Source organism: Rattus rattus, chromosome 11, assembly GCF_011064425.1.
Source record: "Rattus rattus isolate New Zealand chromosome 11, Rrattus_CSIRO_v1, whole genome shotgun sequence".
Lineage (NCBI taxonomy): Eukaryota > Metazoa > Chordata > Mammalia > Rodentia > Muridae > Rattus > Rattus rattus.
In genome coordinates, this window is record NC_046164.1 from 18,894,129 (window position 1) to 18,966,217 (window position 72,089).

Consider the following 72,089-nt stretch of genomic DNA (forward strand, 5'->3'; position numbering starts at 1 on the left):
CTTAGTAGTTCTCTGGTTGAACTTTTCAGATCATTTAATTATACTACCATGTTTGATCAAGGGAGCCCCCACTCAAATCTCGGAAAGGCGCCAGCACCAGTAGGACACAGACCTGCTGCAATCACACGAGGGAAGTTTTATTGTGTTTAGATGAACGAGAGCCAGGCATGCTGGGGTCGAGACTTACACCACACAGGGGAGTAGAGAGGAGTTAACCTGACTTTTCACAGAGCTTATAAAGGAAAAAAACCACAAACCAGGGGGAGCAAGAGGGAGGGAGGAGGGGAATTCCAAAACCATAAACAGCCCATACAGTGAGATCATACACTAGTCATGTGTAACACCAGGCAACACACCCAGGGCATTGTGACATTGTGATTAAGGGGTAGTGACATTTTACAGGGCCATTGGAACATTGTGGCCGGAGGCTATGGGTCATTGTGGCTGTTCCAGGAAACTTTTCATGCAGGAATGTTCCGGGAACCATTGTACAGCAAGGGGAGGGTGAAAAGTTCATGTTCTCACAGACCCCACTTCTTCTTTTTGGGTAGCTAGGCCCCTACTTCTTCTTTTTTGGGTAACTAGGCGGCTTATTATTAATTTTTAATCCTTCATTTTGACTTCTTCATTTCCAATTTCTATCCCTTTGACCTCCTTTTGGGGTCTGATTGCTCTGGCTAGGACTTCAAGGAATATATTGAATTAGTAGGGAGAGATTGTGTAGCCTTGCCTATTTCTTGATTTTAGTGGGATTTCTTCAAGTCACTCTCCATTTAGTTTAATGTTGGCTACAGGTTTGCTGTATATTGCTTTTACTACATTTACCTATTGGCCTTGAATTGCAGTTCTTTCCTAGACTTTGAACATGGTGTGGTGAAGAATATTGTCAAATGCTCTCAGCATTTGATGAGATGATCATGTGGTTTTATTCTTTGAGTTTTTTCATATAATGAATTTCTTTGGTAGGTTTCTATATATTTAGCCATCCTTGCACTCCTGAGATGAAGATACTGGATCATGCCATAAGGGTTGTTTTGATGTGTTCTTGGATTCAGTTTGTGAGAACTTTGTAGAGTATTTTCTCCTCAATATTCATAAGGGATTTTTTTTGGAAGCTGTCTTTCTTTACTGCAATTTTTGTGTGGTTTATGTATAATCATAATTGTGGCTACATAGAAGGATTTGGGTAGTGTTTCCTCTGTTTCTGTGTCTGTTTTCTGGAATAGTTTAGACAGTATGGCTGTTAGGGTTCTATGAAGATCTTCTTTTTTTCTCTTTTTTCTTTTTCTTTTTCTTCTTCTTTTTTCTTTTTTCGGAGCTGGGGACCGAACCCAGGGCCTTGCACTTGCTAGGCAAGCGCTCTACCACTGAGCTAAATCCCAACCCTGAAGGTCTTTTACTATTCTGCACTAAACCCATCTGGTCCTGGGTTTTTTTTCATTGGGAGACTTTTAGTAACTGCTTCTATTTTTTAGGAGTTATGGGATTGTTTATACAGGTTAAATTATCCTGATTTAACTTTGGTACCTTGTATTTGTCTAGAAAGTTGTCCATTTCCTCCAGATTTTCCAGTTTTGTTGAATTGTAGTAGGATCTGATGATTTTTGAATTTCCTCAAGCAGTGGTTATGTCTCCTATTTTATTTCTGATTTTGCTACTTTGGATGCACTCTCTGTGCCCTCTGCTTAGTCTGGCCAAGGGTTTATCTATCTTGTTGATTTTTTCAAAGAACCAGATCCTGATTTTGTTGATTCTTTGTATGGTCCTTTTTGTACTTGGTTGATTTCAGCCCTGAGTTTGATTATTTCCTGCCTTCTTTTGTATTTGCTTTTGTTCTTTTCTAGAGATTTTAGGTGTGCTGTCCAATTGCTAATATATGCTCTCTCAAGATTCTTTTTTGGAGGCACTCAGAGCTTTGAGATTTCATCTTAGCACTGCTTTGATTGTGTCCCATAACTTTGTGCCTTCATTTTTATTAAATTCTAAAAATCTTTAATTTCTTTCATTATTTCTTCCCTGACCAAGTTATCATTGAGCAAAATGTTGTTCAACTTCCATGTATGTGTGGGCTTTGTGTAATTATTTTTGTTATTGAATGTCCCCGCCAGCGGGGACCCAGTTATTCAGGGTCCCGAAGAGGCTTTCTACCTGTGGGCCAAAATGGGGGTGAAGAGAAGAAGGAGACCAAGCAAAAGTTCTGTTGTCAAGGTCTCGTTTATTGAGAGGAATGTACAGCATTTAAAGCTCTGAGGCAGGAATAGAAGCAGGAACTGAAGCTTAGGGTGGGGGAGTTTGGGAAATGCCCAAGGATATAAGGTGAATCACTACACTGCAAGATATCCTCCTATAACAAAGAGGCAACAATCTTCCGGGGACATGTTCTTTGAAAAGGTCGAACCCTTCTCAGGAATCTGCTCAGGGACATCCGGTGTTTTGCTTGGGCTGAAACATCCTGTCATTGCTCCCAGGGTCTTCCTGGGAGAGGCTCTTAGTTCAACAATCTCAAGTCTGTATGGCAGTCAATTCAAGGTTAAACCTCTGTGGCCATGCAGCCCAGAGTCAAGTAGCCACCTTGAGCTATGCATTCACAAAGCGGCTAGGCCCAAATCCAATACGGCTCACTGCAATTGAAGACCAACCTTAGTCTGTGGTGATCTGAGAAGATGCATGGGATTATTTTAATCTTCTTGTATCTGTTGAGGCCTGTTTTGTGACTGACTATATGGTGAATTTTGGAGAAGCTACCATGAGGTCCTAAGAAGAATGTGTGTGTGTGTGTGTGTGTGTGTATGTGTGTGTGTGTTTGTGTGTGTGTGTGTTTGTTTTAGGATGAAATGTTCTATAAATGTTTGTTAAATCCATTTGGTACCTGACTTTTGTTAGTTTCTCTATGTGTCTCTTTTGTTTCTGTTTCCATGATTTGTCCATTGATGAGAGTGTGGTGTGGAAATCTCTTACTATTATCCTGTGAGATGCAATGTGTTCCTTCATCTTTAGTAAGGTTTCTTTTATGAATATAGGTACCCTTGCATTTAGAGCATAGATATTGAGGATTGAGAGTTCATGGTGGTGGATTTTTCCTTTGATGAATATGAAGTGTCCTTCCTAATTTTTATTGATATCTTTTGGTTGATAGTTAATATTATTTGATGTTAGAGTGACTACTGAAGCTTCTTTCTTTGAACCATTTGATTGGAAAATTGTTTTCCATCCTTTCACTCTGAAGTAGCGTCTGTCTTTCCCACTGAGAAGTGTTTCCTGTATTCACCAAAATGTTGGGTCCTCTTTACGAATCTATTCTGCTGTTAGTCTATGTCTTTTCATTGGGGAATTGAGTCCATTAATGTTGAGAGATATTAAGGAGCAAAGATTGTTGTTTCCCATTATTTTTGTTGTTAGAGCTACTCCTGTAGCTTTTTTTTTTTCATATTTGATAGCAGCTTTTTTATTGGTTACAAAACCTAAGCCCATATACAAAATTAGGAACACATTTAGATGCCTCTTTTGAAAGAACATTTTAGTCTTTTTTTAAACTGAGTTTTTAAAAAAAATAGAAACAATGCCAATTTTAAAACACTGTTTTGAAAAATTAAAAATGCAGCAATACACTCAGTTTCCTTTATCTACGAAGTGGTGCGATTCCAATTCAAACCGGTAAGGTCACAGCAAACCGATCAAGCAGATGCAGGGTCTGCTCTTCTGGATTCTAACGTTACTCAAGGGTTAGTGTGCACTTAGGACGCAAGAGGAAATAGGAATCATCACAGTAGAGGCCCAATTTTAATCTCAATGTGTGCAAATTTGAAAAGGTAACTGTCAGTTAAGTAGGGAGAGTGGAGAAGAAAGTAAACTGGAAGGGGGACAATTCACAAAATCAAGAAGATTTTGACTTTAAGGGTTTCACCAAAGTGTGTGACCTTAATTCATTCTGACTTTGTTACTTCTACTTTTAGTGAACAACTACACAGTTTCAAAATTTAGACCAGTGTTTGAACAGGATGCAGTTACCATATGAAGCTTTAACTCAAAATCTGGGTAAAGAAAAAAGACACAATGAACTTCAACTCAATTTTATGTGCACAAGAGTTGAAAAATCTGAGCCACCTTAAAGAGAAATTGATTCTAAAATTTATAAAACCTATAAATAATCAGAGGCCAAACCACTATATTAAAACAGATTCTCTAGCAAGTAAAAATCTTGCAGTTTAAACATACGCTTGTATCCGTTTTAGATACAAGACAAACGGATATGCTTGTATCCGTTTTAAAGTGGCTCCACCTTGGCAGATACACGTTTGTAATGAAGCACACCTGCTCTGTGTTGTCTGTCAGTGAAAACACCCCAGCCCATTCACAAAGCTCTGATGGCATCTGTCCTCTTCATCACAGTAAATACACCCCCGTCGGAAAACTAACTTAGTTCAGATTTCTATCCCTTCACATCAATGCGTTGGGAAATTATACCCAGTGAACAAGAGCAACAAAACCATTTCTGTGACAGCACAAATTATTTAGTTTAAAAAATTTCAAATTCATATTCATTCATTAATAACTGGGTCAGACCATTTGCCAAAAGCAATGACTTTACATAGTAATGCCAGATTTTGCAGAGCTAAAGATCACTGCAAATCAGGCTGAGTTAAATAACTACAGACCATTCCTCCTCGCAGATCCTTGGTTTATCTTTTAATATGTGCATATGCTTTGAGTGGGGTCTGAATGAGTTCCCAATACTCAAGAACGAAGTCTTGTAACACTTCTAAATAGTTGCTGGTTTGTTGCCACCACATTATCAAAAGTACTGGTTACTAAGTAAAAAATATTTTAAGACTAATTACAGTAAACATGAAAGCTCCACAGTTTAAACCCAATATAAATCAACCATATCCAATTATCAATTTAAAACAAAAAATAAAATTAACCCCTGGAAGCTGAAAGCAAGACTTTGTCTTAAAACATTACTAATGAGTATTTAGACCCTTTCCATTCTTGTTTTGACTTATTTATTTATTATGTCTTTTTGTAGTCAAGGACTCTTGCTTTCAACTTAACAGAAGTTCAAGTCTGTAACAGGTTGCAGCTCAGGTAGAGACCATGCACAGCATTTGATTATTCCAAACAGCAGGAACACACAGGCTGAAGTGAGTGGTCAAATAGGATTTGCTGTTCTCAAAAATTAGGTAGAATGGCGAAAGCGTTACCATTGATATCTAAAGCTCTTCCTCCAACCCTGGCTTCTGAGGCAGATAATTATCAATTAATGGTACGTGAAGTACAGTTTTAAAAAACTTATCTTTTTAATCAATAACCAAGTTTCTTGTTTTTAAGTTACTTTTGTGTCAGTTTCACCAATGAAAATCATTTGGCTTGTACTTTAATTCTTCCACATAAGAATACGAAAATATGTTTGTGGAGGACAGTGATGGAGGCCCAGATCACACTGCACCTCTGTAGTCTTCCAACATGAGTATACATCATACCAAAGTGTCTTGATCCACAGCGCACCTTTTTCCAAAGGCTGTATCAGTGGGCAGCTGATAAACCACCACTATGGAATATTCTAACTGGAGACTGCAGTTGTCAGCATGTGGCACCAGGGAGCATGGAGAATATAGGGGAGTTGAGATGGTTAAGGAGAATTCTAAAACAGTTTAGGAAATCATGCATATGCATTTACAGTCCATGTGAGAGTGACTTTTGGCAACTGCAAAGTGACTGAGACATGGCTTGCTTTAGAAGCATCAAAATGAAGAGGCAAGAGTGCTGGGAGCCTTCTGTTGCTTGCTGTCTTATCGCTTGGTATCCATCTGGTGGTGTTTCATATTGAATCAAAGATGCTGCACTTAATTGACCTTAGAAATTAAATTCTTTTGTTTGAAGGTTGGCTGTTGGGTCAAAATTGAAAGTACGTCCCTGTGTTACTTCAGGAATGAGGCTAGGATCTTCATCAATATCATCACCAGAGAAATATTGATCTATGATTTCAAATGCTAATTTATATATGTCTTCATTTTCATGTTGCTGAAAAACTTCTATTTTCTCCAAACCTCCACACTCTTCTATGATCTCAGCTATTGTGCTTGCTTCATCACCAGCCATTATCAGGATGTTTTTTAGACCATCCAGAACCACCTGCACCACTTGAGAATCTTTCACTGACAGTGCCACTTATCATTAAGTTGTTGATTGCCCAAGCAGCTTCCTTTTGTGTTCCAAAATCCCCCTTAGGGAGCTGATGAATAATCATAGGGATTAACCCAGCATTGACCACAGCCTGAACTTGCTGCTGATTGCCTGCTGTTATATTGGAAAGGAACCACACTGCTTCCTTGTTTATTTTCTCTTTTGGGTGTGACAAGAGGTTTGGGAAGTGGGAAAGGACATCGCAGTTGAGGACCACCTGGGTCTGCTCATCAGTGCCAGTCACTATGTTCCCTACTGCTCTGAGTGCTGCGGTTTGAATTTTTTTTTTTTTTGAGAGAGACTCCTGTAGCTTTATTCACCACTTATATACCCAAGTCTCCAGGTAGAAAATAACTGGGAAGCACAGTGGGAGACCCTGGCTCGTGACTACCTGGCTCGTGACTTCGGTAACAAAAGACCGACTAGGAGATCTGAATAAATTAGGGAGAAATCCGAGAAGGCCAGCCTAAATCTCAAGGATAAAGGCTGAGGAAAAAGGCAAGTAAATTGACCACCACCCAGGTGTGGTCAGGTGTGTCAGTTCCACATGCATCAGCGGGCTCAGCAGAGGTCATGCAGTGGAGACACGGGTGTTTACTACTTGGTCTTTTCTTCCTGTGCCGAATACATGGGAGAGGCCTCTGTCCAACAATCCCATGACTTTGTGGCCATACAGTTACAAAGTGGCCAGGCCCAAATCCCATATGGCAGGACATCTCCCCGTTATTCTTTATTAAAAAACCATTAGGTGGAAGTAGTGGTCTGAGAGAGATCAGACATGCCTCACAGAGTGCCCAGCTCGCCATGGCGAGCCACTCTTGCAGTTGGGACGCACCCCAATGGCTAGGAATGAACTATGCTGTAACACACCGTTCTGGGCTAACCGTGTGTTTATTGGGGAGAAACTGGGCAGAGGACATTTGAGCCCGTCTCGTTTAAAGGGGTGTAGCTACCTCTGTCTTAGGATCGACCTCTCAGACCCCAGCCTCTCTGTCCTAGGGGACCACCTGCCCTCAAGGCTCCATGTCTAGATTAGTCAAGGGTCAGAGGAGTTGCCCGTCACTGAGAATAGCTACATCAGATCATCTTCTCATTCCTCTTACTTGAGCCCAGGGGCGAAAGAGCAGAACCAGATGGCATTAATTTAAGAGATTTGGAAGTTGAGCCTCTCCCGATAAGTAGTGGGCACCTCATCTGGTTCTCCTCAGCTGCTACTACTAAGGGCCGTATCAAGCCGCTCTAATATAAAATTTAGAATTCCCAATTGTTAGCAACTACTCCAGAAAGTTCACCCACTGTGCTTGCCTAACAATAGATTGGGGAGGGTAACTCCAGACACTGCAGACACAATGGCTGCAGCAGTAATGGCTGCTACAATAGCAGCGAAAATGCCAAGGTCTTTCCCTAGGACAGTTCAGGATCAGTCATTCTTCTCTGGAACAACCAGCAGGCAATGGAACCATTTCTGAGATCTGCATAACCAGGACAGAGTTCTCCAGTCCACAGCAGCTTATGAGCAGCAGTGGGGCAGCGGTGGGGGGACACTGACTAGCCAGAATTTCTGTGATGACAAAGATGAGGAATCCTCCATCTTCCTCTAAGGACACAGGAATGACTCAGGGACCCGAACTAGGGAGCTGAATCTTCATGCTTCCAGGATCAGGCATGTCTCACCAACCACTCAGGCAGCTGGCACATCCTGTAGCATCCTGTAAAAAAACACAAACATTCCCTCTTCCCCATATAAAATACCTGGACAGGATCATGCCAATATGTGGATCTTTCTATTTTACCTAGGCGGAAGTATGCCTAGTTGGGAGCCATAAACCTTGGCATCCAAATTTTAAAATTTAAATAAAAGGAGCATTATTAGCATTCAGGATAGCTCCCTTTTTATTTATTAAAATTTGTTAAAATATTATTTATTAAGATAAGTCCTCAAGGATTAAATTGAGGACACTGAGCACTTGTATTTATAACCTTGTATACCAAATTATTGTTTCCAGCATTATTGTTTTGGATATATAAAGAATGAGACTTTTGACTAATTGTTTCTATAAGGCCTATAATCTGCCTATTATCATTGTCCTCCCTTGCTAAGGGTCCAGGCAATCCAGTTCTTAAATGGCCTATAGTCCTCTTTACTAAGCCATCTCTCCAGCCCTCACCAGCTTTATTTACCTAAACATATGCATTAATTAGAAATGTCAAATCCTGTAAACATTGTCCAGAAATCCCTGAGTTGGCAGGGTGAGGCTGGTAGTTGAAAGTAAGCAAATGGAGCTTCCTCTTTTCGTGAGGGTGTGTTATCAACTCCATTACCATTTTCAAAGAGCTGGGTCTATGGTATTGTTTAGTTCTCTGAGCCAGAGCACTGAAAGGACAGTGAGTTGTCAGACAATTCACACTGAAATCACTCACTGATTTCAAGTAGAAAACCTGCCTCTAATAAAGCATTAAGTAATTGTAAAATTTGAGGGCTAGTAGTATCTAAAAAAGGAAAACTTTTTAATCAATTGTAAAACCACAACCACACCTTTTGGCTATCAGTATATGAATTGAAAGCTTGATTTTTAACATTAAAAACAGTGGCTACAGCACGTAATTTAATAGTCTATATTGAAGCAGAAACTCAAGAGAATAAACAGGTGATCAATCATACATGTAGCCTTTTCATTAGATGAACCACCTATAAATACAGTAGCGCATTTTCTATGGGTTGCATGCACAAATTTACAGTAAATACAAAAGCATGCAAGGAGTAAAATTATCAATTTGCCTGAAATTTGTATATGTAATAGGCCAAATATCAGTATTTTTAATAACCAATTAAATTGCTGTTTGGACTAAGGTATGTTTCACCAGGTTTCTTTTAAAATACTTCCATGACTCTAGCCTACAATTCTGTATTAACACAGCTGAAGTTTTATCTCCAATGTGCATAACAAAGTTAAGTCCTCTGGTTTGAGGTACTTTGGCAATTAACATATCCTTGGAAGCTTAAAATGAGTTTTAAATATTAAAATGAATATTGAATCTTTTGCAGCAATAGCTGCTCCCCAGATATTAAAGTTCATTTTGAGAGCAAAGGTTTGTAGTAAAATTTCCATATACACTGAAAGATTCAAAGTTCTAACTTCTTACATTCAACAAAATTACATAATATAAGGCTATTAGCCACTCTTTTTTGTAAAAATTTTTTAATGATATCACTTCATGGGCTCTCTAAAATTATAAGCAAGCTCACAAAATAAAAACTCACAATCGCCAGGATGTAAACAAACTGCATAAAAACAATCCTCTAAATCTATCTTGAAATGGCAGTTGGAGTTTGTAATGCTCTCACAAGTTCTAAAACCTCATCAATCCTTGTAAATCTTGTAATAATCTTTACCTGTTTGATTTTTTTTTCTTATAAATAAGTTTTGAGTTAGTTTAACACTGCAATCCTCAATCACAATCCTTAAATTCTCCTTGTAACAACAGAGCACAACCACAAGGTCACCTGAGTTCTGAGTGACTAGGCAGCTAGTCCTTGGGGCAGTGGAATTAGCATTAAAATACAGATAACTTCAGGGCAAACTACAACTTTGGAAAGCAAACTCAACCTCAACAAACTAGTCTCCAAAACACCGAGTCTATCCTTCATGCTATTAAGTTTGACTGTCAATTCCTACATATGAGCATACGATGGTGCGGTCTCCAATACCTCAAGAAGAGACATTGCCCTAAATTCTTTTAGAAGCCTGGTTTCTAGAGTAAGAATTCCATAAAATATAGACCTATTTCCCTAGGTTGGCGCATGTTGTCTAGAATGACTCCATCAAATTACCAGCTTTATGTCAACTTTCTGTTACCAATATTATACCTTTTAACCATATCCAATAACTTAAAAGCCAATAGTCCATAACCAAGGCATGTAGAGCATATTTATACATTTAAAACCAATCAGAAACAAAATTGAAGTGGCTACACCTATCTTTAATATTTAGACCAAGCACCATTTTACTTTTCTAGCTATGATTTTAAGAGAAGCACCTTGTAAGTCAGGGATTTTCTAAGAGAAACAGCCATCAGCTCCTGTACCAAGGAAGCTGAGGGGCTGCAGGAGCCTTTAGGATCTTTCTTGTAAACATTTAGCCAGCCCCCTGGGGAGCTTGCCCAGCAGACTTAGGCTTCTAGCTACAGATGTAGGCTCAAAAAGCCAATTGAAACCTTTTATTTATTTGTACCTTTTTTGAAAGGGTTAAAACTACATCAATGTGTGAATCAACCAGCATTTAAAATTTTAACCTTTTCTTTTAAACATGAAACACAAAACATTTAAACAAGAAACAAAAACCAGACATAAACTGACAGACATGGACAGCTTGGTGCACCAAGGACAGACAATAGACATAGAGGAAAAACTAGATGGTGTCCCACCGAAGGACCCACATATCCTACCTATGGAACCCAGAACCAGAAATAAACATTTCTCAACAGGAGCCAGCAGAGAGGCAGGACGTCTCCTGCTTTCCCTATTCTAGAGGAGAGCTCTGAAAAGGTTTTCTCTTTCTCCAAAGCATTTGCGGAGAGTCCGGAGGACTGTTTTTCCCAAACCCGTTTCTCTCTCATGTCTGGGGTGTAAACTATCTCTAGCCAGGGTCCAAAAGACTAAAATGTAACTCTAACAGAACACATCTTAAAAACACTTTACGTTACCTTGTCCCTTTTTTTATGACAAGTTTTACTCAGGCCAAATCATCCAGGCCTTTTCTGCTCCATCTTACGCCCAATCCGTCCCTTCTCTCGCCCGGCGGGCTCCAGGGACGTCCGTAGGTGGTACTCCTTTCTTCTCCGATCTCGGTGGGACCTCCATTTGTCGGCGCCCGCACCGCCCTGGTACCGAGAATCGGGCGAAAGCCTACGGGAAAAAAGAAACACACACACACATGTTATTCGTGTCAAGCCAGGAGAGGGAGAGGGAGAGGAAGAGGGAGAGAGAGAGAGAGAGAGAGAGAGAGAGAGAGAGAGAGAGAGAGAGAGATGGAGAGCGGAAGGAAGAGTGAGAGTGAGGAGGAATAGTGAGAGAGTGCGGTTTGAATTTTGACTTCCTGGTGGCTCAGACGGGGCACGAGGAAGGGTACAACCCCTGAGTCAATAACCATCTGTATCTGCTCATTCCCTCCGTCTGTCAAGTATGACAGCGCCCAAACAGTGTCTACAACAGTATTTATGTCCGTGTGGTAGATGAGGACACATAAAGCTGGCAAAATCTCCTGAACTGTCTCCATAGGCGGTGGGGGGGGTGGCCTCGGCTGGGGTGTGGGGGTAGCACTGAGGAAAGGCGCTCGCCAGAGAAGGCCCGGGTGCTGACCTGCTGGCTGTCGCGTTGACCCTACCCTCACCCCTTCGCCAGGCCTCCCCACAGCAGCTAGTCATGTGCTAGCTACTCCTGTAGCTTTATTCACACTTATATACCTAAGTTCACCAGGTAGAAAATATCTGGGAATCACAGTGGGAAACCCTGGCTCATGACTTCTTGGCTCTTAACAAAAGACCATCTATGTGACCTGAATTAATTAGGGAGAAATCTGAGAAGAGGAGCCTAAATCTCAAGGACAAAGGGGGAGAAAACAAAAGGCAGGAGTGAATTGACCACCACCCAGGTGTGGCCCAGGTGTGTTGGTTCCACATGCATCAGCCAGACTCAGCAGGGGTCAAACCTAGGAGGCTCTGACAGTTTTCCATCTACTATCCTTTGTAGAACGATATTGTGTAAATTTTGTTTTGTCATGCAATATCTTTGTTTCTCCATCTATGCTATTTGAGAGTTTTGCTGAATATAATAGACTGATTTGGCATTTGTTTTCTCTCGGGGTTTTTTGTCGTATCTGCACAGGATCTTCTGGCTTTCATTTTCTCTGGTACCAAGTCCGGTGCCATTCTGATAGTTCTGCCTTTATATTTTCCTTGACCGTTTTCTCTTCCTGCTTTTAATATTTGTTCTTTGCTTTCTGTATTTGGTGTTTTGACTATTATGTGAGAAGAGGACTTTCTTTCTTCTCCAATCTATTTGGAGTTCTGTATAATTCGTTTAATATTTACGGGCCATTTCTTACTTTATGTTCTGGAAGTTTTCTTCCATAATTTTGTTGAATATATTTACTGGCCCTTTAATTTGATAATCTTCCCTCTCTTCTATACTTACTATCCTTAGGTTTGATCCTGTCGTACCTCAGATTTACTGGATGTTTTGGGTCAGGAGCCTTTTGTGTTTCACATTATCTTTCATGATTGTTTCAATGTTTTCTACGGTATCTTCTGACCCTGACATTTACTCTTCAATCTCTAGTATTCTCTGGGTACAAATAACAATTTAGAGATATGCTATAAAGAAGAAAGATTGAACCAAAAAAGTATAGAAGTTAATTTTTTTAAATGGAAACCTGTAGGGTTTTTTATTTTTATTTTAATTCTAGTACAAGTGCCCATGACTGGCGGAACAAGTGATGGTGTTGGTTCGAGAAGATTCCAGAAGCCACCAAACTTTCTAATCAATATTGACTATAGGAAAATGAAGCTTTCAAAGCTGAGAGAATCTTTGTTTTTACTTGTAAGATATTCTCTAATCTCTCATGTTAATCATATGTTCACTGTTTAGCAGGAGATTTTTTTTTTTTGATGAACTTACAGGCCTCCCATATGCCTTGTTCTTACAGACATTACAGGTATTTGGCAGCAACTCAACCCAGCTTCCTAGAGAACACTAATGTATTTGTGGCTGCTGCTGTTTTTCTTATGTGATTTATATGTGGTATTGTTTGTTCACATTAGGAAGTACACCTGTGCAGTGTGCAGTTTCAGGCCAGAATCCCTTAGGGATGCTTGGGCAGAAAAATTGAATGTTCAAGATTAGTGTGAGTTCTTCAATTTGAGCCTAAATTTGAATAGTAGAACTTCACTTTGGAGAAAAAAGAAGTAAATCAGAGAACTTATTCATAGACTTTTGGTTGTCTTTTTATTTGTTTTGTTTTTCCTATAATTTTAAATCATGTATATGTGCTGGAGAGAGACTCATATGTCCATGGGTGCATGAGGATAAAAGTGGGAAATGATAACTAAGAGGTGTATTAATAGAATCTTGTGAGCCCAGGAACACAATTCCCTCCATTACCAAACTATCTCCCCAACCCAAAACAAAAAACATTTGAAAATGTTTCTATTCATATTAAACGTACAGATTCTCACAATTACTAAAGGGATCTAGCATCACTCAGCTCGATTTTGACTTTGTTTCTCATAACCCATTCTTTCCTCATCCTTCCAATTGTGAAAATTACGATCAAGTACTGCCATGCCTCCATTGATCATTAGGCTTCAATAAAAGAAATTACTTAAGAAAACACTTCAATCATATTATTTTGTGCTTAAGACTCAGTCCTTAATTTGAATCAAATTTGGCAGCAAGTTTGAAGTCAATTTCTGTCGCTGTGCTAAAACACTAACCAAAGCAATTTGGGGAACTTTAGGGTTCATTTGGCTTCCTACTTATAGTCTGATGTAGGGAAAAATTAGGCAGGAACTAAACTCTACTGTGGAGGAATAAAAATTACTGGCTTGCTCAGCCTGCTTTTCTATACTGCCCAGGGCTGATGGACTAAGGGGAGCATTACCCACATTTGGTTGTTTCCTGCTGCATTGATCATTGATCAAAGAAATACCCTAAAATCAAGTTCACATTCCCTCCTCTCAAGTGACTCTAATTTGTATCAAGGTGAAAAAATTAACCAACACAATATTTTGTGTATGCTTTCTCAAAGGAACCTGTGTGGATACATGATGTGAAATTCACAAAGAAGAAATAAAAAGGTAAAAAGTTAAATGAAATTCAATGAAAGAAAAAGAACTTGGTGGAAAAGACATCTGAGGAAGAGACATTTGGATAGATCTTAAAAAAATGTGCAAATGATTTGAAAATACTTGAATCAGTGTGAATGTTCATCAGAAGTTGAATTTGGTGACAATATGCTCAATGATTAAGTACAATTCCCCAAGAAGTTATTTAACAAAGTTTTGCATCTGACTAACAAACTTACTTCACAGCCAGGGATGTGTGACAGTGGGCAGAAAATGGGGACTACATGTTTTCTATCTGTATTGTAGGAGTTGTGTTAGTCTCCAACTAGAAGCTTTACCTCTAAAGACTAGAATTGAAATTGCTAGAAATTATAGTACATGCTACTAGAGGAAAGGTGAAGGGAATAAAGATGGATGTATCCTCTTAAAAGTTTTTCCCTCATCCAAGGGACAGGGAAAAGTGCAAAAGTTGAAGGAAAAGATCTTGAAAATCAAAGGATGAGGAAGTTGGCTTTGAACACAAATATTCTGAAAGGAGCATAGGTAAAACAAAAAGCTTTGGGAATATGTCTCAAAAAGTACAATCCGATGAAGAATCATTACACTGTGTATGCCAGTATGGAAGGTAGTAAGCTTAAAAAACTTTTACCTTAAATAACAATTAACAGGAAAATATATATAGGTGCATGGGAGTGTTTGTCATTGCAAAGGAAAGGAACAAAGATTTTTTTCATGTAGTACCAATTAATGAGTCATCAGAATATAAATGTATGCAAATTTAGATGGAATCTACAGCTTATATTTCAAAATGTATATGTATATAAAATACATATATACATTCAGTAATATTGATTGATATAAGAGCCCATATGCATTTTAGGAGTGCAGGGAGAGATACAAATGATTTGTTGGAATCAGGAAATATAAAGAAAAAAGCAATTAAATTACAGTCTCAAAAATAAACTATCAAATCAGAGTTAAAAATAAAGGAACAAGCAATATTTTGTGAAAAATGACACTGTATTTCACCAAATAATGTTGGCAAATAGCAATGAGTATGTGTTTGTATTTACTTCTTTGTGTATGTAATATTGAACTGAATAATATTTTGTTACTCCTATTTTGACAAAATGTGTAATGAGATTCTTCATCTAAAATGATTTATTTGTTCCTCGACTTCAGTGACCTAATTGTGAAAAGTTATTGTGTGTTACATTATTTTCATTACTGTTTTTTCTCACTGAAAGAAACACATTTCATAATGAAATGCTGTTTTCATATAACATTCAAGAGCCTTATAGAGCAGACATAATCTGAACCCCACAGTACTTTTCATATACTGTACTCTTCTTAGTATGTTATTGGATATTCTGAACATCTTCATAGTACATTATAAAGCCATTCCAGTATGTCAGGGCTCTGTGATATCCATCAAGAATATTCAATGCTGTAACTGTGATCCACTCTCTACTATGATTCAATCTTGTTTCTCTTTTCAAATCAATGCCTTTTATTGCATCAGTGATCTAAGATACTCCTATTCCCATCTAAGGCAAATTATCAATTTGCTAATGTCTTAGGTTCTGTTGCTGTAACAAAACACCATGGTTAAAAGGAATATATGAGACAAGTGTTATTTCCCTCTGTCTCTTGGCCACACATAATTGAATAATGCCAAGATAAGAACATGGATGCAAGGACTCAACAAGCGTCCATGGAATAATGCTGATTACTGGCTTTATGTCCATCCTATCTATGGTTTTCTTCCTTATAACTCCCAGAACAACTTGCTTAGAGTTGGCATTGCCCAGAGGCAGCAGGGTCACCATATACTAATCCTTAATTAAGAACATTCCTTAAACACATACCCACAAGTCAAAGTGATGGTAGCTATTCCTCAATTGAGGTTTCCTGTTCTCAATATGTTCACGTTTGTGAGAGCTCAGTTGCCACCAAAACTTACTATTTGGTATTATTTTAAGCAATACTGCCCCGCGGTGTAAATACTATCTGTACGTATACTGCTTAAACTTTTTTTATGATTAAGGAATACCTTTGTTAAGACAAAGTAAAACAGATAAGTTGAGTATCATCTAATATTTTGAAAGTATCAAACTTTTGATAAAGCAATTTATCTTTTTATTTCTGAAGAAAATTTAAATCTGGTCGAACTAAAAGAACATAACATTTTGGGACAAAGATACACCCTAGTAACCCTGCACTAGAAGCCAAGATAGAGAAAACCTCCACAATTATCATAACCTTCCCCCTCGTGCTGTGGTAGACGGGGAGGAAGGTGATCCATACACTGTAGAACACCAACATACTGAATGTTAGGAACTTGGCTTCATTGAATCTGTCAGGAAGGTTCCTAGCCAAGAAAGCCACAGTGAAACTCCCCAGACCCAAGGAGCCCAAATATCCCAGGACAAAGTAGAAGGCAATGATTGAGCCTTTGTTGCAAATAATGATGACCTTCCCATGTTCTGATTGTATATCTCTGTCAATAAAGGGAGGAGATGTCACCAACCAGATTCCACAGAGAACAAGTTGGATTAGGGTACAAATGGGAATGAGAAAGTTAATTGCCCCTTTTATCATCATCCTTCTTATCTTTCTCCCTGGAGTAGTGAGCTTGAAAGCTGTAACCACAGTTATTGTTTTGGCCAACACGGTAGAAATAACCACTGTGAAAAATACTCCAAATGTGGTCTGCTGCAGGATGCAGGTGGCCTGGTTGGGATGTCCAATGAAGAGCAATGAGCAGAGAAAACAGAAGGCTAGAGAGATGAGCAGGATGTAGCTGAGAATGCGGTTATTGGCTTTCACAATGGGAGTGTCCTTGTACTTCACAAAAGTGACTAGGACTAGAATTGTGATGGCTGAGAAGGACAGGGCCATGCAGCCTAGAGCCATGCCCAGTGGATCTTCATAAGCCAGAAATGACACAGTTCTTTGGAGGCACTGTGTTTGCTCTAAGTTGACATATGAATCATCTGGACATCTCACACACTGCTCCATATCTGCTGGCAAACAACAATAAACCCTTATAAAATACCATAATTCTGTAGTTAATAATTTTCTATTTGTATTATTCAGAGGATATATAAATAAGTAATTTGATGTTGAGCACCTATTACATTTCTTATTGATTTAGGGACCATTAACTTAAGATTGTTTTCTATTCACCTGTGCTTTGAGATGGAAAAAATCATCATCACAGGGAATGGAACAAAAATACTTATCAAACCAAGAAGAAAGAAAAATGTGATTAACAATATTTATAATCTCAGGTTATTTTATTCCTCAAACCATAAATTTACTACAGACAGACAAAGGTAATGTGCAGATATAGTTGTTGATGCCATTGCATGAAAGACACTATGTACTTTGTTCGCTTTGAGAGTTGTGCACTGTGTCTATACCTATACATAGGCACCAGAGCATATAATTCCTTATGCAAAAACCATTCACATAAGGGAATATTGTCCTTCTTGAAGAAGTATGCCTCATAGATCTGTGCATATCCCTCTTGTTGTATAATCTCTTTTTTTCCCAAGTACACATTCCAAGGTTATGGATATTGAAGGTTATGGCATGAAGGTTATGGATATTGACATTCATCCTTCTTTGCTTAGGTAGACAGTGATTAGTGATAAGCACTATCCCATCTGTTGCTGCATTCTTGAAATATTCACCCTTGTTCAAACTTTTAGAAGAAACTCTCAATCCTTTAAGCCATGTAAGGTACTAACATATATTTCATTAAAGAATAACTGCTATCCTGAGCATCTGGTCTTTGTCAGGCACTAAGCTGTGTTTTAGAGGGAAAGACTGTGGACTGATAATGTAGTCAAGATTCTTTGTACAAAGGATCAAAGAAGAATAAACATCTGCAAAGATTATGGTTAAAATTATTGTTTTTAAAAGTGTTACACATGTATGTTACTGTAAACATTTTCTGCATAATATAAAATCAGTAGCCACTATATTGTGAGAGACATGAGTTGTTTGTAGAAGAAATTACAGTTTATTTCCTTGAGTGCAAAAGATGTTGACATTATTCAATCATTAAATTCTGATACATGGAGATTTTAGGTCTTCAGTTTCCATCTAGGCCATATCATATTTCTAGTTTTGAAAAAGAAGATATTTTTATTCAACAATTTTCTCCTTCATGCAAGCATGTACCTGTATCGTTGGAAACCTCATTTTCTGGGCACTGGACACAATCAAAGCAGCAGTCTGCTGTTCCTTTCTGATGGATTTTCCTGAATCCAGCAGTACATGTCACACTACACATGGAGGAGGGACCTGAGGTAACACACACACACACACACACACACACACACACACACACACACACAAACGTGTGTGTCAGTGTAGTTCATGTATATATAATATATACAATGAGCCATAGATTGATATATGTGACATTATCTGACTTGGCTATAAATATTCCCCTGATAATTTATTATTATATATTACCTTGCAGTGCACTGAAATTTACACAATATTTAGTATGTCATGTAATATTATATATGTTGCATGTCAGTTATAGCAATTTTAAATTTTTTCTTCTTAAACTGATTGATCAAAAGGGAAGGTTTATGTGGCATCAGTTTCTCTCTCAAGATTTATAAGTAAAAAAAAATTAGACCAGTGAGTTGTATGGAGAGAGAAGGTAGGATACACCAAGAAAGAGCTGTTCAAATGAATAAGAACAAAGTATGTTATGTAAGACTCTCATACAATTAATGAACTTTTCCTAAGTTTAAAAGAAAACCTTGAATCTCCATCCCATTCCCCCTCCCTCTGCTTTTATGAGGGAGCTTCCCCACCAACCCTCCCACTTTGGCATCGCTACTCTAACATTCCCCTATGCTAGGGCATCCAACTTCCACAAGATCCCTCCCACTGATTACAGAAACGGCAATCTTGTGCAGAGGAGGGGAAACCGGGAATGGGGATAACATTTAAAATGTAATAAAATATAATAAATAATAAAAATATATAAATGAAAAGTAGCAATTGGTCTTCATCTCATGGTTATTATTTCAGTGCCTCATGTTTTAAATTTATATATATTGAAAAAATAACAATTGTGGCATACCTCCAATGTTCCTCCTGTGGCCCATTCCAAGTCTTCAGATATATGAAGTTGTTGATTCTGTGTGAAATAAGGAAAATAGCTTCCTATTTTGACTTTTAATCCAAGGCCTTCTGGAAAATTCCAAATGATGAAAATGTCATATTCTACACACTGATTTTCCCTGTGATTCATGTTTACCAGTTCTCCAACAGGGTTAGTAAATACCCTGGTTTTCACCAAGGAAGCCACCTAAATGAGATGAATCATTAGATGATTACATATGCATATCAATGTAGGCAATGCTAAACTGAGAATGTACCATATTTTTTAATGTCTTTCCAACAAGACAGGTGTATGAAAGTAATCACATGTAGTAAAATACATTATACCTCCTGAATCATTAAAAATTAATATACTTCATATTAATGTTTGATTGTAAAACATGCTAGAAAAAATAATTACCAGAAAACAAGTAACATGGTGTCTGTTTATGGTGTGTGTGTTGTGTGTGTGTGTGTGTGTGTGTGCATGTTTGTCAAAATAGTATTTAAGAACTGAAGCCACATATGTAAGAATTAAGTAGAAGTTTAAAATTTTGAAAGCTGTGGAAATAAAGAATGGTAGTAGGTATTTTACATACATACTGTATACATATATGAAATAAACATAAACTTAATAAAATGTGTAATCTTAATCATTTGTGATTTTATAAATAATTATTAATTTAAATGAATAACTATTAATCAAAGCACATGTACTGATTCTTGAGAAACTATTCTTGAGAAAAATTTTCTATCCTTGTCAACACTTAAGATTTTTTCCTCTTGGCTCCTTTTTAAATTTGAACTCATGTGGCAAAATGTTGAAACACATTTTCACAAAATTCACTGATATTCATAAAAATATATTGTCTCCTGTTAAAAGTTATCACTGTGCATGATATACATACATGTAAAAGATTTATTTGAGAGTTTTGCAGTGTAGAGATCTTTAGACTAATAGAATAATCTCTAAAATGTATGTGAGCTTCTCAGGGGCGTGAAAGATCACATTGATATATCTAAGTATAGTGAAATATATGAAGCTTTACCTGCTGACAGTCAGTGAATACTCCTTTGTCTTTTGCCAATTTCTGAGACTGTACTTGTTGTAAAATGAGTTCATGGTAGGTGTGGGCCACAGCATACACAGCATTATACAAATTGTAACCTTCTTCGCTCAGGACCATGTCAAATGTGTGCTGTGCTAACCATTCCAATGGGTTGTTGAAAGTAAAAGAATCCATTTTGCTATTGTTCTTCGAGATTGAACAGTTAAAATGATTCCACCCCAGCATAGACTGGGAAATGTCTACTGGATACTTAGAAGTGTTTATTGTTTGCATAAAATTTCTGAATTCAGCAATGTCACTGTGGCGGTGTGCAAAAGTGACAGTCCCATGGAAGAAATCAAGGCTGAAATCTTTTATATCTGTGATAACATCCCATTGCGAGGTTGTGATCCAGATTCTCTGCACACCTAAGTTTCCCCATCTCCTAAAGCTGACTTCTAGAGTAGAGTTCATTTCACCATAAATGATAACAACTTTTGCTGTAGATGTCATAAGTTGTTGGTCATAAATCTTAACCCTTGCCATGTATAGCTGCATGTTTTCTGGGATCATATTCACAAAAGCTAAACAGATCGCATGCCTTTGCATTTCTTCTCTCAAGTCTGAGAGAAACTGAATACCTTGGTCATCATCTGTAATGGCCAGTCCTATCCAAGTCCATTTAAAATGAAGCATCAAGGATGCCATGCCATGGGACAAACACGTGTCCTTGGATGCCACCTGATGGACATAGGGAAACTGGTCCTGGTCACTCAGGTTAGGGTTAAATGGTCCAAAGAAGATCTGGAGAGTGTTTAAGAGAGGACAAAATATCCCCATGAGGAATCTGATTGTTAGGATGTTTGGAGTCATATACAAGTAATGTTACTCACCATTCACAATTCAGTGTAAGGATAGAATGATTATACTACAAATATTCTATATTTTCCTATTATATTCTAGACTATTCTTGACAAGTCTGAATATTCAGTTTTGCCTGTTAGACCAGTAATTTGTGTGTGTGTGTGTGTGTGTGTGTGTGTGTGTGTTTGTGTGTGTGTTGTGTGGTAACAGTATACTAAGAAATACATGGAGTCCAAGTTTTCTTGTAGGCACATGTAAATGTAATTTAAAATTGTGAATTCATACAGTGTCTCACATTCTTACCTTTGGAACTTTGGAAATAAGTGCCAGTTTTAAGGATGTTGTCCATAATGGTCCTGTAAGCTGTACATTACAAGTTGGCTCCATTCCACACATAAAATTAGTAAAAGCCAAACCTTTGCTTGATTGTGAATATACTTCATCCACAATTCCCAATGTATCTTCACACATGCCAAAAATGATGGAAAATTGCAAAGACATGTTGGATAAAAGATAAGGATTCTTGTTGATCTCATCAGTAGCAAAAAACATAACCAGAAAAAACTCGTATTTTCTTGCTGGTATTCTAAAACCAAGCATAGTGATGATTAAAGGAGGTGTTCGAAACTTGAATTTTCAATTGCAGTTAAGTTTGTACTATAAGAAGTACATTTGTCCTCCCAGATTATCTCTAATGTTACATTTATTCAAAAAGTAAAAGAAATAGTAAACATCAATCTCATACTGTTAATAAGTTTAATATGTGACTGGGTATTTGCATGATTAGATCAAAAAGTATTCTGGTAAAATAGTATGAAGCCCAGTAGGCTTTTTCCATATTCAGTGACAACTCCAGAATGACAGGAGGGGCTCATTTAAAGAGTATTTTAAAAAGCAAAATATATGTATATTCACAAGTGTGTATGCAATAATAATACGTGGAATCAAGTATAGTAGACCTCCCTCCCTTCCACACATATATATTTCAGTATATGAATTTATGCACAACTTTTAGAGACCAAAATAAGATAAGCTTTTTATAGGGGCCTTTGATGCATGCTCAGACAGGAATCATTGACAGACATTGGAGGATAGGCAGTGGTGCAGTCTCATCGCAGTGAAATTTTGCCAAAAGTGGGAAATGCAAATTCAAGGCAAATGAGAACACATATTTCACCATATGTTATCCACAAAGAGTCAACAGATATCTCATTTTCCAGCTTTGTGAACTAGAACACAGTGTAGTAAAGCTAAGCTAAACTGTGACATATTTGAAAGTATTAAAATAGTGATCGATGTTATAATTACTTTTCAGTGGTTCCTAAAGTTATAGAGAGAAAAACACAATGGAATCTGACAATTTTTGTCAGAGCTATATATTTCAAATTCATGACATTGAAAGAGAGAATAATGTTAATGACTTACCTAAAATTAATGTAATTAAGAAGTTTATTATAAAAATTTTCTTCAATAGGTCCCTCGAATGTAAAAAGGATAAAACCACAGTCATTTTGCAAATCTCCATCATTATCTTCACTATTCTTTATCCTCCAAAAGCAATTGGGTTCAGTCAAACTGCACAAGATGAGAGAAAACAACAGGAACCAAAAGGCAACAGTGAAAGCACACAGCTTCTTCATGTCTGCTAGGATCTAGCCTGGAGCAGCTGTGAAACCTGTTTTTTATGCAGACAAACATAACACACGCATTTACACCTATGTGTATATTTTAAGACTTCTGCTGTCTGGAGATTCACTTAATTATATTCATCAGTTCCTTTCCATTCATCCTATGTTCTCCCTGGATACAATAGGAGAATTCTGGCCTCAAGCTCTACATCTGAGGTCTGAAAACTTTTGATCAAAACATTTCCAAAAACATGTTTTGAAGATCATGTTCTCCATCCACAACAACCATGATTTCATTCATATCTGTGACACAAATCTTCCAAGGGGCAATCTTCTTTTGGACAGCTTGAACCAGATCACGTGTAAACAGCCATATGTGTGAACCCAATAGATTTCATCAGAACTTCTATAGTAAGACTAGAGTTGAGAAGTTATAAATGTTCCATATCATTCAGGCTTTGAGTTGAATCATGGGACATTTTGTCTTCCATTTTCTATTGAAGGGAAGCACAGTCTCACAGGCAACATTGAGTCAGGAGTTGAGCATTTTCTCTGTTCATATCCTATTGTATGAAATTCATGTTTACAAAATCTCCTCAATCTTCCTATGATTCCTTTTATCTGGAGATGGTGTCATTATGTTAAATCCAATAATGCCTGGAATTATACAGATTCAATACCCATGCCATCCGATATCTGTTCCAGTGCAGATATTTAATGAGTTATAATGATGATCAATTGCCTGATAATCAGTCCTTGGCAGTCAATGCCATTTGATAAAATATTTTTTGGTTGAGTTTGTTCATACCTCATTAAGATGAATGAGAACAATTGCATATGTTCTATTTGAAGGAATGAAACAATTTATGTATCATTTATGAGAGAGAATTTTATTGCTAATGTTAATATATGCATTATATTATTTTTATTTTTGTCTAGTTGGTATTTGTTTTGATATAGTACTGTCTTGGATTACATTGCAACGACACAGATGTATGTCTGATATGCTCATATATGTAACTTGTTTACATTACAGTGAGTGACACGGATGGAGCATTGAATGTGATTTATAATTTTTGAACTACCTTATTCTTATGTTCATAAGGGCCACACTGAATTCTATTCCAATAGAAATAAAGTGGAAACTTTACACTCTATTTTCAGGATAATTGGTACTTCCCTGGCTTATAATAAAATCTTGCTATGGGGTTTATGAACTTTCCTACTTACTGTGGATTAGAATTTGTTCCATATTTTGGTTAAATTATGTCTTTGACAGTGTAAGTATTTTTTCAGTACTTTGCACACCTAAAAATGGGTAAATCGAGTGTCCTAATGCAAATTTCTATCCTTTTCTATACTTTATGGTAATGCCATGTCAAATGATTTGGGAACATGCATGGAGGCTGACTCTTCACTCTGTTGTGACTGCAATTAAAATGCCATCCTGAGCTGTGTGAGTGTTTTGGAAGTTATGTGGTGCTCATATGCACTGGACTGAGATCCATACTGTACTCATTATATCAAGCATAGAGGTGAAACATGCAGATCCTTTAGTAATGTTGAATTTGCTTTTGCCAAGTTTGAGAGGTGAGGCTCCATATTGTTTTCACAAGAGACAATCACTATGTTATTTGGAACACAAATAGTACTTCAGAACTCTCTTTCTCTTTTGGCATAAATCACACGTTATAGGCTTGATATGATGAAAAGAATGCACATCACACACTACAGTGTCCTTCTTGATTATCAAGAAAATCTGTGGTTCATTTGTTCCCTTTAAGTTATTTTGTTGGATGGCCATCTTAATATTTGAACAATAATATCTGATGGGTATATGAAATAAAAATTTGCTTTCATGTTTAACAGAGAATATTCTATTGTCTCCTTCTAGTTTGTTGTCCCTTGTTTTCTTGTGGAATTTTATATCTGATTCCTTGTTATGTTACATGGAACATGTGATAGCCTCTATTCCATTTCATTTCATAGAATAATATTACAAGTATTGGTGTTGTGCTTTCATTAAATGTTTGATATCATTCATTAGAAAGACGTTCTTTTGCTGCTTCTTGTCCATTAATCATATGCTGATTTTTGTTTCTTCAATCACTTAAAACTTAGTTTGATACATTTCTGAGATAAGAAGTAGTCAAACATTGAAGTAGTTATGAATATCTGAACTAAATACTCTACATGGATGAAAAGGCTTCTTGATTCATGACCAAAATATGAAATAACAAAGATCTCATTGATTAAGAACAGATATTTGCAAGGCACTGTGATGTCCCTTGTATATCCATGCACCAATAAATACAACTTCAGTATCTTCATTACAATGGAATTAATTATAATTAATCTAATTTGTGTAGGAAATAAACATTCCATTTAGTTTGATGAAACAAAATCTAACTGGTTATTACTTGATTATAAATAAGATTTTTAACACAATGTATCATAACTGACAGGACATATTACTGCTGTAAACTAAAAGTACATAGATAGGCAGATTGCTGCTGCTGATTTTTCCAAGTTGTCCCATTAAAACCTTTAAACCAAAAAACTCAGCTTGCAATAACAAGCTGAGTCCTATATACACTTCCAAGCATCATTGTCCCATATCTTGAACCATAATGATATGGAATACCAAGAAAAGAATGTCAATATGCTATATAAAGTTTACACATGAATGGCCTATACTATCTGAACTTATAAAGATGGATGTTTCTCACACTCCTGACAGCCTACATTTCTAACAGGAGGTCTTCTATAACTGGGAATATAGTTGGGAATCTATGACTAATATGGACATCATATGAGAAACCCACAGTGTCCAGCACATGTGGGATCAATCTAACCTGATCTTTCTGAGCCCCATTGTCCTGCCACTCTGCACCTCCACCTGAAACTATTGCAGATTAATATACATGTCCTGTATCCCAAAGCCAATCTGGCCCCCAGGAGGTCTGCTTTTACCTGGGACACAGAAAATAGAGACACAGGAGGCTTGCACTAAGGAGGGACACTAGAGGCATGCCTTAACCAGAGACAGCAATGGTTGACTCCCAGGAAGCCTTCTCAACTCCTGGTCAAACAGTTCTACCTGTCTCCAAAGAGGCCTGCTACAGTATGAGACATGCAGGCCAGTTAACACCAGAGAGGAATAGATGGTAAAAGACAAGGTGAAGGGGAACATAAGCTGCAGAACCCAATATAATTTGGTATTATCAGAACCCAGATCTCCTACTCTGGATACCAAAACACACCTGAAAGAGCAAGATTCTTACCTAAACTGGCATTTCATGAGGATGATTGAGGCCTTTAAGAAAGCAACAATCAGACAGGAAGAAGCTCCTAGGGAGGAGAGAAGTAAATCACATGAAACGACAGAGGAAAATACAAATTAAAATATGACGGAATGGAATAAAACAGACCAAGTCCAAAAAATGGAAACAGAAACAGTAAAGAAATCATGAAACTGTTCTGCACCTTCATCAGACTCCAGACACCTACAGGTAAGCTTCCTTTGTCAAGCACATCTTCCCTGCTCTCTGAGCCCCCTCTATCAAACCCAGTTCCACTTAGCATCCTGCTAGCCCAGGAAGATCTCCTGCCACCTTTACACTCATCTTCATCTGATCTAAGGCTCTAGAAACATACAGAACCGGAGGTCTGGAAACAGACAGCCCAAGGATAACAATCAGATTCCTACCACACTAGGATCAACAGGGTCCACCTCGCTCCCAATACTCACTACAATAAGAACATATAAAACCATCCAAATGACTTGACCCTTGAAAGAACACAATGAACAAAAGGCAAGGTCATGTGACAACTGCAAAGAAAACTTACGCCAATATAGCAAGTTTTATACTCCTAAACTATAGAAAAATTAGCTTATTCCACTCTTGTGAAGATGATAGAGTCCTTTAAATAGGAAATGAATAAATATCTTAAAGAAATACAGGAAAATACAGAGATAGAGATCTAGAGATCTTTAAAGGGGAAACACATAAATCTTATACATATCCCACAGTTAAACAGGTGAAGAAAGTGAGTAATACTCTGCAGGACCTGAAAGTGGAAATCTTGGAGATTGAAAAACCTAAGGAAAAGAACTGGAAAACCAGAAACAACCATCACCAACAGAATAAGAGTAAATCGAATAGAGAATCTCATGTGTGTATAGTACAAGAGAAGAAATTGACTGTCTCATTAAAGAAAATGGTAAATGTAAAAAATTCCTGACCTAAACCATAAAAGCTACTCGATAAAACCTGGGATACCCCAAAAAGCCATAATCCAAGAATAACCGAAATAGAAGACTGTGAAAAGTCCCAGTTCCAAGTCTCAGATAATATTCTCAACAAAATTGTAGATGAAAATTCTCTTAACCTAAAGAAAGAGAAGCCTATCAAAATAAAAGAAGCTTATAGAACACCAACTACAATGAACCAAAAAGAAAAATTTCAGTGCATATAATAATAAAAATACAAAATCTACAGAACCAAGAAAGGATGTTAAAAGCAGCAAGGGGAAATGACCATAAAACCTGTGATAGTTGTGATAGGGAAGTTTATCAGAATTTCACCTATCTGCACAACAAATACTCTAAAAGCTAGAAGAGCTTGGTCAAATATCATTAATGACTTTCAATATCAATGGACTCATTTCCCTGTTTCTCCGGAAGACCCCTCAATCCCATTCTCTATCCCACTGCTTCTATTAGAGTGCTCCCCCACCCATCCACCCACCCACAACTGCCTCCCTGCCCTGACATTCCCTTACCCTGGGGCATCATGCTTTCACATGACCAAGGGTCTCTTTTCCCAGTGATGTGCAATGAGTCTCTCTGATATGTATGCGGATAGAGCCATGGGTCCTTTGATGTGTACTCTTTGGTTGGTGGTTTAGTGTGTGAGAACTCTGTGCATTTTGGTTGGTTGATATTTTTGTTAATTTGAAGACAAAGTGTGGAACAGACACTGGGGGAAAGATCATCCAGAGACTGCCCCACCTGGGGATGCATCTCATATACAGACAGAAAACCCAGATACTATGGCAGATGCCAAGAACTATTTGCTGACAGGAATGTGATACTGCTGTCTCCTGAGAGGTTCTTCCAGACTCTGAAAAATGCAGAAGCATATGATTGCAGCCAACGTTTGGACTGAGCATGGGGTCCCCAAAGAAGGAGTTAGAGAAAGGACTGAAGGAGCTGAAAGGGTTTGCAATTGGAATAGCAGTTTTTAATATGCAATAACATAAACTTTCAACAAAAATCAATCAAAAGAGACAGCCACTCCTCTGGACAGTACTGCCACCAGGGGCATATAGGCTTGACTGCTCCCAGTCTGTCTCTAGAAGATCTGAAATAATCAGGGTCACAACAAATTTATCTTAACCATTAAAACAGGAGGAATGTCTTATCCAGGTATATAGGAAGACTGCCGTAACCAGTCACATGGCAGTCCTTCCATAACCAGGGATACAGGAGGGCTCCCCTAAACAAAGACAGCACTACAGCCTCTCAGGAAGTTATGTCTAACCTGGGTCATACAGCTCCACCAGCCTCCAGGGAGGTAGGTTCCAGTCATGTACACCCAGGCTAGTTAACACTAGCAATAACTAGATGGCAAGGGGCAAATGCAAGAACATAAGCATTAGAAGCCAATGTAATTTGGCACAATCAGAATCCAGTTCTCCCACCAAAGCAATCCCTGGATACTCTAACATATGAAAATAAATTTTCTAACATAAAATACCATCTTCTGTAGATGATAGATAACTTTAAGGAGGATATCAATAACTCCTGTAAAGAAATACAGGGAAGCACAGGCAAACAGTTAGAAACACTTAAAGAGGAAACAAATGAATCCCAAAAAGAAATACAGAAACACACATACACACACACACACACACACACACACACACACACACACGTTAAGGAATAAAACAAAAATGTACAAGACCTAAAAATGAAAATAGAATCAATAAAGAAATCACCAATGGAGCCAAATCTGTAGATGAAAATCTTATTAAAGAGATCAGGAGCTACAGATGCACGCATCACCAACAGAATACAAGAGATAGAACAGAAACACTTAGGTATAGAAGACACCATTGAAGATGTTGGCACATCCATCAAAGAAAATACAAAGTGTAAAAAGCTCCTAGCCCAAAACCTCCATGAAATTCAGGAGACAATGGAAAGACCAAACATAAGAATAATAGGAGTAAAAAAAGGATAATAAAAATAGAAGTCTGTGAAGATTCCATGTTCAAAGGGACAGAATAAAAATCTTCAACAAAATCATAGAACACTTCCCTAACCTAAAGAAAGAGATGACCATAAATGTACAAGAGGCCTACAGAACTCGAAATAGATTGGACCAGAAAAGAAAATTCTTTGGTCACAAAATAATCAATGCACAGAATAAAGAAAATTAAAAGCAGTAAACTTATTGTGATCCTGATGGGACAAGTAATGTATGATGGCAGACCTATTAGAATTGCATCAGACTTCTCAACAGACATCCTAAAAGTCATAAAATCCTGGATACATGTCATTCAGACACTGGGAGAACACAAATGTCAGCTCAGACTAATATACACTGCCAAAGTTTCAATAACCATTGATGGAGATACCAAGATAATTCTAAACCGAAACCAAATTTAAACAACATCTTTTTACTAATCTAGTCCTACAGCGAATACAGAAGGAAGCCTCCAACACAAAGAGTGTACTCACTCAAGAAAACACAAGAAATCAACATACACACACCCACACCCCCCACACACAGAATATCACTTCCAAGAAAATGCAACTAAAAATCATTGGTCTCTAAACTATCTCAACATTAATAAAAGTGGTTCACCAAGGAAAAGACAGTCTAACAGATTGGACATGCAAACAGGATCCATCATTTCACTGGATACAAGAATCATACCTCAGCACCAAATCAGACACTACATCAGCATAAAAGGATGGAAATTTTTTCTAACCAAGTTGTCCTGAGAAATAAGATGGAATCATGATTGTAATATATGATAAAAGAGACTTTTAACAAAATGTAATCCAAAGAGATAATAAAGGACACTTCACACTCACCAAATGAAAAGTCAACCTAGATGAAGTCTCAATTCTGAACATCTATGACCCTAGTTCAAGGTACCCACATTAGTAAAAGAAACTTTACTAAATCTCAAAATCAAAATTGAACCTTACACTAGTGGGAGAGAAAAAAAAACCCTCACCAGTAAAGAGTTCATTGAAACAGAAATTAAACAGAAACAAAGTGAAACGAACAGAAGTTATGAACCAAATGGATTTAACAGATATCTACAGAAAATTTCACCCTATTACAGAAGAATATACCTTCTTCTCAGCACTTCACAGATCCTTCTGAAAACTTGACTATATAATCAGGTGGAAAATAAGCCTTGACAGATGCAAAAAGATTGAAATCATTCAGTGCAGTTATGAGACCAGCACAGATGAATGCTGGACTTCAATAAAATAACCGAAAGTCCACATACTTGTGGAAACTGAACAACTCTCTGTTCAAGATATTTTGGTCAGGGACCAAATAAAGAAAAAAGAAAGTAAAAAACCTTTCTAGAATTCAATGAAAGTGAAAGCACAGCATTCCCACAATATGGGACACAATGAAAAGCAATAATAAGTAGAAAACTCATAGCAGTAAGTGCCTTCATAATGAAATTGGAGAGATCCTATATTAACAGTTTCACAGCACATTTGAAACTTCTACAAAAAAAGAAGCAGACACATCCAAGAGGAGGAGATAGCTAGAATCAGCCAAACTATGGGCCAAAATCAATTAATTAGATGAAAAGAGGAAGATACAACGAATAAAATAAATGAAGAGCTGGTACTTCGTGAAAATCAGCAAGAGAGATAAACCTTTAGCCAAAATAACTAAAGGGCAGAAAGAATATATCTAAATTAAAAAGAAAAAGAAGAAGAAATGAAATGAGAGACACAACAAGAGAAACTGAAGAAATTCAAAAAGTCATTATATCTCAGCTATTCTCAACAAAACTGGAAAATCTAGATGAAATGGATGACTTTACAGTCACATACAATGTACTGAAGTTAAATCGAGGTCATGTGAACTATGTATAACATCCTATTACCCCTAAGGAAATAGGTGCAGTGATTGTAACCCTCTCAGTTTGGCCTCCCAAGGCCAAATGTTTTTAATTTAGAAATGTACCAGGAGGATCTAATATCAATACTTCTCAAACTATTATACAAAATAGAAACAGAAGGAACAGTAGCTAAGATATTCTATAAAACTGCAGTTACCCTCATACCTTAACCAAATAAAGATCCAAGAAAGAAAGGGAACTTCAGACCAATTTCACTTACAAATGGAAAGATACTCAATATACTTCTCAAAAACTGTATGTAAGAATATATCAAAACTATCATTTGCCACAATAAAATAGGCTTCATAGCAGGAATGCAAGGATGGTTCAATATATTAAAATCCATTACCTTAACTTACTATATAAACAAACAGAATGAAAAATGTCACCTGATCATCATATTAGATGTTTAAAAGCCTTTGACAGGTAAACACCACTTCATGTTAATAGTCTTGTATAGCAGGAACAGCAAGGCTGCCTCTATGTAAATGGTGGTGGCCATGCAGCTTCAAAAGCATATACTTCAGGAGGACCTAATTGCGGACTGCCTGTGACACCAGCATTCCTGCAGGAGGACCTAATTTAGGACTACCTGAGAAAGCAAGGATTGCTGGTACAAATAATGCCAGCCAATCAGGAATTGCTGTTTAGAATTGATACTTTCTTAGAATCAATGGGACATGGGTGGAGGATATTGAAGGAACTTTCCGCAGTGCTCAGATGAAATTGCTGCAGCATTCTCATCTGCTTTTGGAGACTTTGTTTTTGGCTCTGCACCAAGTATCCCCTGATCCTTAAGGGCAGGTAGGGTCAGGTGGAGAGCTGTTCAGGGTGCAGGCATAATCTTCAACTTCCTCATTTTGTGAGTGCTTGTAGACTTCCTAGTTGTCTTTTGAGAGGCTCTGCCAGAGCTTTATCATTATAGATGCAGATGCTTGTTCCCAATGACCAGATATAGCACAGAGATTGCAATGGAGGTGATAGGGGAAGGACTGAAGGAACTGAAGGCATTTGCAAATCCATAAGAAGAACAATATCACCCAACGTGACACCCCAGACCTCCCAAGGACTAAACCACCAACAAAGGAATAAACATGGAGGGACCCTGGCTCCAGCTGCATATGTAGAAGAGCATGGACTTATCTGGCATCAATAAAAAGGTAGGGCCTTGGTCCACTTAATTCTTGATATCCCAGCTTAGCAGAATGCAGTGTGCTGAGCCAAAAGTGGGTGGATGGATGGGGGAACACCCTCATAGAAGCAGGTGGCATAGAGGGTCTTTGGAAGGGAATCTTGTAAGGGGGATAACAATTAAATTGTAAATAAGTAAAATAACCAATATCAAATTAAAATGAAATAATATGTGTAATAAAATATAAAATTAAATTAGGTATACAAAATATTTTGTGTATGAATATTAAAATAGTATTATTCAAAATATTTGTGTTACTTAGGTCGATAGTAATCATCCAAGATCCACAGACACGCTAGTGTGAATTTCGGTATCATGTAGTCTCCTACATGTACTGTATTTCTAGTCATTGCTTAGGGGAATTCAAAATACTCTGAAAACTGTGTTCTGGCCATTCATCTTAGTTGCCTCCCAGAACCTATGCCCTTTTATTGAATGCACCCTACACTTCAGCCTCAGGATATAGAAGTAATGAGCTGAAAGTGACCAGAAAGTTTCATTTCTGTGGAAAATCATTCAGCTTAACTGAAGCGGTTATAAAATTTTCCATGAGTGAAATCAAATCCAAGCCCTACCCAGTTGTAAAACTGGTGGACCACCACAAAGCCTAGAAAGAATACATGTATTATACTAGAGCTGTGGCAAGTTTAACTTTGGGAAAACCAACACCTGTCTAATTGTCCTTAAAGCACTCAACAGAAATAAAATGAGTTTGACTGTAAATTCAACAAGTAATCTTAACTCTTTATATCTTAGAGCCTAAAGGAGAACCAAATCATGCTATTTCTGTAAACCAGACTAATTCTTAATGCCTATCCTTAATAAAAAAATAAGCATAGTACTGTTTACTAAGAATACAAGTTATTTTTAATTGACTTGTTAAAAATAAGAAAAATTTTAATTTTCGGCATTGCAGAAAATCTCTACTTGTTAACATGAAGGGATCTAACTATGGGGCATCCAACCGCATGTGATATATACACAAATTTACTCTCCCCCTGCAGCTCAGAAAACATCATTTGAAGGTACTCAAAATCTGGAGCTGTAGGGTTCCTGCTGAGGGCAGTGTCTTCTGTGTAAGAGTGGAGCTGCACCTTGATAACATAACAAGTGAATTACCTAAGTAAGACATACAAAATGACATTACCAGTTGGCATGCCATAGAGAGGGGGAAATTTTCATACAACCACACACCTAAGTGGAAAATAACATGCATTAAACTGATGCTGAGACATGGAGTTTCGGTCTTCTATGTTATATGACACCCTCATGGATCATGGGCATCAGGAATACATGTGTTTCACATACATCTATGAGACTAACCATTAATTGGGTAAGCATTAATCAATCAATCAATAAACAAATCAATCAATTCTAAAAAATGACCTATACAATATTCTGAACTGTAGGATTTTAACCACTCTGTTCTCCATGATAGTCCTGTCAGTACCAACTACATAGCTAAAGATCACTTAAAAGATGTATTTAGGAGAAATCTAATTAATTTTCAACAGGATATTCTATGTATTTACATTTCTTTTTTTTTTCATTTCAAATGTTATCTCATTTCCTCCCTTTTCTATCCCCCTTCCCCCTCCACATTCTTCCATGAAGATTCTCCCATTCCCACCCACCCACTCCCAATTCAATGCCCTGGCATTACCCTATATAGAGGAAATGAGCCTTCACAGGGCCAAGGGCTTTTCCTCCTATTGATGCTAGATATTGCCATCCTTTGCTACAGATGTGGCTGGAGTCATGGGTCCCTCCATGTACTCATTGTTTGGTGGTTTAGTCCCTGGGAACTATGGGCGGGGATCTGGTCGGTTAATATTTCTGTTCTTCCTATGGGGTTGAAAACCCCTTCACGCCTTCAGTCCTTTCTTTAACACTTCAATTGTGATCTGTGTGCTCAGTCTGATGGTTAGCTTCAAGTATTATCTCTTATTAGTAAGACTGTGGTAGAGTCTGTCAGAAGACATCAGCAATAGTGACTGGGTTTGATGGCTGCATATGGGATGGATTCATAGGTAGGGGAGTCTCTTGATGACCTTTTCTTCAGTCCCGGCTCCACTCTTTGTTCCTGTATTTCTTCCTGTGAGTATTTTGTTTTCTCTGCAAAGAAAGACTGAAGCATCCATATTTTGGTCTCCTTCATCCAGAGCTTCATACAGTTTGTGAATTATTTCTTTGGTATTCAGAGCTTTTGGGCTAATATCCACTTATCAATGAGTGCTAACATCTGTGTTCTTTTGTGACTGAGTTACCTCACTCAGGACGATATTTTCTAGTTCCACCCACTTTCTTAAATATTTTTGTAGCCATTGTTTTTAATAGCTGAGTAGTATTCCATTGTGTAAATGTATCACATTTTCTGTAATCTTTCTTCTGTTGAAGGGCATCTGGGTTCTTTCCAGCTTCTGGCTATTATAAATAAGGCTGCTATGAACATTGTGGAGCATGTGTCTTTGTTATATGTTGGGGCATCTTTTGGTTATATGCTCAAGAGAGGTATAGCTGGGTCCTCGGGTATTTCAATGTCCAGTTTTCTGAGGAACCTCTAGACTGATTTCCAGAATGGCTGCACCAGTCTTCAATCCTACCAACAATGGAGGAGTGTTCCTTTCTCTCCACATCCTTGCCAGCATTTGCTGTCACCTGAGTTTTTGATCTTAGCCATTTTCACTGGTGTGAGGTGAAATCTCAGGGTTGTTTTGATTTACATTTCCCTTATGACTAAAAATATTGAACATTTCGTTAGGTGTTTCTCAGCCATTCAGCATTCCTCAGCTGTAAATTCCTTGCTTAGCTCTTAACCCCATTTTTAATAGGGTTATTTGACTCCCTGCAGTCTAACTTCTTGAGTTCTTTGTATATTTGGATACAAGCCCTCTACAATTGTAGGATTGGTAAAGATCTTTTCCCAATCTATTGGTTGCCATTTTGTCCTAACCACAGTGTCCTTTGCCTTACAGAAGCTTTGCAGTTTAATGAGATCCCATTTGTCGATTCTTGACCTTAGAGCATAAGCCATTGGTGTTTTGTTCCGGAAATTTTCTCCAGTGCCTATGTTTTCGAGGTTCTTCCTATCGTTTTCTTCTACTAGTTTGAATGTATCTGGTTTGATGTGGAGGTCCTTGATCCACTTGGACTTAAGCTTTGTACAGAGTGATAAGAATGGATTGATCTGCATTCTTCAACATGCTTGCTGCGACCAACCTCGACCAGCAAGAAAGACACGACCGGAGGAGATCTTCTTCAAGCAGTTTATTCAGGAACCTTGATACAATCTTCTACTACTATCCCAGGGAACGCCCTACATCAGCTTAAGTACCCAACGCCAACCAACCCCAATGTGCCACGTGGGTCATGCAGACAGGCTGTCACTATGCAGAACCTAGCAGGCCAGGCAGGCATAGCCAAATAAGGACTTGCTTACTACAAGGAACGCTCACCGTCGGAGGGTGGAAGGCGGAAACCAGTGCCATCTTGGAGGCGCGGCACATCGCAGCTCCCTACACATGCTGACCTCCAGTTGAACCAGCACCATTTGCCGAAAATGCTATCTTTTTTCCATTGGATGGTTTTGGCTCCTTTGTCAAAAATCAAGTGACCATAGGTGTGTGGATTCATTTCTGGGTCTTCAATTCTGTTCCATTGGTCTATCTGTCTGTCTCTGTACCAATACCATGCAGTTTTTATCACTATTGCTCTGTAATACTGCTTGAGTTCAGGGATAGTGATTCCCCCGGAAGTCCTTTTATTGTTGAGGATAGTTTTAGCTATCCTGGGCTTTTTGTTATTCTAGATGGATTTAGATATTGTTCTGTCTAACTCTATGAAGAATTGGGTTGGAATTTTGATGAAGATTGCATTGAATCTGTAGATCACTTTTGGTAAAATGGCTATTTTTACCTGCCAATGTTAATCCTGCCAATCCATGAGCATGGGAGATCTTTCCATCTTCTGAGGTCTTCTTCAATTTCTTTCTTCAGAGACTTGAAGTTCTTATCATACATATCTTTCAATTGCTTGGTTAAAGTCACACTAAGGTATTTTATGTCATTTGAGACTATTATGAAGGTTGTCATTTCCCTAATTTCTTTCTCGGCTTGTTTTTCTTTTGTGTAGAGGAAGGCTACTGATTTATTTCAGTTAATTTTATACCCAGCCATTTTGTCGATGGCCGTTATTAGGTTTAGTAGTTCTCTGGTGGAACTTTTGGGATCACTTAATTATACAATCCTATCATCTTCAAATAGTGATATTTTGACTTCTTCCTTTCCAATCTGTATCCCTTTGATCTCCTTTTGTTGTCTGATTGCTCTGGTTAGGACTTCAAGAACTTTATTGAATAAGTAGGGAGAGAGTGGGCAGCCTTGTCTAGTCCCTGATTTTAGTGGGATTGCTTCAAGTTTCTTTCCATTTAGTTTAATATTAGCTACTGGTTTGCTCTATATGGCTTTTACTATGTTTAGGTATGAGCCTTGAATTCCTCTTCTTTCCAAGACTTTTATCATGAAGCTGTGTTTAATTTTGTCAAATGCTTTCTCAGCATCTAATGAAATGATCATGTGGTTTTCATCTTTCAGTTTGTTTATATAGTGGATTATCTTGATGCTTTTCAGTGTATTAAACCATACCAGCATTCCTGGAATGAAGGCTAATTGATCATGATGGATGATTGTTTTAATGTGCTCTTGGATTTGGTTTGCAAGAATTTTATTGAGTATCTTTGCATCGATATTCATAAGGGAAATTGGCATGAAATTCTCTTTCTTTGTTGTGTCTTTGTGTGGTTTTGGTATAAGAGTAATTGTGGCTTCATAGAAGGAATTGGGTAGCGCTTCATCTGTTTCAATTTTGTGGAATAGTTTGGATAGTATTGGTCTTCTATGAAGGTCTGATAGAATTCTTCACTGAACCCATCGGGACCTGGGCTCTTTTTGGTTGGGAGACTTTTAATGACTGCTTCTATTTCTTTAGGAGTTATGGGGTTGTTTAAATGATTTATTTGTTCCTGATTTAATTTCGGTACCTGGTATCTGTCTAGGAAATTGTCCATTTCCTCCAGATTTTCAAGTTGTGTTGAATATAGGCTTTTGTATTAGGATCTGATGATTTTATGAATTTCCTCTGGCTCTGTTGTTTTGTCTCCCTTTTCATTTCTGATTTTGTTAATTTGGACACACTCTCTGTGTCCTCTGGTTAGTCTGCCTAAGAGTCTATCTATCTTGTTGATTTTCTCAAAGAACCAACTTTTGGTTCTGTTGATCCTTTGTACAGTCCTTGTTTCTACTTGGTTGATTACATCACTGAGTTGGATTATTTCCTGCCTTCTACTCCTCCTGGGTGTATTCGCTTCTTTTTGTTCTAGAGCTTTTAGGTGTGCTGACAAGCTGCTGATATATGTTGTCTCCTGTTTCTTTTTTCAGGCACTCAGAGCTATAAGGTTTCCTCTTAGCAAAGCTTTCCTTGTATCCCATAAGTTTGGATATGTTGTACCTTCATTTTCATTAAATTCTAAGAAGTCTTTAATAACTTTGTTTATTTCTTCCTTGACCAGGTTATCATTGAATAGAGCATTATTTAACTTCCATGTATATGTGGGCATTCTTTCCTTATTGTTATTGAAGACCAGCTTTAGGCCATAGTGGTCTGATAGGACTCCTGGGATTATTTCTATCTTTTTGCATCTGTTGAGGCCTATTTTATGACTAATTATATGGTCAATTTTGGAGAAAGTACCGTGAGGTGGTGAGAAGAAGGTATGTCCTTTTGTTTTAGGATAGAATGTTCTATAAATATCTGTTAAGTCCATTTGGTTCATGACTTCTCTTAGCCTGTTTATGTCTCTGTTTAGTTTCTGTTTCCATGATCTGTCCATTGATGAATTCGGAGTGTTGAAATCTCTTACTATTATTGTGTGAGGTGCAATGTGTGGTTTGAGCTTTAGTAAGGTTTCTTTTATGTATGTAGGTGCCCTTGTATTTAGAGCATAGACATTTAGGATTGAGAGTTCATCTTGGTGGATTTTTGCTTTGATGAATATGAAGTGTTCTTCTTTATCTTTTTTGATGACTTTTGGTTGAAAATCGATTTTATTCTAAATTAGAATGGCTACTCCAGCCTTCTCCTTCAGACCATTTGCTTGGAAAGCTGTTTTCCAGCCTTTTACTCTGAGGTAGTGTTTGTCTTTGTCTCCGATGTTTGTTTCCTGTAGGCAGCAAAATGTTGGTTCCTCATTGAATATCCAGCTTTTTAATGTGTCTTTTTTTGGGGGAATTGAGTCCATTGATGTTGAGAGGTATTAGGGAATAGTGACTGTTGCTTCCTGTTATATTCGTGTTTGGATGTGAGATTATGTTTGTGCCTGTCTTCTCTTTGTTTTGTTGCAAAACGGTTAGTTTCTTGCTTTGTCTAGGGTGTAGCTTGCCTCTTTGTGTTGGGTTTTACCATTTATTATCCTTTGTAGGGCTGGATTTGTAGAAAGATAGTGTGTAAATTTGGTTTTATCATGGAATATCTTGGTTTCTCCATCTATGTTAATTGAGAGCTTTGCTGGATACAGTAATCAGGGCTGGCATTTGTGTTCTCTTAGGGTCTGTATGACATCTGTCCAGGATCTTCTGGCTTTCATAGTCTCTGGCGAGAAGTCTGGTGTAATTCTGATAGGTCTGCCTTTATATGTTACTTGACCTTTTTCCCTTACTGCTTTTAATATTCTTACTTTATTTTGTGCGTTTGGTGTTTTGACTATTATGTGTCGGGATGAGTTTCTTTTCAGGTCCAATCTATTTGGAGTTCTGTAGGCTTCTTGTATGTTTATGGGCATCTCTTTCTTTAGGTTAGGGAATTTTTCTTCTATGATTTTGTTGAAGATATTTACTGGTCCTTTGAGTTGGGAGTCCACTCTCTTCTATACCTAATATCCTTAGGTTTGATCTTCTCATTGTGTCCCGAATTTCCTGTATGTTTTGGGCCAGTATCTTTTTCCATTTTCCATTATCTTTGACAGTTGTGATGATGATTTCTATGGAATCTTCTGCTCCTGAGATTCTCTCTTCTACTTCTTGCATTTTGTTGTTGATGCTTGTATCTTCGGCTCCTTGTCTTTTCCTTTGGTTTTCTATATCCAGAGTTGTCTTCCTTTGTGCTTTTTTTTATTGCTTCTATTTCCATTTTTAATTCCTTCACCTGTTTGATTGTGTTTTCCTGTAATTCTTTCAGGGATTTTTGCATTTCCTCTCTATAGGCTTCGGCTTGTTTATTTGTATTTTCCTGCATTTCTCCAAGGGAGTTCTTTATGTCTTTCTTGAAGTCCTCCATCATCATGATCAAATGTGATTTTAAATCTAGATCTTGCTTTTCTGGTGTGTTTGGATATTCAGCGTTTACTTTGGTGTAAGAATTGGGCCCTGATGATGCCATATAATCTTAGTTTCTGTTGCTTGGGTTCCTGCACTTGCCTCTTGCCATCACGTTGTCTCTTGTGTTACCTTGTTCTGCTATTTCTGACAGTGGTTAGACAGTCCTATAGGCCTGTGTGTCAGGAGTGCTGTAGATCTGTTTTCCTGTTCTCTTTCAGCCAGTTATGAGAACAGTGTTCTGCTTTCAGGTGTGTAGTCATTCCTGTCTACTGGTCTTCAGGTTTCCTGTGGGCGTGTGTACTGAGTCCATCAGGAAGGTCACCTGGAGCAGAAAAGTTGGTCTTGCTCCTGGTCTCAGGCCTGGAGTTGCTTCTCAGATCCTGGTTTCAGCTCTCCGTGAGGGTAGCAACCAGAAGGGCCTGCCCTGCGTTCTCTGGGGACCCTGTGCACAGGCGGCCCAGATGGCGCTAGGTATCTTCTGCTAACATCAGAAATGTGGGCAGAGAGTAGTCTCCTCTGGCTTCCAGGTATGTCTGCCCCTCTGAAGGTGTAGATCTCTCTCCCAAGGGATTTGTGTGCAGGGAGCCGTTGCACTGGGTCCCTTCAGATCTGGGCAGTGTCCGGACTGCAGTGATGAGTGTCCCTATCTTCCTGTTCCCAGAGGCTCTATAAGGTTTCCTATTGGGCCAGGGATGTGGGCAGGGGTGGGCACGACTAGTGGTCTCTCTTGTCCTGCAGTCTCAGGAGTGCCTACATCTCTGGGCGGTGTGCTCTCTCTCCTACAGGTTTTGGGTGCAGGGAGCTGTTTGATTGGATCCTTTCAGATCCGGGCAGTGTCTGGACCACAGCCTACTGTACTCTTCTTAGTATGGTATTTGATATTCTGAATATCTTCATAGCATATTATGAAGCTATTCCAATATCTCATGTCTCTGTGGTGGCCATTAACAATATTCAATGCTGTAACCATGCTCCACCCTCTACTAAGTTTAAATCTTATTTTTCTTTTCAAATCAATGCCTTTATTGCATCAGTAATGTCTGACATTCCAATTCCCACTTAAGGCAATTTACCAATTTTAGTAAATTGTTTTAGTTTCTGTTGCTGTAACAAAACACCATGGTCAAAACATATATGAGATAAGTTTTATTTCCCTATGTCCATTGGTCACACTTAATTGAATGATGCCAAGACAAGAACATGGATGCAGTGATTCAACGAGAGCCCATGGAATAATGCTGCCTAGATGAAGCACAGTCACCTTATAGTAATCCTTAATGTAGAACATTTCTTAAACACATACCTACAAATCAAAGTGATTGGAGCCTCTCCTTAATGGAGATTTCCTGTTTTCAATATGTTTAGGTTTGTGAGAGCTCATTTGCCACCAAAACTTACTAATTGGTATTGCTTTAGGCAGTGCTGTCCTGTGGTATAAATACTATATCTTGATATTACTTTTTTTGATGATTTATGAACACTTTTGTTAAGACAAAACAAAGTAGATATGTTGAGTATCATCTAATATTTTAAAGGTATCAAACTTTCCATAAAGCAATTTATCATTTTATTTCTTAAGAAAATTTAAATCTGATTGAACTAAAAGAACATAACACTTTTGGACAAAGATACACCCTAACAACCCTGCACTAGAAGCCAAGATGGAGAAAACTTCCACAACTACCATAACCTTCCCCCTGGTGCTGTGGTATACAGGGAGGAAGGTGATCCATACACTGTAGAACACCAACATGCTGAATGTTAGGAACTTGGCTTCATTGAATCTGTCAGGAAGGTTCCTAGCCAAGAAAGCCACAGTGAAGCTCCCCAAAGCCAAGGACCCCAAATATCCCAAGACAAAGTGGAAAGCAATGACTGAGCCTTTGTTGCAAACAATGATGATCTTCCCATGTTCAGATTGTATATCTTTATCAATAAAGGGAGGAGATGTCACCAACCAGATTCCACAGAGGACAAGTTGGATTAGGGTACAAATGGGAATGAGCAAGTTAATTGCACCTTTTATCATCATCTTTCTTTTCTTTCTTCCTGGAGTAGTTAGCTTGAAAGCTGTGACCACAGTTATCGTTTTGGCCAACACGGTAGAAATAGCCACTGTGAAAAATATTCCAAATGTTGTCTGCTGCAGGATGCAGGTGACATGGTTGGGGTGTCCAATGAAGAGAAATGAGCAGAGAAAACAGAAGACTAGAGAGATGAGCAGGATGTAGCTGAGAATGCGGTTATTGGCTTTCACAATGGGAGTATCCTTGTATTTCACAAAAGTGACTAGTACTAGAATTGTGATGGCTGAGAAGGACAGGGCCATGCAGCATAGTGCCATCCCCAGTGGATCTTCATAAGCTAGAAATGACACAGCTCTTTGGAGGCATTGGGTTTGCTCTAAGTTGGCATACGAATTATCTGGACACCTCACACACTGTTCCATATCTGCTGGCAAACAACAATAAACCCTTATAAGATACCATTATATGCTGCCCTTATAAGATAGCATGACTGTGTAGCTAATAATTGTATAATTGCTTTATTCAGAGGATATATCAATAAATAATTTGCTGTTGAGAATATATTCCATTCCTTATTGTTCTAGGGACTACTAACTTAAGTTTGCTGTCAATTCACCTATGCTTTTTGATTGAACAAATCATCATCATAGGGAATGGAACAGTTATTTATTAAACAGAAATGAATAAAAATATGATGAATACCAATATTTATGATCTCAGATTATTTTATTCCACAAACCATACATTCTCTACTTGGAGACAAGGGTAGTATGCTGACATATTTATTGATGCCTGTTGACCAAAAACATGTACTTTGTTTGCTTCGGCAATTGTTCCCTTTGGCTGTATAGGCTCCTGAACATTCAATTCTTCATGCAAATACTATTTGTGTAAAGGAATATTTTCATTCTTGAAGCCATATGCTTCATAGTACTATCCATGTTGCTCTTGTTCTGGTACAATATCTATTCCCCCAACTACACATTCCACATTTCATAGTTAAGGCCTTGAAGTTTATGGCATGAAAGTTATTGATATTGATATTCATCCTTCTTTCCTTAGTTAGGCTTTGATTAATGATAAGCACTCTCCCACCTTTTGTTGCATTCTTAAAATCTTCACCCTTTTTTTAATTTTTTGATAGGAAATGCTTAATCCTTTATGCCATGTAAGCTCTTAAAATATGTTTCATTAACAAACACCTGTTGTTCTTAGCATCTTGTCTTTGTCAGGGACTAAGCTAGGTGATGGAAAGATTGTGGACTGATGATGTAGTCAAGATTCTTTATATAAAGAATCAAAGAAGAATAAAAACATCTGCATAGATTATTGATAAAATTGTTGTTTAAAAATTGTTACACATGCATGTTCCCCTAAACATTTTCTGCATAATATAAGATCAGTAGCCACCATATTGTGAGAGAAATGAGTTGTTTGTAGAAGAAATTACAGTATATTTGCTTGGGTCCAAAAGTTGTTAATATTATTTAATTATTAAATTCTGTAACATGGAGATTTTAGGTCTTCAGTTTCCATCTAGGCAATATCATATTTCTAGTTTAGGAAAAAGATAATCGGATTCAACAATTTTTTCCTTCATGCAAGCATGTACCTGTTTCATTAGAAATTTCATTTTCTGGGCACTGGACACAATCAAAGCAGCAGTCTGCTGTTTGTTTCTCATGAATTTTCCTGAATCCAGCAGTACATGTCACACTACACATGGAAGAGGGAACCTGAGGCAAGATACACACACACACACACACACACACACACATTATCTATATGCGTATATATAAACATATAATATTCATTAATGAACTACACACATTATATATATTTTATATAAATATGTATTTAATGTGTATGTGTGTGTAGTTCATGAATGCATCATATATACAATGACCCATAGATTAATATATGAGACATTAACAGGTATTTTCCTCTGACAATTGATTAATTTGTAGTACCCTGCAGTGCACTGAATGCTATACAATAATAACTATGTTATGTAATATTATGTATGTAACATTTTGAGTGTAACAATTTAAATTTTCTCCTTGCTAACATGATTAATCCAAATGGCATGTTTATGTGGCATTACTTTCTCTCTCAAGATTTATAAATGAGAACACTGAGTTGTATGGAGAGAGGTCAGGTACATCAAGAAAGAATTGTTTGATAGCTACGAACAAAGCATGTTATATAAGACTCTCATACAATTAATGAACTTTTTGTAACTGGAAAAGAAATCTTTGAAACCACATTCCATCCCTCCTCCCCCTGCTTCTATTAGAGAGTACCCCCATCAACCTGTTCACTCTGGTCTCACTGATCTAACATTCACCTATTCTGTGGCATGCACCCTCCACAAGAATAAGGGCCTCCATTCCTACTAATGCCAGAGAAGGCAGTACTCTGCAGAGGAGGGGAAACTAGGAAGGTGGATAATATTAAAAATGTAAATAAATAAATAATAAAAAATCTATAAATTAAAAAAAGAAAACCTTGAATCTGGAGAAATACTTCTTTAATGAATACGTGCTATACTTAATTAGGCTATAAATATGTTCATACATAATCAGAAAATCTCATGGTTTATATGTAGTTACAAATTTATATATATATATGTAGATGTATATATAGCTATAAATTTAATAAATACATTTCTGTAGTGTGGAGTAAATATTCACATAGATGCAATTGAAAATAGAATTCAGAGTCCTTTGATCCCTATGACCAGATTTACATGAAGTTCAATGCTATCAAATTTTGGTGCTTGAAATTGAGAATGGTCATTTGCAAGAGTATTAATTGGTCTTAACCACATGGCTATTATTTGAGTGCCTCCTATTTTAAAATTTATGTATCTTTAAAAAAAAATAAAAATTTTGGTATACCTACCAATGTTTTTTCTGTGAGCCACTCCGAGTCTTCAGATATATGAAGTTGTTGACTCTGTGGGAAACAAGGAAAATAGCTTCCTATTTTCACTTTTAACCCAAGGCCTTGTGGAAAATTCCAAATGATGAAAATGTCATACTCGGCACACTGATTTTCCCTATGGTTCATGTTCACCAGTTCTCCAACAGGGTTAGTGAATACCCTGGTTTTCAGCAAAGAAGCCACCTAAATGAGGTGCATCATTACATGCTTACAAATGCATATCAATACAGAGAATGCCAAATTGATAATGTCCCATAATCTTTTAATGTTTTTCAGAAAAGACAGGTGTATTAATGTAATCATATGCAGCAAAATACACTATACTGAATAATTACAAATTAACATACTTCATATTAATGTTTGATGGTAAAACAAGCTAGAATATATGATTACCAGAGAACAAGTAATATGGTGTTTGTGTATGTACATATGTTTGTCAAAAGTAATATTTAAAAGCTGAAGCCAAATATGTGAGAACTAAGAGGAATTCAAAAAAGTCTGGAAGTTTTGGAAATAAAGTATGGTAGTGGATCACTCACGAACATACGGCATACATATATGAAATTAACATAATAAAATGTATACTTTTAATCATTTGTGTTTTTATAAATTATTATTAATTTAAACAAATAACTATTAATCAGAGCACATGCACTTATTCTTGAGAAATTATTCTTGAGAAAAATACTCTAGTCTAGTCATCACTGAAGGCGTTTATGATAAAACTCTTGGCTCCTATTTTAAATTTTGAACTTATTTGGTAAAATGTTTAAACACATTTTAACACAATTCACTGATATTCATAAAAACGTATTGTCTCCTACTAAAAGTTATCACTGCACGTGATATATATCTATATAAAGATTCATTTGGGAGTTTTTCAGTGTAGAAAACTTTACATATTCTCTAACAAATGTATGTGAAATTCTCAGGGGCCTGAAAGGTCACATTGATATATCTAAGCATGATGAAATGTAAGAAACTTTACCTGCTGACAGTCAGGGAATAATCCTTTGGGTTCTTCCATTTTCTGAGACTCTACTTGTTGAAGAATGAGTTGATGGTACGTGTGGGCCACAGCATACACAGCATTATACAAGTTGTAACCTTCTTCACTCAGGACCATGTCAAATGTGTGCAGTGCTAACCATTCCAATGGGTTGTTGAAAGTAAAATAATCCATTTTGCTATTGTTCTTCGAGATAGAACAGTTAAAATGATTCCACTGCAGCATAGACTGTGAAATGTCTACTGGATACTTGGAAGTGTTTATTGTTTGCATAAAATTTCTAAATACAGCAATGTCACTGTGATGGTGTGCAAAAGTGACAGTCCCATGGAAGAAATCAAGGCTGAAATCTTTTTTATTTGTGATGACATCCCATTGTGAGGTTGTGATCCAGATTCTCTGTGCACCTAAATACTCCCATCTTCTAAAGCTGACTTCTAGAGTAGAGTTAATTTTACCATAAATGACAGCAACCTTTGCTGAAGATGTCATAAGTTGTTGGTCATATACCTTAGCCCTTGTCATGTATATCTGCATGTTTTCTGGGATCATATTCACAAAAGCTAAACAGATCGTATGCCTTTGCATTTCTTGTCTCAAGTCTGAGAGAAACTGAATACCTTGGTCATCGTTTGAGATGACCAGTCCTATCCAAGTCCATCCAAAATGAAGCATCAAGGAGACCATGCCATGGAACAAATATGTGTTCTTGGTTGCTACCTGATAGATATAGGGAAACTGCTCACGGTCATTCAGATTAGGGTCAAATGGTCCAAAGAAAATCTAAAGAGCATAGAAGAGAGGATGAAACATCCACATGAGGAATAAGATTGTTAGGAGATTTGGACTCATATGCAAGTAATGTTCCTCAGTGTTCAGAACTCAGATTAAGGAGAGTAAGATTATTCTATACATATCATATATTTTCCCATTATATTCTAAACCATTCCTGACAAATCGAAATGTTCTAGAAAACAGTTTTCCTGTTTGCTTAGTACATTTAAATAATCTGATTACCTATTCAATATAGTTCTCAAAGCTCTAGCCAAAGCAATCAGACAACAAAAGGAGACCAAAGGGATACAGATAGGAAAGGAAGAGGTCAAAGATACTATTTGCAGATGATATGATAATATATTTAAGTGATCCCAAAAGTTCCACCAGAGAACTACTAAACTGATAAACACTTTCAGCAAAGTGGCTGGGTATAAAATTAACCTAAATAAATCAGTAGCCTTCCTCTACACAAAGGAAAAACAAGCGGAGAAAGAAATTAGGGAAACGACACCCTTCATAATAGTCCCAAATTATATAAAATACTTCGGTGTGACTTGAAGCAAGCAAGTGAAATATCGGTATGATAAGAACTTCAAGTCTCTGAAGAAAGAAATCGAAGAAGATCTTAGAAGATGGAAAGATCTCTCATGCTCATGGATTGGCAGGATTAATATAGTAAAAATGTGAACTACAGATTCAATGCAATCCTCACCACAAATCCAATCCAGTGCAGCATAGAGATAGACAGAACAATTTGCAAATTCATCTGGAATAACAAAAAACCTAGGATAGCTAAAACTATCCTCAACAATAAAAAGACTTCCGGGGGAATCACTATCCCTGAACTCAGGCAGTATTACAGAGCAATAGTGATAAAAACTGTATGGTATTGGTACAGAGACAGACAGATAGACCAATGGAATAGAATTCAAGACCCAGAAATGAACTCACACACCTATGGGCACTTGATTTTTGACAAAGGAGCCAAAACCATCCAATGGAAAAAAGATGGGCACTGGAGAAAATTTCCTGAACAAAACACCAATGGCTTATGTTCTAAGATCAAGAATTGACAAATGGGATCTCATAAAACTGCAAAGCTTCTATAAGGCAAAGGACACTGTTGTTAGGACAAAATGTCAACTGACAGATTGGGAAAAGATCTTTACCAATCCTACAACTGATAGAGGGCTTATATCCAAAATATACAAAGAACTCAAGAAGTTAGACTGCAGGGAGACAAATAACCCTATTAAAAATGGGTTTCAGAGCTAAACAAAGAACTCACAGCTTAGGAATGCCAAATGGCTGAGAAACAACTAAAGAAATGTTCAACATCTTTAGTCATAAGGGAAATGCAAATCAAAACAACCCTGAGATTCCACCTCCCACCAGTCAGAATGGCTAAAATCAAAAACTCTGGCAACAGCAGATGCTGGCAAGGATATGGAGAAAGAGGAACACTCCTTCATTGTTGGTGGGATTGCAGACTGGTACAACCATTCTGGAAATCAGTCTGGAGGTTCCTCAGAAAATTGTACATTGCACTAACTGAGGACCCAGCTATACCTCTCTTGGGCATATACTCAAAAGATGCCCCAACATATAGCAAAGACACATGCTCCAGTATGTTCATAGCAGCCTTATTTATAACAGCCAGAAGCTGGAAAGAACCCAGATGCCCTTTAAGAGAGGAACGGATACAGAAAATGTGGTACATCTACACAATGGAATACTACTCTGCTATCAAACAATGACTTTATGAAACTCATAGGCAAATGGATTGAACTGGAAAATATCATCCTGAGAGAGGTAACCCAATCACACAAAAACACACATGGTATGCACTTACTGATAAGTGGATATTAGCTCAAATGCTCGAATTACCCTAGATCCATAGAGCAAGTGAAACTCAAGAAGAAAGACCAAAATGCAAATGCTTCTCTCCTTTAAAAGGGGAATAAGAATACCCTTGGGAGGGAATAGGGAGGCAAAGTGTAGAACAGAGGCCCATTCAGAGCCTGCCCCACATGTGGCCCATACATATACAGCCACCAAACTAGATAAGATGGATGAAGCAAAGAAGTGCAGGCTGACAGGAACCAGATGTAGATCTCTCCTGAGAGACACAGCCAAAATATGGCAAATATATAGGCCAATGCCAGCAGGAAACCACTGAACTGAGAATAGGACCCCCGTTGAAGGAATCAGAGAAAGGACTGAAAGAGCTTGAAGGGGCTTGTGACCCCATATGAACAACAATGCCAACCAACCAGAGCTTCCAGGGACTAAGCCACTACCCAAAGACTATGCATGGACTGACCCTGGGCTCCAACTGCATAGGTAGCAATGAATAGCCTAGTAAGGGCACCAGTGGAAGGGGAAGCCCTTTGTCCTGCCAAGACTGATCTCCCAATAACAGGATTGTGGGGGGAGGGTGGTAAGGGGAGGAGAATGAGGAGGGGAACACCCATATAGAAGGGGAGAGGGAGGGGTTAGGGGGATGTTTGGTAGCAAACTGGGAAAGGTAATAATGATTGAAATGTAAATAAGAAACAACCAATTTTTAAAGGTGGAGAAAAGGAAAAAAAAGAAATATCCCCATTGGAAAAAATAATCTGATTATTTTATTCTTTGTGTGTGTGTGTGTACATGTGTGTACATGTGTTTGTGTGTGTGTGTGTGTGTGTGTGTGTGTACATGTGTGTGTGTAGCAGCATACTCACAAATGCATGGGGTCCACCTTTTCTTGTAGGGACATGTAAATGGAATTTAAAGTTGGTAATTCGTTCAGTGTCAAACATTCTTACCTTTGGTATCATAGAATAAATTGACAATTTTAAGGATGTTGTCCTTGATGGTCCTGTAAGTTCCACATCACAACGTTGCTTTTCATCACAGTTATAATTAATTAATTCAAAATCGTTGCTTTGTTGTGAATATGCTGCATCTAGATTTCCAAATGTATCTTGACACATGCCAACAATCATGGAAAATATCAAAGACATGTTGGATAAGAGATAAGGATTCTTGTTGATCTCATCAGTAGCAAAAAACATTACCAGAAAAAACTCATATTTTCTTGCTGGTATTCTAAAACCAAGCATAGTGATGATTAAGGGAGATGTTTGAAAAATAAAATATCAATTGCAGTTAAGTTTGTACCACAAGACATTCTAAATTTCTGAGTAAATGTCATGAAATAAGCCTTGTAAATTAGAGATCTTAAAATTTGTGTACAATTTAAAAATTCCTAGACCTATGTTACTAAAATATGGTAAATTTTGTAATTTAAAATCAATAAGGAGCTTGTTTTATCTCTGAATTTCATCTTCTAGTTTCATTACAGTCCTACTGAGTAAGATTGTTATAAAATAATCTTGGAGATGAAATTCCACAAATACAAAATAAAAAGCATGACTTGAACCACACATGAAATACATAACACATTTGCACTATATTTTTATTATTTAAATGTACTTTATATTCAAACATGTTAATAATACTTTATATTTTTCAAATCACATATTACATCAAAAATTTTTGTTCAACTTTTATATTCATATACCTTTGTACCCAAAAATATCATTAATGAATATTTAATGTTTATTACTCATGATCGTATATCAAATGTTGCATACTAAATGGTTTCAAAACTCAAAATATTATTTGAGTATCAAGCAGAGTAAAAGAGCATAAAGTATTAATAAAAGGTGAATCATTTAGAAATATATTCAAAAGCCCTTATATGATACATAGAATGAGATTTGCGTACAATTAACATAGATTGAGAGTATGCAAAATGAATGATAAATCTGTGTACATTGTCTAACAATCAGTGTACTTAATAAAATATCAGTATTTTTAGGAGAAATTTTATAGTATCAGTAAGAATATTTTTCAAATTTCAAAGTAGGAAATACTCTTTGAATTTAAACATCATAAAAATGCTAGTTTCAAGCACAGTGAGAAAAATTATCAATAATATTTCCATGTTCATAGACATACATTTAGTGTTTTCAATTGTTAATATTCATTAAGCAATAATTATTTGAACATATATTCCACTGATATTTATTTATTCATTTCAAGTACATAAAATGATAAAATATACTATGTAATCTGAATATTATCCTTTAGGCTTCTTTACACATCAACTTAAAGTTACCTTTTAGTGTGTTGTCACTATTTTATTTTTGTAAAAGTGGATTGAGATTTCTCTTAACACTCTCAGTGGTCCTAATTCTTTAAGATGCTTTCAGAGACGTCTGAGCACTAAGATCTTCTTTCCATATGAAATGTGTTCCTCTGCCCAAGCACAGTTGGCAGTTCATATATTCATCTGTTATTATTAGAAATTACTTCTCATCAGGAGTAAAACACCAAACATGCTCTTTTGCTGAAATTTGTACTTTTCGAATGAATGTTTGGAGATAATTTTTCTGTCTAAACATGAAAAGTGTATTGATGCGATTCATATATTTGTAAATTTGAATCTTATTATGGCTTATAAAAGTGTTACTAATGAGAATTTCCACTATTTTTTTCTAATGAGATGTGGGATAATCCAGAATTCATCAGAAATAAAATTCCTACTGACCTAACATAGAAGTATAATAATGTGAAACCACCACCACTATCAAAGTATACACTGTATACTGTGGCTAACAATTAAAAATGTTTTCTTTAAATTTCAAAGACACAAACATTGAATAAGAAATAAGATGAGAGTCAAATCTAGAAAAGTGCAGGAAACTTCAGTTCATGAAAGAATGAAGTCCAAGGCACACTGGTTAGTTAAAATTTGAGTGATTTCAACACTTCTTCCCTCAGGATCTGCAGGCACAAATGATAACATTTCAAACTTGGAATCAAAGAACTATGTAGCCACATTGATAACAGCTTCATAGCCACAAGAAGTACATTTATTCTCCTATATTTTCTTTAATGTTACTTTTTTTAAAAATTAAATAGAATATTGAATATCTGAATGATACAGATAGAATAAATTTCTGGCAACAGAATAAGGAATCTGCAGGCTTTTTCCATATTCAGTGACAACTCCAGAATGACAGGAGGGGCTCATTTTAAGACTATTTAAAAAGCAAAGTATATGTATGCTTATAAGTATATATATAATAAATATACATGTAATCACATATAGTAGACTTCCCTCCACCACCCCACACATATTTCAATGTATGAGTGTATGCACATCTGTTAGGGGCCAAAATTAAATAACATTTTTATTGAGGCCTTTAGATGCATGCTCATACAGGTATGGTTGGGAGACAATTGAAGATAGGCAGTGATGCAATCTATTCATATTGAGATTTTGCCAAAAGTGGGAATTGTGAATTCAAGGAAATGAAGAAACATATTCCACTACATGATATCCACAGTCAGGCGATAGAATCTAGTCTCTCTCATCTTCCAGCCTTGTGAATTAGAGCCCAATGTAGTAAAGCTAAGCTAAACTGTGACACCTTTGAAAGTATTAAAATAGTGATTGATGTTATAAATAATTTTCTGTTGTTCCTAAAGTTACAGGGGGAAAAACACGACAGAATCTCACAGGTTGTGTACACAGTTACATATTTCTTATTAGTGATATTGAAGCAGGAAATAAAGTTAATAACTTACCTAAAATTAATATTGTGATTATAATAATTTTCTTCAATAGGTCCCTCGAGTGTAAAAACAAAAAATCCACAGTCACTTTCCAAATCTCCATCTTTATCTTCACTATTCTTTATCCTCCAAAAGCAACTGGGTTCAGTCAAACTCCACAAGATGACAGAAAACTTCAGGAACAAAAAGGCAACAGTGAAAGCACACAGCTTCTTCATGTCTGCTAGGATCTTGGAGGGAGCAGTTGTGAAACCTGTTTTTTATGCAAGCAAACATAACATACTCATTTACACTTATGTGTATATTTTAAGGCTCCTGTTGTCTGGAGATCCAATGGTTCCTTTCCATTGACCCTAGGTTTTGCTCCCTGGATACAATGGGAAAATTCTGGCCTCCAGCTCTACATCTGAGGTCTGAAAACTTTTGATCAAAACAATTCCAAAATCATGTTTTGAAGATCATGTTCTCCATCCACAGCTGCCATGATTTCATTAACATCCATGCCATAAACGTTCCAAAGGCCAATATTCTCTTGAACAGCTTGCACCAGACCAGGTGTCAACAACAATATATGTGAACCCAAGAGATTTCCTCAGAACTTGTATAGTAAGACAAGAGTTGAGAAGGTATTAATGTTCCATATAATTCAGACTTTGAGTTGAATCATCGGACATTATGTTTTTCATTCCCTGGTGTAGAGAAGGGAAGTTTCACATCCGACATTGAGCCAGGAGTTGAGCATGTTTAAAAATCTCCTCAATCTTCCCATGAGTCTTGTCATTTGGAGAATATGTCATTATGCTAAATCCAATAATTCCTGGACTTATACAGATTCAATACCCATCCTGTCCAATATCAATTCCTATGCAGACATTTAATGAGTTGTAATGCTGATCTCTTGCCTGATAATCAGTCCTTGGCAGTCAATGACATTTGGTAAAATATTTCTTTGTTTGATGTTTGTTCACACCTCATTAAGATGATTGAGAACAATTTTATATGTTTTATTTAAAGGAATGAAAGAATATGCACATCATTTATGAGAGAGAATTTTATTTCTAATGTTAGTATACAACATATGTTTTTTATGTCTAGTTGGTATTTGTTTTGAAATGGTACTTTCCTGGATTGCATTGCAACAAGATGGATGCATGTCTGATATGTAGGTTGATGTCTATATGCAGGAGAAGGTTAGTTACAGGTCAAGGTCATGGTTGGACAGTAAAAAATAAGGTGGGGACAAAGGTTTTGTAAGGCAGGAGAGAAGGAGAAGAGAGAAAAATCAAGATGGAGACAGAGAAGGATGTTCTGCATCTGGTGGTCTTGAATTGTCAAGGTAGATGGGGGGATTTCTGTAATCAAATTTATCTTATCTAGGTGGGGAGTTTTTATCCATATCAATTGGTTATAAGTTTATTGTGTGGCTATATTGTGGATTGAGAATTTAACATATAAATCTGATTGTTGTGTTACATTTTGTTGTGTCTTGGTTTTTAATGGGTTGTTGGGCGTTTATACCATAAATATTAGGGGGGCAGATGTTGGGAATGTAAACAGAGTTACCGCAGAAATTATGAGAGGGTAACTGCCCATTGGAACAGTGGGCAGATGGTGGGAATTTAAGCAGAATCCACAATAAAAGAGCCACAAGATAGGTTGTTTTTAAGTGAAATTGACATGGCAGTGATTAGCCTGAGTCAGATCGTACTTGGGGTAACATAGAGCAGTTGAGATAAATTAATGCTTGTTCTAATGGCTTGCTGGAGCCAAAACTGGTGAGAGCATGATAGTAAGGGTACACATGGGAACTTATTCAGCTATTTTTTTATTTTTATTGCAACACTGATATGTTAATTTATATACCTTGGTTAGAGTACCATGATTGACACAGATGGATCATTTAATGTGATTTGTAAGTTTTTGAACCACTATATATACTTATTCCTATAAGGGTCATACTGAATTCTATTCCTACTAGAAATGAAAATAAAATCTTTCTGTGGAGTTTATTGAACTTCCTAGTTACTATGAATATGAATTTATTTCATACTTTGGTTGAATTATGCCTTTTTCAGTTTAAATATTTTTTCAGTACTTTTGCACACATACAGATTGGGTCAATTGAGTGTCCAATGTTGTGATTTTTCTATCCTTTTGAATACTGGATGGTGATGCCCTGTCAAATGATTTGGGAACATGCATGGCAGCTGACTCTTTGCTCCATTGTGAGTTCTATTGAAATGCTATCCTGAGCTGTGTCAGTTTTTTGGAAGTCATTTGGTACTTATTTACATTGAACTGAGATCCATACGTTATTCAGTATATAAATCCTACAGGTGAAACACTCAGATCATCCAGTAATGTTGAGTTTGCTTTTGTCAAGCTTGAGAGGTAAGGCTCCATGTTGTTTTTTGCAGAGACAACCCCTATGTGGCTTGCAACACAAATAGTATTTCATGAACTTTCTTTCATTTTTCCTAAAGCTCATGTTATTGAATTGATATGATGGAAAGAGTGTACATCACACAGCACAGTGTCCTTCCTGATTATCAAGGAAACCTTTGATTTCATTGTTTTTTTAACTTATTCTCTGTATAGCAATCTTAAAGTATACAGTTGATGGGTATATAAAATAAAAAAATTTATACCATGTTTAACAGAATATTCCATAGTTTCCTTCTTGTTTGTTGTCCCTTTATTTTTTGTTGGAATAGATATCTGATTCCATGTTTTGCTATGTGGAATATGTGATAGCTTCTATTCCATTTCATTTCATAGGATCATATTAGAAACATTGACATTTTGTTTTCATTAAATGTGTGATATCATTCACTAGAAAAAATGTTGTTGTACTGTTTGTTTCCCATTAATCACCTGATGTTTTTTGTTTCTTCAATCACTTGAAACTTAGTTTGATACATTACTGAGGTACGATTTAGTCAAACATTGAAGCAGTTATGAATATCTGAACTCAACACTCTACATGGATGGAAAGGCTTCCTAGTTCATGACCGAGATATGCAATAGCAAAGATCTCATTGATTAAACACAGATATCTGCAAGGCACTGTGAGGTCCATTGTACATCCATGCACCAATAAATATAACTTCAGTATCTTCATTCCAATGGAAGAGCGTCTCAGTCAATTACAATTACCCTGATTTATGTAGGAAATAAACGTTTCACTTAATTTATTGAAACTATTGAAACTGGTTATTACTTGATTACAAATAGGATTTTTCACACAACGCATCATAAATGACATGACATATTACTTCAGTAACACTTAAAGTACATAGATACTCAGGTTTGCAGTTGATTCTTCCAAATTGTTCCATTAAAACCTTCATTCTATTAAATTTGCCTTGCAATAAAGAGTCATCTATACCCTTACAAGCGTCATTGTCCCATAGCCTAAACAAGAGTAATAAGGAATATCAAAATATTTCAATATTCTATAAAAATTATACACATGAATGACCTATACTGTCTGAACTTATAAAAGTATTGTGTGCTTCCAACTCCTGACAGCCTACATGTCTAATAGTATGTCTTCCATAACTAGGAAGATAGGCAAGACACCTTGGGGAATATCCATACATTTTGGGATACCTACAGAGTCCAGCACATGTGGAATCTAACCTGCTCTTTCTCAGCCCCATTGTCCTTCAAATCTGTGCCTACACCTGAAACTATGGCAGATCAATATCCATGCTCTGGGTTCCAAAGCCAATCTGGCTCCCAGGAGTTCTGCTTTAACAAGGGACACAGGAACATCAGGACACTGGAGGAGAGCTCTAGACAGAGACAGCAATGCCTGACTCCCAGAAAGCCTGCTCAACCAAAAATCGAACAGCTTGACCTGTCTCCAAAGGAGCCTACTACATCATGAGAAAAACAGGCTAGTTAACACCAGAGATGAACAGATGGTGAAGGACAAGTTCAAAAACATAAGCTACAGAAGCCAATATAAATTGGCATTATTAGAACCCAGATCTCCTACTCTGGATTCCCAAAAACACAAGAAGAGAATGATTCTGACCTAAAATAGCATTTCATGAAAATGACAGAGGCCATTAAGAAAACCACAGTCAAACAGGTAGAAGCTCTTAGAGAGGAAAGAAATAAAACACATAAAGCAATATAGAAAAATATATTATAAAAGGTGGTAGAAAGGAATAAAAGAGACCAAGACCTAAAAAGGGAAATAGAAACAATAAAGAATCATAAAACTCTTCTACACCTTCATCAGATTCCAGATACATACAGGTAAGATTCCATTGACTAGCCCATCTCCCCTGGTCTCTGAGCGTTCTGGATCAAATCTAGTTGCACTCAGTAGCCTGCTAGCCCAGGAAGATCTCCACTCTCCTGCCACATTTCCACCCATTTTCATCTCATGTAAGGCTTCAGAAACATGCTTGAGGTCTGGAAACAGACAGCCCAAGGATAATCATCAGATTCCTCCCACACTTTGAGCAACATGGTTCACTCCCCTCCCAGTACCCACTACAATAAGAACATCCATAGACAAAAACCATCCAGATCCTAGAAAGAACAAAATCAACTAAAGGCAAAGACATATGTCACCTCCAAAGATACATACTGCAATACAGCAGGCCTTAGATATCTTAAAATATAGAAAAAATATCTTATTCCAATCTTGTAAAGATGATAGAGGCCTTTAAATAGGAAATGAGTAAATATCTTCAAGAAATACAGGAAAATACAACCATAGAAATAGAAGTCATTAAAGAGGAAACAAATCTCTGAAAGATATACAGATAAAAGGAAAAGAAAAGAAAAGAAAAGAACAAGAACAAAAACACAGTTCAACACGAGAAGAAAGTAAATAAAACTCTTCGGGACTGAATGTGGAAATCCTGGAGATTAAAAAAAACCTAAGGAATAGAATAGGAAAAATAGAGGCAATCATAACCAACAGAATATGGTAAATGGAAGAGAGCATCTCATGCACAGATGAATAGAAGAAATTGATAGTCTGGTTAAAGAAAATGGTAAATGTAAAAAATTCCTTATGTAAACCATAGATAAGATATAGTATAACAGGAAATGACATAACACAAGAATAACAGAAGTAGAAGATGATGAAAAGTCCCATTTCCAAGTTTCAGATAATGTTCTCAACAAAATCATAGAAGGATATCCTCTCAACCTAAAGAAAGAGAAGCCTATAAAAATAAAAAAAGCTCATTGAACAGGAAATACACTGGACCAGAAAAGAAAATTTTCAGGGCTTATAATAATGAAAATTTTAAAAAATGAAAATACAAAATCTATAGAAAAAGGAGAAAATGTTAAAAGCAACAAGGGGAAATGGCCATCCAACCTCTGAGTCTGATAGGCAGAATAATCACAATTTCACCTATCTTCACAACAAATACTCTAAAAGCTAGAAGAGCCTGGTCAGACATCTTGCAAGCACAAAAACACAGGTGCCAACCTAGATTACTATACTCAACAAAATGCTTTATCAACAATGTCCTGGAGAAAAACAAGCTATTTCAAGTGAAATAAAAAATTCAAGTGATATCTATCGACAAATACAGCTCTACAGAAAATACTAGAAGAGAATTTCAACCCAAGAAGGATAAATACATCCATAGAAAGACAAAAAAGTAATTCTATACAGGAACAAAAAGAAAAAGGAAAGAAAGGAAAAAAAGAAAGCACATACATGCACAGACACCACCTCTCTGTTCCACCACTACTACCACCACCACCAACAACAACTTAAAAATAACAGGAAATAACACTATCTAATTACTAATGGCTGTTAATATCAATGAATTCATTTCCCAAATTAAAAAAATTCCACAGAGGATAACAGAATGAATACTATAAAAAGCTATATCATTCTGATGCATACACAAAACATACCTCAGAAATAAATATAACCATTTTCTCAGAGTAAAGGGCTAGAAAAAAGTTTCCAAGCAAACAAACCCAAGGAACTGGCTGGCTACTCATCTATTTATTATTTAATAAAAGAAATTTCAACCAAAATTAATAAAACCCATTGGGAAGGAAGGATACTTAATATTCCTCAAAGTAAAAATATTACAGGATGGTACCTCAATTCTGTAAATATGTGTACCAAATACAAGAGATAGAAGAAAGAATCTCAGGGGCAAAGATACCAGAGAAAACATTGAGACAACTGTAAAAGATAATGTAAAATGCAAAAAGCTCCTAAAGCAAAATGTCCAGGAAATCCAGGACAAAAATGAAAAGATCAGACCTAAGGATAATAGAAATACAAAAGAGTGAAGACTCTGAACTTAAAGGGTCAGTAAATATCTTCAACAAAATTATAGAAGAAAACTTCCCTAATGTAAAGAAATGATGCCCCAAAACATACAAGAAACCTACAGAACCCCAAATAGATTGGACACAAAAAGGAAATTCTCCCATCACATAATAGTTAAAACACCAAATGCACAAAAGAAAGAAAGAATATTAAAAGCAGTAAGGGAAAAAGGTCATGTAACATGTAAAGGCAGACCTATCAGAATTACACCAGACTTCTCTCATGAGACTATGAAAGCTAGAAGATCCTAGGCAGGTGTCATACTTACCCTAAGAGAATGTAAACACCAGCCCAGGCTACTATATCCAGCAACACTCTCAATTAACATAGAGGGAGAAACAAAGATATTCCATGACAAAACCAAATTGACCCAAAATCTTTTTTACAAATCCTGCCCTACAAAGGATAATAGATGGGAAAATCCAACACAAGGAGGGAATTACACCCTAGAAAAAGCAAGAAAGTAATCTCCTTGTAATGAAACCAAAAGAAGAGAGACACACAAACATAATTCCACCTTTAACAGCAAAAATAAAAGGAAGCAACAATCACTATTCCTTAATATCTCTTAACATCAATGGATTCCATTCCCCAATAAAAAGACATAGACTAACACACAGGATACATAAAGAGGACCCAGCATTTTCCTGCATACAGGAAACACACATCAGAGAAAAACACAGACACTACCTCAGAGTAAAAGACTGGAAAACTACTTTCTAAGAAAATGGTCCAAAGAAACAAACTGGCGTAGCCATTCTAATATAGAAGAAAAATCTAATTTCAAACAAAAGTTATCAAAAATGATAAGGAAGGATACTTTATATTCATTATAGGAAAAATCCACCAAGATGTACTCTCAATCCTAAATATCTATGCTTCAAATGCAAGGGCACCTACATTCATTAAAGAAACCTTACTAATGTTCAAAGCACACATTGTACCTCACACAAAAGCAGTAGCCCACTCTTATCAATGTACAGATCAAGAAACAGAAACAGAGACATATTGAAAGTAACAGAAACTATGAACTAAATGGATTTAACAGATATTTGTAGAATATTTCCTTCTAAACAAAAGGATATTCCTTATTTTCAGCACCTCATGGTACTTTCTCCAAAATTACCAATATAATCTGTCACAAAACAGTTCTCAACAGATACAAGAAGATTGAAATAATCCCATGCATTCTATCAGATCAACACGCAGTAAGCTGGTCTTCAACAACAACAACAACGCCAGAAAGCCCAAATATACATGGAAGTTGAACAATACTCTACTCAGTGATAACTTGGTCAAGGAAGAAATAAGGAAATAAATTAAAGACTTTTTGAATTTCATGAAAATAAAGTCACAACATACAGAAACATATGGTACACAATGAAAGCGGTGCCAAGAGGGACACTCATAGCTCTAGGTGCCTCCAAAAATAAACAGAAGAGAACATACATTTACAGCTTGACAGCACACCTAACCCTCTAGAACAAAAACAAGCAAATAGACCCAAGAGGAGTAGATGGTAGGATAATCAAACTCAGAACTGAAATCAACCAAGCAGAAACAAAAAGGACTATACAAAGAATCAACAGAACCAAAAGCTGGTTCTTTGAGAAAAATCAACAAGATAGATAAACCCTTAGCCAGACTAACCAGGGGACACAGAGAGTGTATCCAAATTAACAAAATCAGAAATGAAAAGGGAGACAAAACAACAGAGCCAGAGGAAATTCAAAAAATCATCAGATCCTACTACAAAAGCCTATATTCAAGAAAACTGGAAAATCTGGATGACATGGACAATTTTCTAGACAAATACTATGAACCAAAATTAAATCAGGATCAAATAAATCATCTAAATAATCCTGTAACTCCTAAAGAAATAAAAGCAATCATCAAAAGTCTCCCAACTAAAAAAGAGGACAGGACCAGATAGGTTTAGTGCAGCTTTCTTTCAGACCTTCATAGAAGACCTCTTACCAATACTGTCCAAACTATTCCACAATATATAAACAGTAGTAGCATTACCTAATTCCTTCTATGAATCCACAATTATGCTTATACATAAACTATACAATGACCAAAGAAAGAAAGAGAATTGCAGACCAATTTCCCTTATGATTATCAACCCAAGAATATTCAATAAAATCTCACAAAAATAATTCAAGAACACATCAAAACAATCATCTATCCTAATCAAGTGGGCTTCATCTCAGGGATGCAGGGATGTTTAATATTCAGAAATCCATCAACGTAATCCACTATATAAACACACTCATAGAAAAAAAAGGACATGATCATTTCCATGATGCTGAGAAAGCATTTGACAAAATTCAACACCCCTTAATGTTAAAAAAACCTGGAAACATCAGGAATTCAAGGCCCATATCTAAACATAGTCCAAGCAATGTACAGCAGTCCAGTAGCCATCATTAAATTAAATCGAGAGAAACTAGAAGCAACCCTATTAAAATCAGGGACTACAGACGGCTGCCTACTCTCTCTCTACTTATTCAGTATAGGACTCAAAATCCTAGTCAGAGCAATCAGACAACAAAAGGAGGTCAAAGGAATACAAGTTGGAAAGGAAGAAGTCAAAATATCACTATTCACAGATGATATGACAGTATATATATTTTTCTTTTTTTCATCTTTATTAACGTGATTATTTCTTATTTACATTTCAATTGTTATTTCCCTTCCCAGTTTCTGGGCCAACATCCCCCTGACCCCTCCCCCTCCCCTTCTCTATGGGTGGTCCCCTCCCCATCCTTCCCCCATTACCGCCCTACCCCCAACAATCATGTTCACTGGGGGTTCAGTCTTGGCAGGACCAAGGGCTTCCCCTTCCACTGGTGCTCTTACTGGGCTATCCATTGCTACGTATGCAGTTGGAGTCCAGGGTCAGTCCATGTATAGCCTTTGGGTAGTGGCTTAGTCCCTGGATGACAGTATATTTAAGTGACCCCAAAAGTTCCACCAGAGAATTACTAAGCCTGATAAACAACTTCAGCAAAGTGGCTGGGTATAAAATTAACTGAAACAAATCAGTAGCCTTCCTTTACTCAAAGGATAAATAGGCTGAGAAAGAAATTAGGGAAACAACACCCTTTACAATAGGCACAAGTAACATAAAATAAATACCTTGGTGTGACTCTAAGCAAGCAAGTGAATTATCTTTAAGACATGAACTCCAAATCTCTGAAGAAATAAATTGAAGAATATTTCAGAAGATGGAAAGATCTCCCATGCTCATGCACTGTCAGGATTAATATAGGAACAATGGTCATTTTCCAAAGGCAATCTACAGATTCAAAGCATCCTCATCAAAATTCCAATTTAATTCTTTATAGAGTTAGAAAGAGCAATTTTCGGATCCATTTGAAAAAACAAAAAGCACAGGGTAGCAAAAACTGTCCTCAACAATAGAAGAACTTCTGGGGGAATCACCATCCCTGACTTCAATCAGTATTACAGAGAAATAGTGATAACAACTGTATGGTATTGATGTAAAGATAGGCAGGTAGATCAGTGGAATAGAATTGAAGACCAAGAAATGAACCCACACACTTATGGCCACTTGATCTTTGACAAAGGGGCTAAAACTATCTAGTTCAAGAAAGATATAGATTTTCAACAAATGGTGCTGGTTCACCTGTAGGTCAACATGTAGAAGAATGCCAATCTTTCCATTCTTATCTCCCTGTAAAAAGCTTATGTTCACGTGGATCAAGGATCTCCACATAAAACCCGGTACAGTCAAATTATTAAAAGAAAAAGTGAAGAAGAGCCTAAGTCACAGGACACTGGGGAAAAGTTCCTGAACAACACACCAATGGCTTATGCTCTAAGTTCAAGAATTGACAAATGGGATCTCATCAAACTGCAAAGCTTCTGTAAGGCAAAGAACAGTGTCATTAAGAGAAAACAGCAACCAACAGTTTGGGAAAAATGTTTACCGATCCTACATTAGATAGAGGGCTAATATCAAAAATAGCCAAATAACCCTATTAAAAATGGGGTACAGAGCTAAACAAAGATTTCTCAGCTGAGGAATATCCAATGGCTGAGAAGCACCTAAGGAAATGTCCAACATCCTTTGTCATCAGGGAAATGCAAATCAAAACAACCCTCTGATTCCACTTCACACCTGTCAGAATGGCTAAGTTCAATGACTCAGGTAACAACAGATGCTATCAAGGATTTGGAGAAAGAGGAACACTCCTTCATTGTTGATGGGATTGCAAACTGGTACACCCTCTCTGGAAATCAGTCTGAAGGTTCCTCAGAAAATTGGACATTGCACTACCTGAGGACCCAGCTATATCTCTCCTGGGCATATACCCAAAAGTGTTCCAACATACAACAAAGACACATGCTCTCCTATGTTCATAGCAGCCTTATTTATAATAGCCAGAATCTGGAAAGAACCCAGAGGAATGGATACGGAAAATGTGGTACATCTACACAATGGTATACTACTCAGCTATCAAAACCAATGACTTTATGAAATTCATAGGCAAATGGATGGAACTGGAATATATCATCCTGAGTGAGGTAACCCAATCACAGAAAAACACAGATGGGATGCACTTAATGATAATTGCATATTTTCCCAAAAGCTCGATTACCCAAAATACAATCCACAAACCATGTGAAGCTCAAGAAAATAGACAACCAAAGTGCGAATGCTTCAGTATGGAACAGAGACTGAAGGAATGGCCCCTCAGAGCCTGTCCCACATGGGTATACAGAGCATATACATACATACATACATACATACATACATACATACATACATACATACACCTCCAAAACTAGATAATATTGATTAAGTTAAGAACGACATGCTGACAGGAGCTTGATGTAGCTTTCTCCTGAGAGTTACAGCCAGAGCATGTCGAATACCGAAGCAAATGCTAGCAGCAAACCATTGAACTGAAAATGGGGTTCCCCTTGGAAGAATTAGAGAAAGGACTGAAGGAACTGAAGAGGCTTGCAATCCCATAAGAGCAACAATACCAACCTACCAGAGCTCCCAGCGACTAAACCACTACCTGTAGACTCTGCATGGACAGACCCATGGCTCCAGCTGAAAAGTAGCAGAGAATGACCTTTTAAGGCAACAGTATAAGGAGAAGTCCTTGGTCGTGCCAAGGCTGGACCCCTCAGTGTAGTGGAATATCGGGGGTGCACAGGAAGAGGAGGTACACCCCCTTGGGAGAGGAACACCCTCATTGTAGAAGGGGGGAAGCTTGGGATGGGGGTCTTATGGTCCAGGAACTGGGAAATGGAATAACATTTGAAATGTAAATAAAAAATATCCAATTTAAAAAAAGGAGAGATACCCCGCCCCCCCCAAATAAAAGTAACTGGAGGAAGGCCATCTCATAGGAAAGCCAGATCTCTCAATTAACCTTGTTGACTGAAGTCTCTCAGACATGTAGCCACCAACCAGGTTTCATACAAGAGCTGCTCCAAGGCCACTGACACATATACAGCAAAGGACTTCCTGGTCTGGCCTCAGCGAAAGAAAATGTGCCTAACCTTGGAGAGACTTGAGGCCCCTGGGAGCGGGTGCATGGTGGGTGGACCTCCTTTCTGAGACAGTGGGAAGAGGAATGGGATAATTAATTGTGGGAAGGTGAACTGGGAAGGGGATAATAACTGGACTGTAAAGTATAAAAGTAATTTTTAAAAGTTGATAAAAATAGAAAGTAAAAAAACCCCACATTAAGCAAATGGAGAGAAACTTAAAGCAAATCAATTACAAACAGGGAGAACACAAGACTACCAACCCTCCTCTACTTTACTCAATATAGTACCTGGGATTTTAGTCAGAGCTCAAGACAACTAATAGAGATCAAGGTGATACAACTCAGAAAAGAAATCAACTTATTTTTATTGGAGGTTGTTATGATAGTAAACATAAGCAACCCTCAAAATTCTACCAAAGCTGACAAAACTTCACCAATGTGTCTGGGTACAGAATTAACTCAAAGAAATCAGGAGCCCTCCTTTATACAAATAATAAATGGTCTGAGAAAAGCATTACTGAAGCAACATCCTTTATAATAGCCATGAATAATAGAAAATATCTTGGTATAACTCTAACTAAGAAAGTGAAAGTTCTCTCTGACAAGAACTACAAGTCCTTGAGGAAAGAAATTGAAGTAGATGTCAGAAGATGAAAAGATTGACAATGCTTGTGGATAGGTAGGATTATCATAGTGAAAATGGCTCTCTGACCAAAAACGATCGACAGATTCAATGCAATCCCCATCAAAATTTCAACACAATTCTTTACAGATCTTGAAAGAGTAATTTTAACTTTTATTAATGGAAAAATAATAAAACCAAGAAAGCCAAAACAATCTTGAGCAATGAAGGAAGTTTGGGAGGAATTGCTATGCTTTACTTCAATCTGTATCACATAGTAACAGTAATAAAAACTGTATGTTGTCAGTACAAAAACAGAAAGGTTGATCAATGAAACGAAATTGAAGATGCAGAAATAAACAACATACCTATGAACACTTGATTTTTTATAAAGTAGCCATAACAATATAATGGAAAAAATAAAGCATCTTCAACAAATGGTACTGCAAACTGGATATCTATACATAGAAGAATTAAAAATAGATTCGTATTCATCACTATGAACAAAACTCAAGTTTGAGTGTATAAAGGATCACAACATAAAACTATAAAGTAAATCTCATAAGATAAAAATATCTTCAATGCATTGATTCAGGAGATATTTACCTGAACAGAACACCAATGACTTAGGATATATGATCAACAATTGATATGTAGGAGCTCAGGAAACAGAATAGATTTTGCAAGGCAAAGGACATGTTTAATAAGACAAAACCAAAGCCTACAGCTTGGGAAAGGATCTTTACCAAACCTACATCTGAGAGAGGGCTAATACCCAAAATTTATAAAGAATTCAAGTAGTTAAACACCACCGATGCAAACAACCCATTAAAATGAAATACAGAAATGGATAAATTAAAAAAAATTAATTTAAAAAATGGGGTACGGAAGGAAACAGAGAATTTAAACAGAGGAATCTTAAATGGCCAACAAGCTCTTAAGGAAATGTTGGAAGTCCACAGTCATCAGGGAAACCTAAATCAAAAGGACACGGAGGTTCCATCTTACAAACATGAGATTGGCTAATATAAGAAATTCAAGAGATAGCCCATGGTGGGGAATATTCAGAACAAGGCTAGCATTCCTTCATTACTGAAATTTGTGCAACCACTTTGGACCTCCATTTTTTAATTTCTCAGAACCCTGGAAATAAAGAAAACCCTCGAGACCCAGCTATACTGCTCCTTGTTATATACCCAAAAGGTCCTCTACCATACACCACAATGACACATGCTCCACTATGTTCATAGCAGACTTATTTGTAATAACTAGAAGCTTAAAACAACCCAGAGGTTCCTCAACCAAAGAACACATAAAAAATGTGGGTCATATAAAATAGAATACCATCCAGCTATTTAAAAAAAAAAAGAACATTGTGAATTTTTCAGGCAAATAGTTGGGACTAGAAAATGTCATCCTGAGTGAGATAACAGAGACCCAAAAGGACATGTATGCTATATTCCCAATTCCTCATAAAAATATTGTTTGCATAAAGGAATGTTTCCATTGTTAAAATTGTATGGTCCATAGACTTAAACATGCCCTCCTCATTGTGGTAAGGTCTGTTTATTCCTAACTATATAATCCAAGCTAGTTTGCATGAAGATTACAGATATTCACATTCATCCATTTTTCCTTAAGTACACTCTGATTGCTGATGAGCAGTACTACATCTTTGGATGAAATCTTGATATCTTCACTCCTGTTCTAATGACAGCAAGTGCCTCATCTTATAAGCCATCTAAGTTCTTAAAATATATTTCATTAAAAAAACTGTTACTGTGAGTATCTAGTATATTTCAGGGACCAAGCTGGGGAATATACTGGAAACAGTGTGAACTGAGAATGTAGTCAAGTTAGTTGCTTTGTATCCAAAATAAAGATTTAACTTATACATAGACTTCTCCCACTCCTGTCATTGTGCTAAGTAATAGCCTTTTTCCATGCCTGTTCTTGAGCTGCATAAGCATAAGTGCATACTGAAATACCTAAGAAGCTGTTTCAAAGCTCTAAAATTAAAGTGTTTTTAAGTAATTATTTTTCTTTCTAGCAAGAAAACAAGAAATAAAGGGTCTTATGTAATCAGAGCTCCCTCAAAATTACCTTCAACTCCTGATTTATTTGCTTCTATTTCCCAAGTGCTAGGATTATAGTTGTAAGTCGCCGTAACACTTATTAATTCTGGCAAAATTAATTGTGCCTGAAATTTATTGTTTAAAGATTGTTAATAGACTTCAACTGTCACTTCTCCTCCCAAATTCATCAGATTTGATCAACCTGAACCATGCAGGTAATCTTTCTATTCCTCACCCAATGTCCCTGTTGACTGAGTCCTCTGGAGGAAGTCAAGCTGTCCTGAACAGCCTGTTACCCCAGGAAGATATCCATTCTTCTGACATATCTCTGCCCACTTTCAATGAATCTGTAGCCCCTGAATCATGTTCTCGCCCTGGCAGACTCTCTGCTCACATTCTCGCTCCCTATGGCTAGCTATCATATATCCCTGTAACCTGGTAAAATCAAAATTCCAGAGGCTTTTAATTTATCAGTCAGATTTATGTAATTAAATCTCACCTCACAAAATGTCTACACAATGAACTTTGAGCCAATAGGTATTGATATAAACTGCCCACCTAGATAAGACAAATTGTCCTATAAGATATTCAGAACTACCTCTGGCTATTTAAAGCCATGAAGATTGTGGATTGTTTTTCTCTTCCTACTTCTTCCTTCCCTCCCCTTGTCTCTCCTATCTCCCCTGTCTCAAAAAGTATCAGCCTGCCTTCTTTTTCCACTGCAGAATCAGAGGCTCCACCATTGTCTTTCACCTGCTTTCACCTGCTTACAGACAGCAATCTACATATCCGGTTACCTAATCCATTGTGATGGCTAAAGTTCCTTGAAAGAACATAATCAACAAAAGTCAGGGCAATATGAAACCTTCAGAATATAGCAACCCTTTTACAGGATACAATCCAGGATAGCCTAATAAAACTGAAGCTCAATCTTATAAATATGATAGAGGCGTGGTCTCTGGGAGTACATGGCCTTAGTTGGAGAGGATACATTTAATCCTGTTGAGCATTAAGGCCCCAGTGAAGGGCAGGATTGGGGAGCACACTCTCTGAGGCAAATGGGAGGGGGAATGGAAAGAAAAACACTGGGATGAGGAAAAGGAGTGTGGCAACATATAGAATTTAAATGAAAAAAATAACTAATAAAAATTAAAAAGTGTACAAATACTCAATGGACTATATCATACAGCCTTTAGATAAAAAATTGTCAAATTTGCACACTAATAAATAGAACTAAAAATGATGATAGTGATACTTAAAGAGAAGAAATAAATCCCAAAAGAAACAAGAATATTCAATTTAATTAATTCACCTATTTAAAGAGGAAACATATCAGTCTTTAAAGCTATTCGGGAAAATACAATAAAAACCGAAGAAAATAAATAAAACTGTGCATGACCTGAAAGTGGAAATAAAGACAATAAAGAAAATACAAACTGAGGGCTGGTTTTTGTGTTCTCTTATGGTCTGGATCACATCTGTACAGGATTTTCTGGCTTTTAGGGTCTCTGTTGAGAAGTCAGGTATAATTCTGATAAATCCACATTTTATCTTACTTGCCTCCTTTTCCTTACATTATGTAATATTCTTTCTTGATTCTATATATCTAGAGTTTTGATTATAGGCTTTTCTTTTCAGGTCCAAACTATCTGATGTTCTTTAGGCTGTTTGTAGCAATCCCTTTCTTTAGATTAGGGAAGTTTTCTTCTATGATTTTGTTGAAGATATTTTCAGGTCTTTTAAACTGGGAGCCTTCATCCTCTTCTATTCCTATAATTCTTAGGTTTTTTTTTTATTGTGTCCCAAATTTCCTTTTGTTTTGGGTTAGGAACTTTTTACACTTTGTATTTTTTATTGACTAATGTGTCAATATTTTCTATGGTATCTTCTATGCCAAAGATTCTCTTCCATTTCTTGTATTCTGTTGGTGATGCTTGCATCTGTAGTTTCTGGTCTTTTGTAGGTTTCCATCACCAGGGTTGTCTCCATTTATGGTTTCTTAATTGTTTCTATTTTCATTTTTAGGTCTTGGATCATTTTGTTAAAATCCATCATTTGTTTGATTGTATTTTCTTGTCTTTCTTCAAGGGATTTGTTTCCTTATTAATGGCTTCTACCTGTTCACTTTTGGTTCCTGGTCTTTAAGGGAGGTATTTATATCCTGCTTAAAGGCCTCTATCATCTTAATGAAATGTGTTTTTAATAATTCTGTTTTTCTAAAATAGACATATGTATCAAGGCAAATAATATATTTTAGGAATTATGACATTATTCTTTTTTTTTTCTTTTCTTTTTTTAGGAGCTGGGGACTGAATTATGACATTATTCTTATTGTAGCTCTATAGAAATACCTAAGTCCATGAATAGTATAAGAGCTAAAACTATTAAAGATAATGATAAGTAGTGCATTCCTTATTAGTTACCAAGACCGAATTTTATATCCACAGATTCCTACCACTATATGCATGTGGCTTGCCCTCTTGGATACAAAAATTTACATCAGGAGAGAGTTTGAGACTGCTGCTTTGACTGTTCCCTTGCTGTGAGGTTTCAAATAACACAGGTGAATGTTCTCTTTGAAAGAAATTCTGAAGACTGATCATCTTCTCTCTCTTTGCTCATTAAAATACTATGGGGTCATAGAAAACAAGTGATAATGGAAACTCACTTGGTTCTTAAATTTAATCAATTAAATTGTTTGATGGGTAGGTTTTTTTCCCTGGAAATAACTGTTAGACTGCATATATGGAAAACTTTCCAATGTCTGTGAAGACTATATTTTCCGGGAAAGTTTTGGGCCAAAGAATCAGAACCAAAACTGCTTTTTCCCTCAGGTAATGTCCCATGTCATATTACTTATTCATATGTGTAAGCATGCTCTTCCTTGCTCCTACATTCAAGCTCATTGAAAATATGAATATTCCATATCTCCTAGTGTTAAATTTGATCTTTAACTTAAGTTCAGATAATAAATATTTTCTATGTCCAAAGAAATATGTGTGTTTACATGCAATAATGTCTGTCATTTCCTAAAAACCCTCATAAACAAGAATGATGCAGAATACCTCGGTAATCACATTGTGCATAAGGCTTTGTGAGAAATCAGGATAATACCTAATGTCTTTGGCCAGCTAGCATGTAATATGTAGTGAGCACAACTAATCATGATTCAAATACGGTAAAGTGTAAGGATGTCACTGGAAGATGTCTTTTGACTATTGCATAAATGTACTCACAAAGATACAAACACATGTATTTCAGAAACACAAACCTATAGGTGCTCATACTATACAAATATCATTGAACTCCATGACAGACACAAAGAAGATGAGTTCCTGAATTTTATCATGACACTGTTCTACAGTGTCTAAATCACCTTCCTCCCTGTGTACCATAGTACCTAGGGGATGGTCATAGTGGCTGTGGTGGTCTTATACGTCTTGGTCTCTAGTTTAGAGCTGCTAGGGTGGATTTTTATCCCAAAGCAAGTACTAGTCATTTTGATATGAGAAGATGCAGGCACTCAGCAAAATTTTAGAGATACATCATATTCTTATATCTATATTAGGTTTTATAATTTTAATTGCTCCTTATATGTCTAACAGCTTTGCCTTTAGAAGTACACAGAAAATGTTTATACAGTGTGCTAGGCAGTACTGCAGAATTGAACATTAGTCACTAGTTTACAACAAAAGATTATTGTCATTGTTGCCTCCTATGATGATTTTAAACAATGCAGAAATTGTTAGGAGCTATAGTACACTCATTTACTAATATTTCCTCACCTAAGTAAAATGAAGCCTCCGTTTGAGAAGGGATTATGGTAGAAGAATGACATAAATTTGAATTGACTAGAATAGTGGAAATCCTGAGCTTGTAAGGAGGGTAAATTAAAAGATAGAAATTTTATACTTTTCATTTTGAGCCCACAATGGCCTTGTAGTTGAGATCAACTTTTTAATCTACCCTGTGAATTTGAAAAATTCTATCATACTAAGTAAGGAAAAGCATTTTAAAAGGGAACTTGGATTCATATTGTAAATGTCACATAATCAATAATAGTATTTCTAATAATAGTGACATTGACAACGGGGAAGCTAAAGAAAGGGAAAATTTTTAGAAATTGAGTTCTTTAACCACCTTTGTGTCTTCTACTGGACTGAACCTCAACAACATTCTCTGAAGATCTAATTTCTCAAAACCAAATTGAAGAGTTTCATTTGAAGTTTTTTAAAATAAGAACTAATGAGATAATTTTGTATAGTTTTATATATGGAAAATTGTGTAGGTTCCAGTTCATTCTGATAAATTTTATTTCTCTCCCAGGAGTATACTTGTAGCAGCTTGTTCCTTAGTACATCTCTGTATGTACACAACTGCTTAATAAGTATATGCTACTTGGTGGTCTTTCCATTAATTTCCTTCAGTGTTAAGTCTTTCTTGTCCACTCGATGTATCTATCTCCCTTGATTAAATAGATGGCATTCATCTGGTTAAATTCCAACCAAGAAATGATGTTAGATTGTGTGACTTGGTTTTGCTTGTGCAATATCACACCCCTGCTTTCTAGGCAAAGGGATTCTTTGTAAGTACTAAATGTGTAAGCAAACTGTTAGAAACAAGTAAAGAAGTCAATAATATTCAATGGAGTCTCACTTGGTATATAAATCACAATTCAGTAAAATTGACAACATCTCTCACACCAAACACACCAAAAAGTCAATGAATGTTTGTGACCTTTATTTTATTGCATTTTGTTTGGGAAAATTTTGTATATTTTTTCATCTTTATTAAATTGGATATTTATTTACATTTAAAATGTTATTCCCTTTCCCAGTTTCCATGCCAACATCTTCCTAACCCTTCATCCTACCCTTCTATATGGGGTGTTCTCCTCCCAATCCTCACCTCATTGCCACCCTCCCCCCAAGAACACCGTACACTGGGGGTCTAGTCTTGGCAGGACCAAGGGCTTCCCCTTCCACTGGTGCTCTAACTAGGCTATTCATTGCTACCTATGCAGCTGGACCCCAGAGTCAGTCCATGTGTAGTCTTTGGGTAGTGGCTTAGTCCCTGGAAGCTCTGGTTGGTTGACATTGTTGTTCATATGGGGTCTCAAGCCCCTTCAAGCTCTTTTAGTCCTTTCTCTGATTCCTTCAATGAGGGTCCCGTTCTCAGCTGAGTGGTTTGCTGCTGGCATTCGCCTATGTATTTGCTGTATTCTGGCTGTATTCAGGAGAGATCTACATCCGGTTCCTGTCAGCCTGAACTTCTTTGCTTCATCCATCTTATCTGTTTTGGTGGCTATATATGTATGGGCAACATGTGGTCCTGAATGGGCATTCCTTCAGCCTCTATTTTAACTTTGCCTCCCTATCCCCGCCCAAGGGTATCCTTGTTCTCCTTTTAAAGAAGGAGTGAAGGATCTGCATTTTGGTCACCCTTCTTGAGTTTCATGTGTTCTGTGCATCTAGGGTAATTCGAGCATTTGGGCTAATATCCACTTATCAATGCGTGCATACCATGTGTGCTTTTCTGTGATTGGGTTACCTCACTCAGGATGATATATTCCAGTTCCATCCATTTGCCTATGAATTTCATAAAGTCATTGGTTTTGATAGCTGAGTAGTGTACCATTGTGTAGATGTACCACATTTTCTGTATCCATTCCTCTGTTGAAAGGCATCTGGGTTCTTTCCAGATTCTG

At 36.9% G+C, this 72,089-nt stretch overlaps 3 protein-coding genes across 11 annotated transcripts; all 3 read right to left on the bottom strand.

The window, feature by feature from the left end:
* Positions 1–5,273: 5,273 nt before the first annotated feature.
* LOC116912696 (importin subunit alpha-4-like) lies at positions 5,274–11,459 on the bottom strand. Its single transcript, XM_032916827.1, is given in 4 exon segments — positions 5,274–6,163; positions 6,165–6,465; positions 10,956–11,064; positions 11,313–11,459. Coding segments are annotated over 4 exon segments (867 nt in total). The 3' UTR covers positions 5,274–5,853.
* A 4,705-nt stretch (positions 11,460–16,164) lies between these two features.
* LOC116912298 (vomeronasal type-2 receptor 116-like) lies at positions 16,165–22,711 on the bottom strand. 7 transcript variants are annotated; one of them, XM_032916305.1, is made up of 6 exons: positions 22,497–22,711; positions 21,375–21,657; positions 20,208–21,011; positions 19,146–19,366; positions 18,217–18,344; positions 16,165–17,048 (listed from the first exon to the last, which is right to left on the bottom strand). In XM_032916305.1, the coding sequence occupies exons 1-6, from the start codon at positions 22,709–22,711 to the stop codon at positions 16,165–16,167; spliced, it is 2,535 nt and encodes an 844-aa protein (XP_032772196.1). The 7 variants fall into 7 exon arrangements, with proteins under 7 accessions (XP_032772196.1, XP_032772195.1, XP_032772194.1 ...); XM_032916304.1 differs by having other exon boundaries at positions 16,165–17,051; XM_032916303.1 differs by having other exon boundaries at positions 18,217–18,339; positions 19,135–19,366.
* Positions 22,712–40,997: 18,286 nt separating this feature from the next.
* On the bottom strand, positions 40,998–52,038 carry LOC116912313 (vomeronasal type-2 receptor 116-like). 3 transcript variants are annotated; one of them, XM_032916332.1, is made up of 6 exons: positions 51,833–52,038; positions 49,000–49,282; positions 45,392–46,195; positions 44,362–44,586; positions 43,070–43,193; positions 40,998–41,881 (listed from the first exon to the last, which is right to left on the bottom strand). In XM_032916332.1, exons 1-6 carry the CDS (start codon positions 52,036–52,038, stop codon positions 40,998–41,000), a joined length of 2,526 nt encoding a protein of 841 aa, XP_032772223.1. The 3 variants fall into 3 exon arrangements, with proteins under 3 accessions (XP_032772223.1, XP_032772222.1, XP_032772224.1); XM_032916331.1 differs by having other exon boundaries at positions 40,998–41,884; XM_032916333.1 differs by lacking the exons at positions 43,070–43,193; positions 44,362–44,586 and having other exon boundaries at positions 41,864–41,884.
* Between the last annotated feature and the right edge of the window lie 20,051 nt (positions 52,039–72,089).

Bases quoted from the DNA above. Each gene is read 5' to 3' on its own strand.
- LOC116912298 (XM_032916301.1), bottom strand. From the start codon at position 22,711: ATGAAGAAGCTGTGTGCTTTCACTGTTGCCTTTTGGTTCCTGTTGTTT. The intron at 19,367-20,207 runs GTAAAGCTTCAT...CATCTCATTTAG, and splicing joins TATTCACTGACTGTCAGCAG to GTGGCTTCCTTGGTGAAAAC. The intron at 18,340-19,125 runs GTTATTTTTTCA...GTGTTACCTCAG, and splicing joins ATTGGAGGTATGCCACAATT to GTCCCTCCTCCATGTGTAGT.
- LOC116912313 (XM_032916331.1), bottom strand. From the start codon at position 52,038: ATGAAGAAGCTGTGTGCTTTCACTGTTGCCTTTTTGTTCCTGAAGTTT. The intron at 46,196-48,999 runs GTAAGAATGTTT...TATGCTCTTTAG, and splicing joins TTTATTCTATGATACCAAAG to ATTTTCTTTGGACCATTTGA. The intron at 44,587-45,391 runs GTAAAGTTTCTT...CACCTCATTTAG, and splicing joins TATTCCCTGACTGTCAGCAG to GTGGCTTCTTTGCTGAAAAC.